Source organism: Fistularia commersonii, chromosome 8 (assembly GCF_037954325.1).
Source record: "Fistularia commersonii isolate RoL2024-O1a breed Wild chromosome 8, RoL_Fcom_v1.0, whole genome shotgun sequence".
Taxonomy (NCBI): Eukaryota; Metazoa; Chordata; class Actinopteri; order Syngnathiformes; family Fistulariidae; genus Fistularia; species Fistularia commersonii.
In genome coordinates this window covers 10,490,989-10,563,077 of record NC_141291.1, presented here as the reverse complement: position 1 = coordinate 10,563,077, position 72,089 = coordinate 10,490,989, and the positions used below count along the sequence as shown (strand labels likewise).

Here is a 72,089-nt window from a genome sequence, read left to right as displayed (position 1 = left end):
ATATATATAAATAGATGGCTGATTATAATGAGGAGGAAAATTATCATTCACTTGCAGTACTAAAGAGAATGGAGCAAGTGTTCTATCCAGATATTTGTGCAGCATTTCTTGCGACGTACAGACATTATTATTGGTGGGGGGGTAAGCTAGATGGAAAACTAAGTTAAATTGGAGAGAAACAGACACCACCTGAAGCAAAATAACTTATTCATGTACAGTGCTATCTTGCCATGCTGTTGGCTGACAGAACTGCAAGGCTGCCGGTTGTAACTCCAGGTTTAATCCAATTAATTGTAAGTGAGAGAATCAAAGGCATTTCTGCTTAAACACAATACATAACGGTTTGGTTAATCTTAATACAACGTGGCTAATTTATGGGTTGACAGAACTCTTTAAATAAGATGTGTGTTACTTGGTGAGGCACACAAGCCAACTTTATTGTCAAGATATTACATTCTGTATACAGTATGTTCAACTAATATTGACTTGGTCTTGACACGTCATGGTCTTGCTTTTGGTTTTGTAAGAACTTTGCAAAACTTCATGTATTTATTTATTATGACTTGAATTTGAGCATTTGGGACACAAGTACATGCCATCTATGGATGTATACAGTATCTATCTATAGGTATATAAATATACCTACATCATATGTAACTTTTCTTATACATTTGAGACACAATTACAGGCATCTATGGGTTTATACACCAACAATTATGTGCATTAATATACCTATAGATAACCTGTATATAATATTTTTTTGTACACTATTGGTCTTCTATCAGGAAAGTATGTGTATCTTATAACGCCACATGTGATCCTGTCAGAACATGGACCAAATGGATTCGGCAAGTGGATTGCCCTGATCTGCATTATCTTTTTCAAGTGACACTTGTGAATGAGTCATTGTTCTCAGTGACCTGGATATTATTTCATCATTGTTCCAATCCAGTCCAGCAAAACATTCGCTAACATGTCCAGGCAATGCAGAAGCACCTACAGCAAAGCTTTGTGCAGAAAAATCAATGCTTTAAAGCTTGAGAGGGGTTTATACCTCCGGAGACAAGGTAGTAGTGGTATCAAAAACACACAAACACACAAACACAGCCTATGTATAGGCAAGTTTCACACCTTTTTCATCGAATATCATGAGCTTCGAGTCTTCATAAGAAAACACTACCCAAACCCATGTAGCCATATTTTAAGTTATGCGTCACATTGGAATTGGCTCAAGTAGCTCACATACTTAAAATTCACAGAGTATAAACTTTCAATGTATGATGTTCTACGTCTAAAGCAGCCCTGACCCTGCACCTGAAAACAAGTGCTCGATGAATAGAAAAACATTCCCTGAATGTAATACCAAATACTTCTTATATGATATGAAAAGAAATGTCCGGATTAATGTCAACGTAATATCTGAGATGGAGGGTACCTGAGGATGTGTATGATAACCAGGGTAAATCCTCATGCTTAAGTTTATGTTGGCACTGTAAAAAGGCACAATATATACTCCCATTTCCTATGTTATGGTTCTCGCTGTGCAACAATAAAATCTTGAATGAGGATAACAAATAAGGTGTCCTGTAAAATTTGAATTTGTTAACAGATATGCTGAGCTTGTTGCTCTGGATGAATAAAAAAATACTCCTGGGATTTTTGAATTAAAATTACTATCATATTCAGTTATGCATTTTCTTGAAAAGTCTCATGGGAATCTGTGACCTGAAACAAGAAACTTAACTAAAAATTAGTTTGAAACACAAAGCTTTTGGGAGGGGAACTGTTGAGTACCAAGAGAACAACAGGTCCAATGTGAAAGGGGATACAGCAGGTGTAAAGAAAAGAAATCCACTTCTGAGGCCTACGGTTACACGGGCTTTACAGGGAATTCACTAAAACACAAATCTTCATTGCGTTATTGCCAAAATCATTCTGTAACTACCTGTGTCATAAGGCACGTGTGACACATTTTCATAAGAACACATTTAATGGAAAAATTTACTTGAAAATTAAAAAACAACAAGCACCCTTCAACAGCAGCACATGTGTATGTATGCGTGCATACGTACATCATTACTGAATATATGAACGATGGCTGTCATTAAGAACCTCACCAACCTCAAAAATAATGTCACACAATTCCTACATGGGACTATGTTCCCGTCATGTATGAAATGATGCTAAGCTAAGCTTTGTCCAGCATGCCCTTTTCTTTAAATATCATAGTGCTAAAACATGAGTGTGTGCTATGCAAATCACAGCAATGTAATCTGCATGTGCAGAAAAGCACACTAACTTTTCCATGGTTTGGGATCTAAATTCCTGCAAAAGTTTGTTTATAAAACTAGCAATATATTTGTTTCACCATATATTGCCAGTTGCACAGTGTTATAAATGTCTCAGCAGAAATGTGGGCTGAGTGCAACAGAGGAATTAGTTACCTCTATTTAAGGTCTGCTGCCTATGTGCTCCCATTAAGCGAACACCCACAGATTTATAGGGGAGCGGAGAAAGTATGAATGTTGTAGCGCAATCTTGATCCTGCAATGCTGAAACTGGAGCAGTGCCCTGTGAACTCAGCGTGAGTGCATTTATTCTGAACCTCATCAGTTATACCTGGCTACGCATGGCGGCTACACGCCGACTGAACACCGTCTCCCTGAGATCATAATCTCTTCTTATTGACTCACTGGAAGGAGAATTTCTTTGTGGAAGGTAACCATTGACAGCGACTAGTGAATGATCACAGAATGAAAATGCTATTTCTCAGACTGCTGTGTTCTCAAACATATATTTTCTTAGGTTATTTAAACTATTTCTTTATAAGACAGGCAGAGAAACTCATTAGTGGCTGCATATTACCATGATGGCATGTAAGTATTTGTTATTACACAGATGGCTCGATACAGCTCTAATATCAGCAACACCTCAAGTGAGACATAAGCATTTTATAAGAGCTGAGAAGCTGTGCTTTTGTTTATTTTTAAATAAAAAAATATATGGTACACTATACAAAAAGAATAAAATAAAACGCTAAAATAACCTTCACTGCATCTCAGAGAAAAGGAAGAAATATCGCCGGATTGGTTAATTCACAGATATAGCATTGGCGCCAGCATGGTGATAACTTGTTATACCCAAGGATATGTATTTCAGTATTATGTATGAAAAATGTTCTGCTGATACCTGAAATGACTCTTTTGCTTGTTCCTCCTTACGCTTGTATAACAAGTGTCACCTCAGGTAAAAACCATTATGGAAGAACCCAACTAAAGCTTGTATTGTTTACTTTCCCTGGCCCTCAGCTGGAGCTGCACTTTTAAATGGCTTTTAGTCTAATTCATTTGTGCTACCTCCACAACTACTACTTTTCAAATTAATGGGCCCCTAAACGTCTATCAGCTGAACACATTTAGCCGTGTTTTACTGTGCCTCAATCACTGCCAATGCTTTCAAGTTATAATTTTGCTACTTCGCATCACTTCGAAACACTCACTCTGTGCATTAACTACATTACCATTTTACCCGCGGCCCAGGAGACTGTCAAAGAAGTAGAAAAAGGAAAATTTGCTCCTGAACTGTGGCACTTAATCAAACTTTATGATCATGTTATGCCATCCCATGCCTAACATAGACAACCCAGATTAGCAGGAGGGAATCGATGTCAGCCCTCGTCACTCCACGCAGCGCTGCTGTTAATGTGTCACTTTGCTGCCACCTATAAAGTGGGAAATGAAAAATTGTGACAGTTTTCTTTGCGGGTCTTGTTTCCAAGGAGCTGAAGTGTAGCAGGCTGCCTGGCTCGGTGAGGACAAACCTCACGATAATGGGACAGGGAATGTTTAATTTATAGAATAATACGGGATCACTGAATACTGTACCATTTACTTTAAACGTACTCAGCAAAATAGCAGCTGCTCTTTAGTCAGCGTGATTTCCACATTGCTGTTAAACCATTACACCACCAGTAACCTAACATGTTCAAGCTTCAGCAATATTACATTGCAAAATGCTGAGTGTGGACAGACTTTGAAAGCACTTCAACTGCCTTGGTCAGGCTGTCAGTTCAAACATTATCCAAATGCACCAATCCTCTCAAGCCTCCAGAAAAATGCAAACTAACAGGTCAGACCAAACACATTTTGGAAATAATTAAAGCAGTCATGGAGTTGTAGACTGACTTGCTACCTTGAGGCAGATTTTATTCGGGCCTGCAAAACAAAAAGGTGTGCGTCCAGCTTTCACCAAGGCCACCATCTGCTTTACTTCCTCCTTTTGTTCAGCTGTCATAGGAGGATGTCGAGGATCTTCTCGCGCGTCTTCATGTCAATGCCAAGCGTCGGAGCTCGGAAAAAACACAGCGGTGATATTGTCGGTTCGAGGTCGCTGACACAGATACTTGCTTACACAAATACAGCTGCTTCTGTAGGTTCTCTTCTCAAACAAATTGACATTAAGCCGAGAAACAACACACCTGCTGTCTCATACCGAGAGACTTACACTGCCAAATGCACACAAGCACACACAAATCCCATTCAGGACAAGAACCAAGTATTCCACAGGGCAAGAAACCAAACTAGGACAACAGATTCTCTTTTTTCTCCCCCGCGCTTTGTCTTTGCCCCCTTTTCCTGTCTGTCACTGAATCGTAAACTGGCTTTTGACTTGCTCGAGGAGAGAATAGGACAGCCCTGCCAAGTTTGGGAGGGATACAAAGCAACATTCCCTTTCACACCACCGGCCATTCAGCAAACAAGCCTGTCAAAGACCACAGAGCTTGTGGGAAAATAGAGCAGTTGACCTCAGATTACATTGATTTAATCACACTGAATTCAATTAATTGAAAGTATGAGACCTAGGGAGATAAGATAGACTCTTCCACACGAGATGCCTTGAACCCTTTCAAACTCCGTATGGATGGGTGGTGATTGAATAGTAATACATCGATGAAGAATTGAATGTTTACTCAAGGATGTTTCGATTAAATGGGCATCCCGGTTCAACTCACATCTCGTATTCATTCATCGCATTTGATTTTTCATGAGAGCACACAGCGGTATCGGCACATTTTGTTCGTGGCTGCCTTGAGAAGCAAGGCCAAAGTTGAACTATACACATTTCCTGCCGCAGTGAGCAGGTTTCCATTGATTAAAAAAAAATACTTATATTTTATACATATATATATCAAATCCGGCCTCCTTTAAGTTTAAAAGTAAGTAGCGAGGCTTTATAAACCCCACATTAACTACAGCAACTAAAGTTGGCTTGGCTGCTTTTGTTTTGTGCTGTTCGCCATTTTATATGTAATTAGCTGTCAGGGATAGTGGAATGGATGTAATTCCCTTTCTAGATTTGACTCCCTGAGTGGAGGCTCTGTTCCAATCTGACACTAACAATTAAAACTCTGCCTCAATGCCTCTCAAGTGCAAAGTTACATTTGTTTTCACCCGTGTAATGTGTAATCTGGCCAGGCATCCACCCCCACCCACCCCCAACATTTCTCTCAGTAATTTGTTCCCCCGCAGGCTTTGACCGCCTGACAACGTTGGGTCACTATACTTAACCACGCAATCACTCACAAGTCTAGTTAAGAAGTATTTGAACTGGAGGCTGTTTAAAGGCCCAAAAAGAGCTGAGATCATTGAGTTGGTATCGGGGGGTACTTCATTATTTATAGAGACATCATTTTCAACTTTGACATTTGAGGTTAGAAGCTCTGGCTGTGCTTTAAATATTCTGAGAGCAGCTTGTAACTTTTCAATGTTTGGCCTTTTTATATTCTTTTAACAATGTACAAAGTAAAATTACTTATTTGCTATTTCATACTCAGCTTCCCGTCAAGGCCGGTGTGACCCTCGTTTCCCTCAAATCATTCAACAACAAGACATCATGCTGCGTTTCACTGCAATATGATTTAATCTAAATACCCCAGTGTACATGCCACTATATTACCATTATAATGATTTTCTCGTATTTATAGAATACCTTAAACAACAAATATAATCCTATAAGATTGTTTTATATCAATTCATTAACTATATTCATCACATAACATGTAGAGACAAACAACCAATCTCTCTCCCATTCACGCCTCATGTAGAGACATACAGATGTTCACTCTTTGAGTCGCCCATATGGGAAATTTGGGTTCAGTGAACCCCCTGCATGTATTGCACTGTAGGAGGAAACCGAAGAACCCAGAGGAAACCCACGCACACATGAGGAGAACATGCAAACTTTGCACAGAAAGGCCCTCATGTTGGAACCAAGGACCTCCTTGCTGTGAGACAAAAGTATTAACTAATGCACCACCTTGCTGCCCTTCAAAGTTATGATGAAATTAATTTAGCCATTTCAAACTGAAAGCCTTTTTTCACTTCTAAAATACTTATGGTAAATAATTGTTTCAAACTAAGATTTCCAGATTGTTGACATCATTACCATGACCCTGACAAAGGCAAAACAACTTGAAAGCTGGAAAGGGTGAAGAGATCATGAAGCTGGTGAAGCGCTGTGGTACAACATTTATTCAATACTGAACCAGACACTACCCTCAACCCTCTCCCCAATTATGGCCTCACCCTCACCTCCAGCCAAGTGCAGCGGGAGTTGACCAGGTTGAGGCAGAGCAAAGCCAGTGGGCCAAACAACATCAGTCCCAGGGTCCTCAGGGTCCTCAGCACCTCTTCAAGCTCTCTCTGCCTTTCGCTGCTGAAGGTGCCTGACCTATGGAAGACCTCCTGCATTGTCCCAGTACCCAAGAAAGGATGTCCAAATGCTCTCATTGACTACAGGCCGATGGCACTAGCATCACGTAATGAAGTCGTTCGAGAGGCTTGTACTCCAGCACCTGAAAAACTGTTAATCTGCTTCCCTGGACTCTGCAGCTTGAGCACAGGCAGCACATAGGTGTGGAGGATGCATTCATCTTCCTTACTCATAGGGCCCTACCCCATCTGGAGGGAACAGGGAGCACTGTGAGAGTCACTTCCTTTGACTTCTCCAGTGCCTTCATCAGCGTCCACCCCACCCTCTGAGGAGTACTCATCTTCATCCTGACATCACTGCCTGGATCCTGGAAAACCTCACAGGACGGTTGCAGTATGTTAGGGTGGATGGCTGTGTTTCCGAGGCTGTTGCGTACAACACAGGAGTGCCCCAAGGTACTGTCCTGTCTCCATTCCTCTTCACTCTCTTCACCTTGGACTGCCAGTACAACTCCAGTTCCTGCCATCTCCAGAAATTTTCCGATGACTCTTCCATCATTGGAAGCATCAACTATGACGACGAGGAGTACAGAGGTCTGATCGCGAGTTTTTTTTTGAGTGGATCAACCAGAACCACCTCAACATCTTCAAAACCGAGGAAGTGGTTGTGGATTTGCAGAAGAATCGGAGGAGACAGGTACCAATCATTATCCAGGGTGGAGAGGTGGAGATAGTCGACTCCTAGAAGTACCTTGGGTCCACATTAACAATAAACTGGACTGGTCACGCAACACTGATGTGCTCTACAAGAAGGGTCATAGCAGGACATTCTTCCTGAGGAGACTAATGTCGTTTGGCTTTTGTAGCAGGCTCCTATAGACGGTCGACCAGTCTAAGGTAGCCAGTACACTCTTCTGTGCAAAAGTGTGCTGGCCCACCCGCACAATATAGCGTCTGCTCGGCGGTGGGACTGAACTGGGACCATCTTCAATCAGTAGCAGTGGGGAGGGTGAAGGACAACCTGGGAGCGATCCTGGACAGTCATTCCCACCCCCTGTGCGACAAGCTGCGGCTGATGGGCAGCTCTTTCAGCCAATGGTTCATCTAATCCCGGTGCAGAACTGAACACTTTAGATGCTGCTTTGTGCCCAGGGCCATCAGACTGTTTGACGGCAGTCTGGACGGCACACAACTCTAACCAGCCATGGTTGCATCTGTGCTGCTACCACAACCTCACAACCTCACCCCATTCACTACCACACATATCACGCCCTAACATCTGTTGTCTTTTTTTTTTTTATCCTTGTTAGTCCCAGCCTGCATGCGTCCTCCCTAATTTTGTTATTTTGTTTATTTATTTTATTCTTGTCACTACCACTACTGTCACTCTATTTATATTGTCATAAATTGTAGTTTTGGTTGTCTATTTTTCACCCTTACTGTTCCATTCTGTTGTCCATTCACATCCCTGATGTTGTTGCTGTTGTTACCACTACTGTCTATTTATTAATGGATGTCTTTGCTATCTTCTGTCTTATAACCGTCTCTCTATTTATATTTATATTCATATCTATTTTGATATTGTAACTGTTATGCTGCTGTGACAAAAGAATTTCCCCTATGGGGATCAATAAAATCTATCTTATCTTATCTTATCTTATCTTATCTTATCTTATCTTATCTTATCTTATCTTATCTTATCTTATCTTATCTTATCTTATCTTATCTTATCTTGCCAATCACAGCCCAGAGTAACTACGCAGTTAAATCATTCCAAAATTCAGTTATACCGCCAACATTGTGAATCATCACACATGGAATAATGGGAACAGACAGCTGTTAAACCAATCATTATCCTTACCAATATCATCAACACATCATTATCGTCACTGTCAATATGCCATTATCATCATCACCATGTGTTCACAAAGCATTGAAACCTGTGTCAGCTCTCACCTGAAGTATAAGGACTTTGAAAACGACACCCAGCATGACATAGTGATACTCACAATGAGGGTTGAAATAATTTAATCCAATTAGTGCCATACTGTTGTCATGGCTACCAGAGGACTATATTTGATCAAGATGTTCTGAGTTTTCAAGGGAGGTACACAGATGTTGGCACTAATCAAGTGCTGCAAGTAAATTTCAGGAGTCATATTACCTTTTCTCTCTGTCTAAAAGCTGCATACTATTAAGTTAATTTCAACGACACTGCTCGCTAACAGAAATGCATATGTTTTTGCAGAGCATCATAAAATTTGATTCTAAATGGCTAATGCTAATTTACAGTTGAGCCATCAAAAAGAGGGGAAAAAAGCATATTGTTCGGCAGTAGCTCTCCAGGCAGGCACTATGCTTTTCTCTTTAATTTCTACTCGCTCAGTATTCAGCCACGTGGATCAAAGGGACACTTAATTTTTTTCCCCTCTTCCCATTATGTGCAGTGAGGACTGAGGCAGACCCTTGTGGGAATAGAATTGATTACGGTTTATCATTGCTGTCACTCTCCGTGGTGACAGAGGGGCTGATCCTGGTCCACAAAGACATAACCACAGCGATTAGTGAGATGACCCTTATTTTCTGCAATAATTTTATGCATCACTTGTACAAAAAGTTTAATAAGATCATAATTGTAACTGATTGATTGGTTCATGGTAACTTGGCTATATTTCACATCGAGCCGCACAGTGCAGATGCTTTCACTGTACAGTGCAATGGCGAATCGCGGGACCAATTACCTCTCCTCCAAGTTTGCTGTTGTTGACTTTCCATTTCTCTCCCTCTTGTCCTCCTCTGCAATCTCAACCTTCTGCTTGAACCCATCTTGAGTACACTCTGCAACCACATTTCATTTCCAATTAGAAATACTGTACTTCCATCGCTTGAGTAAAACTGGCAAATAAAAAATTTTATCCAATTTGCTTTCCTCTATACATTTTTCTTATCCTCCTTGTGTGATGCTTCCCTGTGTATACATTAGCATAAGTGAAGCAGTGATCTGCTTCAGGTTGACGGTTTTTAATGGGGCAGCATTTCCATTTCACAGAGGACACATGTGGTGGTGGGATGTCGAGGAGGGCCGGGGGGGGGAGGGTTGTGTGGGGTGCAGTACAAAGAGAATGTTAGAGACACTCTGCAGCGGGTCCTGTCACCCTCAATAATGCGGCAAGTATTGGGAAGGAGCAGTCATCTTCATCCCTAAATAGGAGAAGTAGGTCGTAGGCTCCTGGATGCCAAAGAGCCTAATTATAAAGGAAAGACTGCCTTTCCGAACGCAGACAAGTCAGTGCCGAATGTGAACTAACGCGGAAATCCGAGAGGTCCCCAACAGGCCTCTCACAGGCTTCCAGGGAGCACAGGTAAGAAACAATGCACTGGGAAAGTAGTATACCTTTGCTGCAGGGACTCATAATGGATGTCAGAGGGACTTGATCCAGTTCCTGGATTGATAGCTGGCAGCTGCCACATCCGTGGAACATCTGTCAGTCTTGGCTCACAATTTCTCTGCGAGGAAATGCAAAGATTTTGCCTTTTTGAGGCAAAACCAGAGAGGATAGGACTCTAGCTGCAGTCTGAGTGCACGTTTTAAATTTGATGGTTGTAATAAGTGAAAAATAGTAAAGTAAGGCTTTTTCCATGATTGCAAAATGGGCAAGGCAGCAGTGAACCATACATTTTGAAATGGCCATTTTACTGCCTACCAGGCAGTAAGATTACTACTACATTAATACAACATCAATTTTAGTTAATTTGCTTCAACAATGCTTGGAAAAAAAAAAAATCTTTAACTGCTTTATAAATAATACATATGGTTTTTGGAGAAAAAAAACTGTGATATTTCATTTATACAATCTGCTTTTGTGTATTTGTTTATTGTGGTGGGAAGAGGTCTCCAATTCTGTATTTTACAAAAATGTACTCAGATGAGGCAGCCTCAGAGAGGCCAGTGTCTCCCTAAGCCGGTCCCAAGGCCGGATAAATGCAGAGGGTTGAGTCAGAAAGGGCATCCCGCATAAGACTTTTGCCAAAACCAAACATGCAAATAAAACCTAATAATTTAATACTGGAGAGGAACTCTGGTATTGTATTGTAGGAAGTCTGGAGAAGCAGAGAAGTATACTAGACTGGTGCAGGAGATGTATGCTAGCCGTGAGACAGTTGTGAGGTGTGCTGTAGGGGGAACAGAGAAATTCAAAGTGGAGGTGGGACTTCATGAGGGATCAGCTTTGAGCCCCCTCTTGTTTGCAGTAGTGATGGACAGGCTGACAGATGAGATGGACAGGAATCTCCATGGACCATGATGTTTGCAGATGACGTGATCTGTAGTGAGAGCCGACAACAGGTTGAGGAAAGGTTGAGAGGTGGAGGGTTTGCGCTGGAAAGGAGAGGAATGAAGGTCAGTTGCAGCAAGACAGAGTAGATGAGAGGAATTCGGGTGTAGAGGTGAAGCTACAGGGAGTGGAGATCAAGAAGTTGGAGGAGTTCAGGTACTTGGGGTCAACAGTCCAGAGCAACGGAGAGTGTGGAAAAGAGATGAAGAGATGGGTTCAAGCAGGTTCGAATGGGTGGAGAAAAGTGTCAGTGGAGCTATGCGATTGAAGACTATCAGCCAGAATGAAAGGAAAGGTGTCCAAAGGACCAGCGATGGTCCAGCTGCTGTATGGCCCAAAAACTGTAACAATGACAAAAGTAACCATGAAGATGTTAAGGTTCTCTTTAAGAGTGACCAGGATGGATAGGATCAGGAATTAGTCTATCAGGGGAACACCGCATCTTAGATGTTTTGGAGAGAAGGTCAGAGAAGCTAGACTGAGACGGTTCGGTCATGTACATAGGAGCGATAGAAAATATATTTGTAGACGGATGTTGGAACTGGAGCTGCCAGGCAGGAGGTCTAAAGGAAGACTAAAGAGGAGATTTATGGATGTAGTGAGAGAGGATATGAAGGTAGCTGGTGTGAAAGAGGGGATTCGGAGAGTAGGATCAGGTGGAGAAGGTCGATTCACTTTGGCGACCCCTGAAGGAAAAGCCGAAAGAAGAAGACTAAAATGTACTCCGACATTTCAGAGTGCCCATGCAGTTCTGTGCTTAATGATGTATAATGCAATTAATTTGAAGACTGAAGGTCAAAATTTTGTATAAATGTTACATCGTATAAATCGTTTTTCATTTAGTATTTACTTTCATATTTATTTATTTTCAGATTTAAATACTTCACATTAACACTCATCTTACAAATCTCTTTCCACATTTCAATATAAAAATCCTTGACTTGGGAATAATGCTCCTGCTCTTGCTAGTGCTGACACTTTCCCATACAATATTATTTGATGGAGTATGCGCTCACAGAAACTAAGAATCTTGTAGATTAACTGTTTGAGCATAGAATGTGGACTTTACAGCTGGGGGAACTGTTAAGATCCAACTACAGAAGCCCAAAATAAACAATTGAACACCCAATGTTTATCTATTTATTTATTTATTTATTTATTTATTTATCTATTTGTCTGTCTGTTTATTTATTTAGATATCAATTTATTTATTTATTTGTATCTATTTTAATTTTATTTATTTGCATTGCTCACTTCACAATGTTTAATGTTGAATTTAGGCTGCATTAATAAAAAAGGTTTCTGAATTTTTACCTTTGCTAGTGAACACATTTGCAAAACAATTCCATTGGTATTTACTCCAGAACTCATCACTACATCGGGCCAGAATGTTGGCACCAGCCTTGGACATCATGCAAAATTTATGAAGGGACACAGATGATGCAGATGTGGAACAAAGCACCAACTGAAGGGAGCAGGATCACTGCTGCACGGATGAGTGGAAGAAATGCTAAACAATAAAATCTAAGATGATCTGAATCTGGTTCAAAAAACAAACATTTTAAATGTGTTTGCTTGTTGTCTTACAGGCACGACGAAATGTAAATTAGAAATGGTTAACATAATGGATGATTTTGGCATCGTTTGGAAAAATTATTAAAATCAAATCACGAAAACTGCACGTTGGAAGTGGCAGTTACCCAGACGTATCTCCGGGAGACAGCTGTGATAGTCAGCAGGCTCTGTGCCTGTAGATGATTTATGGAGCCAGACAGATGGTGTTAGGTTTGTAGACTTTTCTGGGACTTCCAGGAGTACAACAGCAGCGGTATGGTTATTTCAACCATGGTTGATTAAAGAAGAAATGGTGTGTCTACACAGATGTAAGCCCCCGCTCCTCTTCTGTTTTCTGGATGATAAAGGTGAATATTTTTGGGTTGATTAATTACCACCAGAAAGTGTTTGTGGCATGACTTTCTCTATTCCCGTGGGTCTCAAGATGACCAGCTTTGTTGCTTTGTTGATGATCCCCTGGGAAAATGAATCACTTCAGACTGGACCTTTATTTCCTTTTTCTTCTTTATGCTAGCTGAAGTAATTCTCCTGCAAAGGTTGTTAGGGCTGGTTGCCTAACAGTTTGTGAAGTGAAAAGTTCAGGGGTTTCAAACTTAACACATTATGTATGAACAATCTCAAAACCCACATTGAAGGAGGAGAGATGTTCGGAGTGGGCACGAACAACTTCACAGTACACACACACAAACAGCACACCAAGATGCACCAGGGGCAACCAGACCTGATAACCAAATTTCAGCATGCATGGGGAGCCATTTCATTACAGCATAACTTCATCTCCATGTAATATACTGTTTTTATATTGCACTGTACAATGACAATTAAGCTATTCTATTCTATTCTATTCTATTCTATTCTATTCTATTCTATTCTATTCTATTCTATTCTATTCTATCATTTAGAGTACTAAGATAGAATGAAAATAGAGAATTAGATGTAAAATCACTGGTCAAAAGTCAACATTTTTGGCAAATTTTATCAAAATAATCATCAGGTAAGCTTAATATATTGATCATTATAAATGCTATCAATACTGATCATACTACGACTACTATCAACAAAAACAACAACAAAAACAATAATAATGATAAATATGATAATAATGATAGCCAGTAATAAAAATAGCCAATAATGAAGTTGACTTGTTTTACATACATATAAAGACAACCAACAAACAAACACACAAGTGTAAACCCACACTCACAGTTTTGACTCTCCATAGAGAGCTCAAATCAGGTGATTCTTGAAAGTTGTTGCTTGCGGTACATACTGATTATGGTCTCAAACCAAATATAAAACACAATCAACAGGTCTAAAATTGTCCTTTGCTGCATACGTTTTAAAAGTGGGGGGTTGGACAACCCAGCAGTGGTCCAAACCTTTTGAGGGGGCTAATAGGGAGTGAAAGAATAACATATTGGTCATCAGGTTCTATAGATACATATACACATATATATATATATATATATATATATATATATATAAACACATATATATACACATATACATATATATACACAGCAACTGTGTACCTATATATCAAAAACAATATACCAATCTCTAACTTCATTTTAGCAGCTGTTCAGTTGAGCCACCACTAATGAAAATGGGGAAACTGCCATCACAGTTTTTCGACCTTGCATGCAAGACAAGCGCTATAGCTAATGAATGAATGTAAAAAAAAAGATCAAAATGTTCCATGAGGAACTTTAACGTATGCTTTGAAAATGTGCATAACCATTAAGGCTACTTGTGCCATGGCTCTTCATTCTAAATAAAGACAGCCAGAGTAAATGCGTCCTAATAAAACATCCAAATTCTAATATACTGTGAAACATTTTTCAGTTGATGTCATGAAGCTTCATGGGAGAGAAAAAAAAATATATTTTTCGTGACACAAAAACATCTGTCTGAAGGTATTTAAAGTGTTTCACCCACAGATGCCTTGAGTACATCACTTTCCCTGTAATTCAGTCTGACATATTTGGTGTTTTGAAAACGTTTGTGCCATGACTGGAATTTTAAATAAATGTCTGCGGGTTTGAGCAGCGCTCAGCCACCCCCATGTGGCTGGGTGCAATGTAAGAGGTTAAATCCAAGGAAACCCAAAGGTAATTCTAATAGCAAGAAAAATTCACATGCAGTTACAGCCCTCATTCATTTAGACAAGGACATGCTCCAAAGGCTTGTGGGAAGGTGACTGCCAAACATTTGTGAGCATCACTTCAAGATGGACATTTTGAAAGGAGAGCTCAAGTTGTCTATGCAAATGAGAGTACTTCCCAAGAAGTGTTGGCTAATGAACTGCCAGGTGTCATTTTGATTGACGTCTGCTCATAAAACAGGCTTGCTGAAACTTGCACCTGTCTCGCCAATAGATTATGTATGGTTACACAACAGGAAAATAATCATGAAAAAAAGAAAACCTATACTTCCTGCATTCAATGTCCAAAATACTGAATAGCTGTTAGCTGAATGGATAAAGAAAAATAATAATTATTGAGGTCGGAGGCAGCAAGTGTTTTGTAGAATGCATCGAGTTAAATTCTTCTAAGAAGGGCACACACAGAATTTGCAAATCCATCAAGTGTTGTCAAGAGGACATTTGGCATGAAATTTGGCTAATAGCCTAAGCTGCAGGCTTGCCTTATGTCCATTTTGGCATTCTCACGCTGTTCAGTACATATGCAAGCATTTCTGCTTTTTTGCACCTCCTCAACAAAACAAAATAATCCCTTTGGAATCACTGAGTGCCTCCAGTTTTCTCTTTGTTTGGCCAGTCGTGAGCGTTTTGGCAGTGTCGACACTGTTTTAAAATATCAGATGGAGCACAGCTTTGTGTGGGATGGGAGTTTCATGAGCCATGCAGGAGATATTTAGTCAGCTAAACAGCATGTCAGAAGGATAGACAATCATGAAGATTGTAATCTTATAGAGTTTTTTGTTTGTTATTATTATTTGCAAGATTTGCTTTTATAGGTTTTTGCAAATGCAATCAAATATGCATATAAGCCTTGGGTAACACAGTTTCGATTCAGACAGTGGATCTCTCTGTGTAGGGTTTGCAGTGGAGTTCTCCCCAGTGCAAGCTCCCCACCCTGCATGGGTTTCCTCTGGGTTTTCCGGTTTCCTCCCACAGTAGGTTCATTGGAGACCTATCATTAGAGACCCTAAATTGCGCCTGAATGAGAGAGTGAATAGTTGCAAGTCTTTCTATGACATGTGAATTAGAGAGTGAATGGTTGTTCGTCTCGATATGTCCTGTGATCGACTCCATCGGCCCAGGGTGAACAATCTCCCAATGATAGCCTTTACAGGCCCCGGTGCTCCCAGCAATCCTGAGCGCAGGATAAGCAGTGTAAATAATGAGTAAATAAATAAAAAATCTCTGCCTGGCAAAAACAACATGGCAGGGTTGATTTCGTAGCAACGTGTCAAGGTCAAGATGGAACATGTCGGTCTTGACTGACCCAAAATTTGGGGTTCTAATCACCAGCTGATTGTGGGAGACAGCTGAAATATGAAATGTCAGACAATCTCAGAGATATGCCGGACTTTGGTGTAGGAATGATTGAACATACAGCTTATATCTATACACAGACCAAAAAAATTAGACCATCTAAGTAAAACATGGGGATAGTGGGGCAGATGTTTCAGAAAGTCAGTATTCACAAAACTTAGGCTGGATGAATTGAATGGTGATAGCGATGCCATCTGGGATTCTACTGAATTGAGGCTTCATCATGAAACAAATAAGTTCAAAACAAAGAAAAACTCAGTGCAAATGATATAATATGTTTTTTTTTCTTTTTTTTTTTATGACTGTGACCCTGGTTAAAAAAAATATTGAGTTTTATGTTTTGTTTTGTTTCGTTTTTGATTTGTTTTTGTTTTTGACTAAGAGCAACAATAAACATGTTGTATGTCTTTGCCACAATAGCCTGAGTCCCCAGCCTGATCAGATGAGCGATGGTTCTAAATTAATGAATAAATAAACATCTCCACAGATAAAATGTTATCGGGTTTTAAGTCCAAGGGTGTCGATGAGTACCTGTTACCAGGGAAATAAAGCTTTATGGAAATACACCAATTGTGAGGTCTTATCCATATTGCAAAAAGTCATTGTACGCTCACAATACAAATACAAGGTCAAACCATAGGTGAGTCACGGATGCCAATAAAATATTACATCAACAACATAAAGCAGCTCAATGCAGAAAAAGCCTGTGGAACTAACAGACTGAAGGACGCTCGAGGACCCAGTCCATCATGTGTCACTTCTTCTTTGCAGGAATGTCAATGTGCTGCTGAAGAGGCTGCAGATGGCCCTGTTACTCTTGAAACTGAAAGCTTCTCTTCTGACAAAAATTGTCCCCTGGCCTTGACTTTGTCTACCATGAAAGTGTGAAGAGAAACTAAAGCAATTTATTTCCACTTTATTCAAACTTCCATTCAGCTCTCACTGTTGTCACTTTATCGTAGCCCTGGCTGAATGTATATGGTGACATTGATAATGTTAGCTATGGCACCAGGTAAACGCTGGGAGTAACGCTTTTTGGTTATGAAATGTGACAGAACATTATATCTCGACTCACTGGTTTGTCTTATGCATGGGGGATTTCACTGCAGGGTTTCAAATCAATTAGTTTAATCTGAATGATAAAAACGGAATATTATTCAAATATGAATACATACAATACTGTTTAGAATCTGATGTCGCACCCTAAGATAAGATTTACATCCTCATGATCTCTTTATTGTTGTTATTTGTTACAACCTGCTGTGTGTAGCATCTATCAGAATATGTGTTCGCATACAATATGTATCATACAGTTCAAGTGTGTTGCAGAGAGTACTTATATGACACATATGCAAATTTGTGCCTTGAAAATACATTTCACACATGGTGACTCATTCAGTCACCGTTTGGGTGATCATGTTTGTGAAGTGGACTTGCAAGGGAGTAGCTAGTCCTTCAGAAAAACACCTCCCCCCTTCCGTTCTCTTACTCTCAAGAGGCACAGGTCTCAATCTTGACTGAATTATTCCAGTGGCAGTTACAAAAACACCAAAAACAACCAGACTCCAAACTCACTTTTTCAAAACTGTGTTTTGTGTTATGTATTCAATTCACTCAACTGCCTTACCCTGTGCTGTTTTTGTACCCTGCGCTGTTAATACATACATGGCTCTTGGGCTGTCGGAGTTGCAGCTTCGCTGGATGGCTGCTACCTTTGAACTGAAAGCTACAGTCAGTGCAAATGTAAACTGACACTGAAGTGCGCTCCTCAGCGTATTGGAAAAGAAAAGTCGAATAAGTGTTCTATCAAACATAGGCAATGAGTTAATTTCAATGGTGCATAATTGTTTGCAATAAAAGGGAACCTGTTACGGGCTGTCCTTCAAATATAATAAACATAGTCAGTTGGCACACAATATAGTATTTTGAAAGAGCTGAAATAATACATTTCTAAGCTACATCTGAGTAATTCTTCTTTTTTTCTCCATCACTGTTACTGTTAGCCAGGGAATGTAGAGCAGATGGCATTTAATGTATTTCTGATTGTCCTATCAGCAAGAACCTCTCAGTGCTTAGATTCTGTGCACAGTAATCAGCATAAATACATTTCTTGGAAATGTAATTCAGATGCTAAAATGTGCATATGTGTGTGCACATGTGTGTTTTAGCACCTATATTCAGGGGTCAATGAGCATTGTCCATTATCTCACTATTCATCGTGGCGTACAGATCTTCTCCATGGAGCTAGATAATGACCACAAGGGTTTACAGCTTTCCCAACAAAATAACCTACCAAAATGATATGCTTGCTAATACCAACAGTTATGGATAGTTATGCTATACATTTATCACACATTCCCTTGTTTGTGCTCATGTGGCATCCATTGTGAAGACTATGCCAGGTAAGAACACATTCTTATGGCTAGAATGCATATTTTAAGGGTCTTATTAAGATGTCACCTCAAACATACCATCCTCATGTTCTTCGTCCAACATTAAATATGTCGAACCCTCTGTTTCTCTATAAGCATCACTGTCAAATAATTGCTTTGTGAAAAATTAAGTGGTGTCATTGCCAATTTGGCATCAGAGATGGTATCCATGTATTTGCAGCTAATGGTGCATATCAGCATTCTCCGGATTCCTCCTTGTTTACAAGTAATTATACGAAATCTGCCATGCTTTTCCACATTACATATGCCGAGACTGATTTTCATAATGCTGCTGTAAGAAGAGACGCAAGTCTGCTGGAAAGCCTGGAAAAATAAAAATCCCCATGAGATAAGATGTTGTGTACGTTAGAATTTCAAGAACTATGGCAATAAAACCTCTATCCTTTACGCCGGACATGGGACTCACTTCCATAGAGACAACAACAGCAACACAATGTCAATTAAGTAGAATAACTGTCATGGACCGATTAAAAAAACTACATATAATCTCCTCACAATGCTGGTTGTTAATTTAAGGGAATGTGGCTGACTGCTGATGTGTCATTTAGCAATTAAACAAGCCACTGCCCTTGATTGTACTTTTTACCTCCAACAGCCCCTGCAGCAGTCTGAGTCACTCATACCTGCTACAAACGCTACTCATTTGGGGGAAGGGGAAAACCAAAAGCTTTGATACATGTTGCAAACATGACCTGAATTCAGGCCGACACTGTTATATTGTTTTCACATACACACCTTTTTAGATTATAAGAAGGGTATTCATTCCCCATCCAATTCGCAACGACTTAATGCTTCATATTAAACGCTCTACATTCAACCCATAAAAAAAATGTAATTTAACTCGACAGCTTTTACTTGTTGTAAAGCAGATAGTTGCAAAGTGCATTAGTGCTTTTTGATTTGGAAATGTATCTCAAAAAACACTTGATATGATTTGGATAATTGTTCAATGTTGAAATATTAATGCAGCCAGAGGATTTCCACCTACACTATGACAAAGAAAAGTTGAAACCATAGAAATAGGAAACAAGACGGGTTATTACTTTAGCTTGAGGTCCTGATGCTGAACCTTCAGATGTTTTGTTGCCAAATGCAGAGTTTTACTGCTTTTGTTTCAAATAGCATTTATTTCTTCACTTTTACAGGCAACGTGCAAATAAGCATGAAAGTTCCTAACCCTTCTGCTGAGTTGAAAGTAAAGATAAATTATTCAAGTTGAATTAAAATTTTGGATTATTCTTTTATTTCTTTTCTCATCGCATAGGTTGCATCGTAATTGTGTTTAATCTAGGTCAACAAAAATCAGCATTTGTGCTTGTATCAATCATACTGTCAAAGAAAGTGTATGTCTCAAACCCATCATCATTATCATCATCATCATCAGCGGCAGCAGATTCCAGGTTATGTAACAAAGGGGTCGTGCTAATTAGGCGAGAAAAGCATTGTAATTTATGGAAAACGTGTCCTATTTTGATGTGGAAGGATTAAGTCGCCTCCGAGGCTTTCTGACACCAATTCACACAGGAATGAATGCAAAACATTTTATGCGTGTCACCGACAGCGAGATCTGAATCAGCAACAATGTTAACGAAAAGATTACACTGATGATGCATGTTCACTGAGTCTTGTCATCCAAACAGTCTCTAACTTTTCTATTTTTTCCTTTCTTGATGTGCAGAACTAACTTGTTTGGCCTAATTTCTCCTAATGTGTTCCCATTCCAGCTGTCGGACACGTTTGACATCTGAAATATGAAAATATAAATCAACAGTTACACATGGGTAGATAAATGACAATTAAATCATAATTGCTGCATGTTTACATGTTGCATGTCGTTATAGGATGTTTCAATGAGAGGGGGAATGGTTGTATGTGTATATATCATGTGAGTGAGATTGAGAAAATGATTGTGTCTGTGACATGTGAATGAGGGAGTGAATGTTCGCATGCATGTAGTTAAAGATCTGTAAATGAGAGAGCGAATGGTTATATGTCTATGTGTGGCCTTGGGATCAGCTTGCAACCAGCCCAAGGCACGTGTGCTTCTCGCCCAATGACAATTGGATAAGCGGTATGGAATATGAATGAATGGGTGGTTGGTTGGATTCTTACGTGGCAAATTTGCAGAAATACTATGCAACAGTGATTTTGTTCCAACTCTGCAGAAGGAGAAGAAGAATCAACCGCTTTAATTAACAGAAAAAGATGCCTGAGGAAAAGCGAGACTTATCCAGAACGTGCAGACCCCACTGTTTGGACAGTGATAGTCTATTGTCATCTTTTCACAGGGACTAAAAGCCTGCCGCTCCCATAAAAAACACAAGCGGCGCCGACCATGTGGGTAGGGTAAATAAAACAGACGCTGCTTTTGTAACCCGACCATCAACCGCAGCGGCGCTTGTTTTATTTCCTGCAAACTTCTGCGTGGGTTAGGTTTGACGACTTCCTGCGTTTAGTTTAGAACATGTGTGTTTCTGAGATCTGATGCGATGGTATCGCTGGACAGGGACAATTACTTGATGAGAAAACAACAACCTTTGTTCGTTCGTGTGAAGTGTGAACTAGTACAGAATTTGAAAAATCCAGTAAATAAACTCATCATGTGAGACCTTTGTACACAGGGAAAATCAAATCATTAGTGTTCTCAGAATTTCCAAGTGGATCAATAAAAAAATCACTCACACACAATTAAAATCCATATACTGTGAATTAATGTTACAGTGGAAACAGTTCACTTCAGTTCATATGCATTAATCTTTGAATCACCTCAGTTACACAGGGAATCACCAGAGTTACCATCAGTCAACAATGTTGCTATGCAGAGTGCTCATAAGATGTGCTACCACCATATTTCTTGTATTTCCTATCGAACTTACTCTCCAGTCAAGTGACTGTCATGTTTCCACCCTGTGAAATCAAATAAAACGGTGCATATTCCTTTCATTCTTTCTGAAAATGCGGGAATTGTGGTATAGTTTGTGTTTAGATGATGATATATCTGGCTGAAAGCATCCACATCTGCTTCCGTCGCATTTATTGTCAGTTGTGTGTTGGTCGATTGTGATGTTTTATTACAGCCTCTCTGGCTTCTACTGGGAAATTGTGGCTGTGAGATACATTTGTCCATTCCCTGTAATTAGACGCTGGCAGTGCTGAACTGTGTGTGTGTGTGTGTCAGTGAATGGGGAAAAAAGGGTACTGTCAGTGTGCATGTTCTCTTGTGACAACTACCACAAAACGTGACTGAGAGTGACCAAACCTACACCACATGTGGAGTCAATGGCTTTCTGGCCAGCAGGTGGTCCCAACTGTGACCAGAGAATGATAAGCCATCAAAAAAAGTGCCAGGTTGAAGATTAAAGCCCTACATATTTAATTGTATTTAATTTTGTTATGAATATGTTTTCATCAAGGCCATACGTTCAACTCCAAAAACATGCTCATGCCCAGAATGATCAGGAGAATTTATGTTTCCTCTTAATCATCAAAGTAGAAAGTTGTTTTTTTCCAGCCAATATTCATTTCACATATTTCTGAAAGACAGATATGCTTTAAATTGATTTTCTTCTCTTGGGAGAAATATGGATTGATATCAATCGACATTGCGAGCAGTGCTGATAACTAGTAGTCCCTGAAACATACCAGAAAATAAGCATCAATGATGAATACAACCAGCATGAATAATGAACTAGATTTATCAAAGATGTTTTCATGCTGCTGCTGAGAGTTTGTAAACAATCCATGTCCGATATTCTCTGTCTCACCATTATAATAATCGTGAGGTTCTCTGATAACTTTCTTCACCTCGCTGGGTCAGTTCCACTGCTGCAGCTGCTTCCATTCTGTAATGTTAAATGCAGCAGATATGCAGGTGTTCAGGATAAGTTGGTAAGCAGCATCTTTGATGCCCTTTGCTGTTGTTTTTTTTTTTTCTTTCTTCTTCTTACGGTCCGGGTGTGCGAGGGGGGGAGCAGAGATTGAAAGCGTCTTTTTGGGCCGTCTGGCCCACTTTTCTACCTGCCGTTTTCCGTATATATACTTGTTTTTTTAGTTTATTTTTTTGTCTGTGTTTTTTCTGTTCATGTTCGCGTTTTTTTGATTGCTTTGTTTGATCTGGGAGGTGTGCCCACACACCTAATCAGAAAGACTGTGTCGTCCGAGCCGCACTCCATCTCTATAGTACGAGATACTGATAATGCTGCCTGACGGCATGGTGTCCATGGAGGAAATACTGCTTGCAGTGAGCAAGCAGGTGGGACACCAAAATCTGACGTCCGCTTCCAGAATGAACCAAGCTGCGATTGCCTTCCTGAAGTTGAAAGCACTCTTCCACCAACTGATTGCCAGCGGCGTTGTCATCGGCGATACCCTCATGCAGGTGTCCCCCCCTGTCTGCACCCTCAACATGGATCACCCATTCCGGTGTGCTGCTGCTCACTCCAAACAGGCTGTTAGAAAGTGGACTAAAAAGGTTTGGAAAGTTCGCCAATGGCTTTAAAACTGTAAGTCTAGGGTGCAAGGATCCTAGGCTGAAGCATGGTCAGTCCCTGAGGAGGCAGGTCTTTATGTTTTTGGTGGCGCCGTCACAAACTCTGGAGGTTTCATTGCGGGTGAAGTATGGAGATGCCATATATATATACTGTGCGCCAGTTCAGGGCAAATGAAATGTTTTGAATGTGTAGATGTTATTTATTTTCGGTCTAAGATATTTGAGGATCAACAAGAGGGTGTCAGTTATGCTAAATTTTTTATCGGGCTCTGCCAAATTAGCCATTTGGCTGACGTGGAAGAAGAAGGCCTATGATCAAGGGAACAAGAGTCCAGCGAGTGTCTTAAAAGCATTGATTCATTCTCACCCAAAAGTGAAATTTGATTTCCTTTCTTTAATTGACAGCTTGGGGGACTTTATTTTCTACTTGGGCGATAGTAGGTGTTTTGTGCTCTGTAAACATCCATGGTGAGTCGATGTCATTCTGAGTTGATCCCTTGCCACTGACCCATACTTAGTCTGGTATTTTTCATTATTGTAGTTGAATGTGTACCTGTTAGATCCTAGTGTTTGAATAAAGGGAATTTTCAAACTCTTGTTCTTATTCTATAATAATGTTGCCATTATTATTGTTGTTGTTGTTTTTCAAAATGCTATTATTATTTATTTATTTGTTTGTTTGTTTTTTTACTGAATACAGTACCGGAAACACAGCCAAGTTGTACTCTGAACTTTGAATCTCTGCATGCCATGGTATCCTGGATATTTTGCTGGCGGCATTTGGGCTGAGGTGGGGGGCGCAGCCCAGTGACAGTACAAAGACATTCTCTTGCCTTGTAGATATTTCTTTTTTTAATCAATACTGCCAAGAAGGAAAGAAAGTAAAAGGATTAAAAAAGGAAAAGGCACACTCCAATTCTGCTCTTTAGAATTTGGACAGCCATATGTGTACAATCCCGTCCAGAGGTTTCCTCTAGCAGATTGGACCTCCTTTGTGAAAACAGCTGAAAATTGTGATATTGTGAAAATCGGTACAGAGCCTCTTATGGCCTATCAAAATGAGTCTCGGTAGGTGAAAGGCATATCCATCCATTATCTATACCATTTATCCTGCACTCAGGGTCACAGTGGTGCCGGATCCTATCGCAGATGTCATTGGGCAAGACACTGGGTTCCCCCCAGACAGGTCTTGTAGAGAAAAACAGGTACGTATAATCATCCACACATCATATAGAGACTCACATTTGTGGGCAATTTAAGGTCTCCAATGAAGCTCCTGCATATTTTTGGACAGTGGGAGGAGGAGAACCTGGAGGAAACCAATGCAGACATGGGTGGAAGATGGAGAATCCACACAAAAAGGCCTTGGGTCAGAATCCAACCAGGGATTTTGAAGTGTGACAATGATGAAAAAACTCATAAAATTAATGATACGGCTATTTTGAAATATATAAGAAGACTTCAATTAAGAATATACTCTCTATGCAAAGAAGCCGCTGCTTAAAAGATCTTCTTTCAGCTGACTGACTCGGTGTTAAACAGAAGAGAGGCACTCCTTGGCCGGTGCTTTATACTTGCAATATAAGCAGATCAGTCTCCTTCCATCTGAACCTTTTATTTCAATATGCTGTGAGTTCATATCGTCATTTCCACAAAGTTTAAAACGAGCTTTCGCTCTGAAAACTGGGGGATTATTTCAAAGACACTTTTATTAATCATCACTGGTTTTAGTAGTTACGGGTTGCTGTTACACAGGAAAGGATAAAAATCTACAGCGTCAACCCGCAATTTATAGTTTTTCAAATGGATGGAGGCTGTAATGGGGGACATAACATGTTCTTTTGATATTCATAGCTCAGAGAGAGCTTGAATGAAAGTGTGTCACACAGCGTAATCCCAATGGCTGTGTGCTCTACCCAGGAGGGGGCCATTGTTTAGTGGATCTGTTGATGGCTGGTTTCCAGCACAATCTCTTTTGTCACATCTCTGGCTCATCAAGCGATCACTCTCTTTTTCATAGCGAGCCCTCTTATCTGGCTTTGCGTCTCCTTTTTCTCTTCCCCCATTGCTTTAATTCGTCTTGTCGGATTGACTGTCTTCAAGCCACGACTCTGGTTTTTGCATCAAAAAGCACTGGGAGATTTTAAACCACCCCCTTTTTTTCTCCTCACCCTCTTATTTCCCAATAAGCTCCTTACCCTAAACCCTCACCTCCATCTCTTCTTTATGCCCCTATGATTGCATGCTCATGATATGTGGGAGAGAACAACACCCACAACCAGATCCTCTCTCTCCCCGAGAACATGTTACGGGGGGTTCCAGTAACTGCTGTTTATATATTTCACGGAGCGGTCATTAATTTTCTACGTCTGGTAGGAAAATAAAAGCATCTAGATGACACGCTCTGCTAAATCTAAATTTTTTGCCGTAACAGTCGAAGCCGGGAACTAACGTGACAACTCAGCGGGAGTGCCCTATTTAAAAAGTGCTTCCATTCAATGATTTCATACAACACCCCGGTGAATAGTTGTGAGGGTCACAGAGAGATCGACTCGATATCCTTTTTTTTTTTTTTTTTTTTTTCCAACCACAATGCCTTTGGCTTCGCCGTAAGAATGCATTTTAACATTTATAGAGGGAGTATTTCAGTCTTTGCTACAGTAAACCTGGGGGATTTTACCCTGTTTTTTCATCATGAATAATGAGATGGCATTAATTACATCTGTTAATATATCAAATAAGTCTGTTTAATTTATTTATGTAGCTAACTGGATTCATGTTTTCATTTTGCAATTCGATAATTAATGTGTCTAATTTTAACTCGAGAGGAATTTCCCCACGCTGGCCTTCCTTACACAGAATTTAATCTTTTCAATCACTGCATGAGGTTATCTGTAATTTCATCGCGCTTTATCTCGTAGAAAGGGAGAATTACCAGGATGAAAAAGGAACATTTCTTTTTCCAGCTCTCAATCTTCCCTTCTATCGCAGCCGAGCTCCCCCACGGCGTGGCAAAGCAGAGCAGACGGCCGTCCAGACTCCCCAGATCATTACACGGGACTCACGCTGGGAGAGGTGTGTGGAAAGTGATGGTGACTCTCCATGGGCACCACTGTTTACTGACATTCATCTCCATAAGTCAGGACCCCGGCCATTGAGGAACCGCACAAGGTATTGGCTCTGGTCATGGAGCACTAGTATATTTCCTCGCCTGTCGTAGGCCTGCGTTGTATTTTATCACCAGATGCAATTTTATTCCGACAGTAACAGGTCATCTGCATCTCCTACTTGATATGTTTACATTCCATCCCTTCTCAACTTGCACGCGGATCCAGCACAGGCCCGGGATAAAACATCAATTTTTTGATCGCGACTCTCCAATGGAAACGGCGAGCCCTTGAACCAAGTCAAATTACATTTTGGCATATCAGTATGAGAATACACACTCCAGAGCAAATTAAAGCCCTTGCTTAACCAATCCCCACCACGTACCCACCCCCTCCACCACCACCCCTCAGTTCAATTCTATGCGGCACCAAAATAACTTCCCTGACTGCACTGCCAATCTCTCCATATGAGGCGAGAGATTCACTCCAGTCTATTTCTGAGAGTCTAATAAGATGAACCCTCACACTTGCCACGCTTAGATAAGAAGTCACTTGAGTGTGTTGAAGTGTTTACCATGGCTCAGACTTCCCTCCCAAATACACAATATCCTCTTTAGACGGCTCAACTCTTCAATGTATGTGCACAATTGAAACCCCCGAGTAATTTGTAATACAGCAGCACCAGGCACTCACTTTTAAATGATAAACCATTACTATTCAAAGCAAATCTTTTGCATAACAGACAATAATTATTTTTGCTGCAGCCCGTGATGGCATGGATCGCGTATATAAAGTATTTAAAGGCAGGCAAAAGGGAAGGTGAAGCAACTACAGGACTCTGGGTATGACCTCAGGAGGGATTTGAATAAGGTAAACAGAAAAAGTGTTTTTAATTGAATCTTTGGCCTCACACCCAGTTATTACCGTAATTATCATCCAAGGTATAAAGTTCCATTCTGTTTATCGGTTGCTAAATGCCCAGAGGCGAAGCAGCAATTTCATCATAGCCTATTAAATTGCATTGTTGAATGATAGCCTCTCCCATCAACTAGACCGCCGCAAATCGCTTTAGTGTATGATGCAAAGCAGAAAATGTCATTCTCATTGCGGCTCTTACATCCTCTGATAGGCCAGATCCATCTTCCTGTACTGATACATCAGATTCGGCTGCTCTTGACTCCGTGCTCCGAGCTTTCCGTGTGAAAGCTGACATTTAGCTTACTTGGAAGGGAACAGAGTAAAGTGCATGAGCAGAATGGAGTGAGTAGGTTATTCATAATGCATTCTTTTTTCCAGATTGGGCTGGGAATGGTGCTGCAAACATGTCTCATTTTGATAATTTCCCTAAAGCCTCCCACTCAGTTTGGGCTCCAACATTTTAAACGATCTAAAACGTATAATCTCTTCTCTCCTTTTCTCAGTGGGACGTGGCATCCACTTGACCTGCTGCTAATGAGAGGTATCTTTCAAACTTAACATCAATGCAATCATTTGATGATATTTATGTATTTGGAGAAACATACTCTGGAAGTGAAAGATGTCTATTTATAACCATTGATTGCACAATCACCGAACCATAATCAGGCTGTATTGATGTACCGGAGCAGGATTGGGGGATTGTTCCCTTTGACTATTGTTGATGATCATTACAAAGTCAGAGTACACGACAGTACAAACAAACATACCGGACCTCTGGCAATCAGCGAAAGCACTCGCTCCGTGTTTTGTTTCAAGCCCTGATGGAGGAAAGAGTTTCAGAGGAGTACAGTAGTCGACCACTGTTTAATCTTCTCGGCTCACCCAGGTTGTAATCCTCTTTCTTATACCCTGACCTCCTGGGCTTAGAACACAAGACTGAACACACCAATCTTATTCAGATGGCACAATAATAATAATCATCTCCTCTCCTTCTGTCTCATGCCTCAGCCCACACCACATGCCATAATGGATCTTGTAATTATCCTCATGCTGCAGATGGCAAAATTTGATTACTATTCTCCTCAAAAAAGAAAAGAAAAAAAAAATCACTATGCATGGTGCCCATATCTCCAGACAACAGACTGTATCCTCCCAGCTAGAAAATTCGAACGTACAGTAGCTGAGAGCGTTGCAGTGAGTGATTTATCAAAGTAACCAGTGCTCTTTTTTTGGCCCAGGGTGTGGAATGGAAGGTAACAGATGACTGTCTAAAGGAGATGTAGGTCACTGAGTCCTGCACTCCCACTGATCTCATCAGATAAAAGAAGGTTGTTTGGCTGCTTCCCGCCATGACACTATATCAGATCTGTAGCCCCATTTTACTTCCTGTGTCGGTGAAAAATCCATGTCTTGTGAGACGCTTGGAGAGGCCATGTCACAGTAATTACTGCATCATGATATCATCTCAGCCTGCTTATCCTTGAATGGCAATAGAAGCTAAATCCCAGTCCTTTTTATGCTTTTCATTTTAAAATGTGACGGGATATTATTCTGAAAACGTGTGTAATATCATGAATGTCCCCAAAATAAAAAGAACACTTCATAGCTCCTTTTCAGTTTTTTTCCCCAAGTATTACCAGGGAATCCCACCACAAAGGTTTCTCATGATGCTCGGGTCCATTTCGTGCCACAGGGTTAACAAGAGGCTTTATGGTGTAATCCCCATCTCGTCTCGCAGATTGTCCTCTTAGTCATTTAACCACTGTGGCGGAGGTCAAAGTCCGTGACCCAGGAAAACTGTGGTCCAATGGACAAGTCAATGAAAAACAACAGCGACGGTGCCTTTGCTGAAAAAGCTGCGATTTATAAGAGTATGAGAATGAGCTGGTCATGACAAACAGATGTTTCCCTGTAAAAGCCACTCAACCCTGACCAACCCCCAAATGTACCCCCCGCACTCCCCACCCCACCTCTGTCCACCCGGGACACAGCTCTGCAGCCCTCGCCACCCAAAAAGGGATTATAAAAAGGCCTCAGGGCAGGCTGACTGGCTGGTTTCACTATCTGGTGGGTGTGACCCACCGCCATCTCTCTGGTTAATCCTTTTGTTCCTACAATCTCTGAGTACCTAGGCACATCTAATCCACTGTACAGCTGTATTTCAGCATTAGATTTCATCACATTCAAGCATCTTCCTGATATCCTCTGCTCAGTTGGCTGCAAATGTGCAGTGAACTTTTAATCCAAAAAGATGATGTGCAAGTTTGGATATTGTAAAATATATAATGACCATAATAGAATAGAATGGCATTCAATGACTTGGTGCCAAATGTTCGCTATGTTTTCTGCTGGTTCACGATCAGATTCTACAATGAAGTCCTTCACACAGTTAACAGAAATCAGTTTACGTTCAATAAATGATCAGTTCCCTTCCTCGTGGCTTGTTAAATGGCTCATGACTGAGGCCATAGAAGGAGTTTTTCATCATTCTCCTCCAATACTGCCAATCTGAAAAATGTATAAATAAACTGTTCATCACAGCTCTACCCCAGCACTTTTACATTTAGTTGGAAACAAAAAGCAGAGGGTGACTTCGTAGCATAATTTGTCCAGTTGAACTTTTGGGAATGAAAGAAGTTTGGGAATGAATGAATGAACGTATGAATGAATAAATAAATAAACATGTTGAACACCTCAATGGGTTATTACAGTACACAGCAAAATGTAGTTTCCTGAAACAAACAAAAAACATCCAAAAATGGTTCTTTGGAGTTATACAGGTGAATCTCAGAAAATTAAAATATTGTTGAAAAATGTATTCATTTCAGTATTTCTGTTCCTAAAGAGCGATATATGTCAAATTTCTTTTCATTTACATGACGTTTACATAACAAGAATCCCAAATTCAGTATAACAGAAAATTCGATTATTAAATAAGACTGATTACAACATTTCTAAAATCCAGAAATCTTGTCCGACTGAATGTATGTCCATGTACTATTGAGTTTGGGACTGTATATGAAATCAGTGACTCCAAAAAACTGGTAAGTGAGACACCGTGGACATCAACACCAGCAGAAGACTTTAGTCACTGGCTGTGGAAACTTTCCAATACATGTCAAGAAATCTGGACTCTGTGGCTCTCCACTCTCTCTCGAGACATCGGGACCCAAAAAGGACATTGGACCACTGAGTAACACTCCCATCCTTTTCCTCCACAGCCCAGGTAAGACCCTTCTTCACCTTCTCTGGTTTAAGAGTGGTTTGACACAGGGAATGTGATGCTTGTAGCCCACATCCTGGATGCACGGGTAGTTCTTGGAGCGTTGACTCTGGCCGAGGTCTAATTCTTGAGCGGGCTTTGCTTCACAATCCTTTCAAGGCTGGTTTTATCCCTGATGCTTGTGCAGGTTTTTCTCTTCAGCTCAACCTTCCATTTAACTGCTTGGATAGAGCACTTTGTGAAGATTCAGCTTCTTGAGCATTGACCTTTTGTGACTTACCCCCCTTGTAGAGGGTGTTCATGACTGTCTCCTGGACAACTGTGAAGTCAGCAGTCTTCCCCATTATTGTTAGGCCTCCTGAACCAGATTGAGGCCATTTAAAGGCTCAGGAAACCTTTGCAGGTGTTTCGAGTTATTTGACTGATAATAGTGTAACACCAAGAGTCCATAGAATAGACCTTTTTCATGATATTCTAATTTTCCGAGGTACTGAATCTAGGAGTTTTCATGAGCTGAAATCCATAGTCTTCACGATTAAAAGAAATTACCATATGAAATACACCACTCTTTGTGTAATGAATCTATATCAAAAACGAGTTTCACTTTAGGGAATAGAATAACTGCAACAAATTAACTTTTGATGATATTCTAATTTACTGAGATGCGCCTGTTCTGTCTGGATTTTGTCAGCAGTCATGACATAATTGCAATGGTGAAAATCTTGAACAATAGACAAAGCATTCAGATTCTCAAATCAAGTGAAAATAAATCTTCTTCACAGTTAATAATAGTTCCTCATTCAAGAGGTAACTTAACATATTTGGAGCAGAAGATAGTGCAGTTGATTCAGTAATACAGTAAAACAGTCTCTTAGTGGTTGACTTTTCACATACAATGTTTGAGATTAGTGTTACTGCTGACTGAATGTGTCCACGGTGGTCTATGTTCTTATTTGTTGGTGTAGATATTAGGGGTTGAGATATACTTAAGTAATTTGTGTTCTCTTAGGTTGTCTAATCTATAGCATGGCCTGTTTGTTGCATTGGCTATCTTGCGAGAACCATGTATCTCCTATCTCCAGGAAAAAAAGGTCCTATTTTGAATTTTTTTAGTTAATTAAGCTCACCAACTCCAGGTTTGTTTAGTTTTCCATTATTCAAAAAAAAAGAAATCTTGGCCCACACAGGCACATTTTTAAAATTCAGATCATCACAAAAACGTAAAATCATCATATTTGCGAGAACATCTTTCCCAAAAGGGCCAACAACAAATGTGCAAAACAAATGAACAGGACAGAAAGTTTTCATTTTTTACCCTGTATAACCGTGCAATGGAAATGATGAAGTACTCACAATTTTTTTCAGAATATACCTCCTGAGTAAGTATTGCTAGTTATTGCTCATCCGTGGCTGGTTTTATTGCTCTAATTTTTTTTCATTATGACTAATAAGGTGGACAGCTCCACAGTGGTAATCTGCATTTACATTACTGGCAATGTAAATACGTATATTACAAGTAGATTGCATAATTAATGTTCACACCATCCAGAAAAACGCTCCTCATTTGGATATAAAGACATGACATAACAGTAACTTAAGTTTTGTCCTTCCAGCTAAAGATGACCTCTGTGCCACTTTTCTGACCACTCCTCCTGCCAGAGCTAAAGTATGCAGAACGTCTTTTCAGCGCAGCCATCCTCTATTTTCTTTATTATCTGCGGGTTAAAAATAACCCTCCTCTTCATCTCTCTTGATCTGTCGTTACGACCTTTCTTGATCAGTGGAAGTGAAGCTACTTCCATGTGCTCTAACTCTGTCTTGATTAAAGTTGCACTATATATTTTTTTAATGTTCATTTCCCACGTGCTCCGGAGACTGTTAATGATCCTACCATTTATTATGTCCCCGTGCAAGATGTGGGAACAGCCAGTGTGGATTTGTCAGGGTTTCAGCGCCATTTATGTGACTCTGTTGCCCATAAGTAGCAAATCTTGCTTAGCAAAACTGAGACCTTTGTCTAAAACAAGATAAGGTCATGAGGTGTAAAGTCCAGTCAGGTAAAATCAGGCAGGATCTCTGCTGTAAGGTGGACTGCGAGGTAAAGCTATGGTTGGTCTTCCTTTCAAGAGAGGGTTTTTTCATCAGTGACTGTAAAATAAGTTTTAAAATCCATCATTTCCAAAAGACAGAAATGCTTCCCCCCCTCCCCTCTCGCCTCTGGTGACTAGAGATAATTAATTCCATCATGTCATTGTCAACGTGGACAGTGAATTTTCTTTGCAGATATGAGGAAAACCTGTGAGTGATGCAGGAAGTAATGAACCCAGTTCCGCTGCACCTTTTTTATGTAAAACATTTAAAATCAGGCATCACAGACCTCATTTACCTTCAATTTCCTTCCCTATAAGTTTTTTGATTGGCTGGTCAGTGGATGCAGTATGTCTCTCCCTGATCCTTTTTTCATTTTGTTCAGATCTCACTTAAACCCAACTCTGAATATTTTACTATTTTACATCAAAATAGGGGAGTTGGAAACACTGCGATAGTCTGGAACACTTAATTGGGAGAAAGAGGATAATGGTTGAACAGATGTAGCGGCTCTGCATCAAGATGATAAATGACAACGATAGAAAACCACTTTAAGGATGCAACCATTAGTTATTGACTCTCAACCTTTATGTTAAGGCTCCACAGTCATAGCTTCCCAGTGCTTTTTGGAGCCAGTAGGATTGTATGAAGTGTAATGTGTGGGCTCATGTTTTGTCTTATTGAGAGATAGAGACAGAGAGAGAGGGAGAGGGAGAAACTTGGCAGTCAGACACCATAACTACTCAACAAATTGCTGTCCAGCCTGCAGTAGGCTTGTGTGCATCATGTCTCAGCATTCGAATGACAGCTCTGAATTGCTTATTATGCAGTTTCTCTGGAGGGCTCTGCTTGCACATGCAAGGCACAATCTCTTTGCAGCAGCAGCTGACTAGGGAAACTGTGGAAATAATTGTCTGTCGTTCCTCGTTGGCCGCTTTGACGGCTGGCGAATCCTTTTGTGGCGTGCTAACAGAGTTGTTTCAAGTTTCTGTCAGTGCGGCAGGGTGTGCGCTGGTACGAGTGTGTTCCATGCTAGTTCACATCTGTGGATTATTCTAAAATCTACAGTGTCAGACCGTACACTGAGAAGCTGATAGGATGGAGATAGGTATGAACATAACTGTAGTTTTTGCACTGGTAGATGGACACTTTTTTTTTCCCCAGAAGATCCCCATAGCACTGTCTTAGAGACAGGTCAATTGCACAGGAGCTAGCAAGCTGCAATGCACGCTCAAGCATTTTTTTTTTTTTTTTTTTTTCAGTTCAGAGTGAGAGACTTACTTGATATTAGCCTGCAGGGAGCATGGTGGCGAGTCGCTTGGGTCCGCATTCAAAAGCAATGAAGAAGAAGTACTTTGTGAGGGGGTACTTTGGCATATGCTGATTTGCATATAAGTGTCTTGATCTGGGTAAAAATATATGTGGAACATGGGAAAAAAGAAAAGCTCAGTAAAAAAATAAAGCTCGTTACCAGTCTCATTTTCAGAAAGTGTGTTTCAGCGTGTTCTGAAATGTGTATGATTTCAGATCAAAGATGCAGAGAGCTTGGAAACGTTCAAAAGCTGTAATCAACTTTTCATCCATTTCGCACATTGGGCTATTATCCACCAGACAAACGCAGACAGGCGTAAAAAAGAAAGGATACACTTTAATCGTCTCTGGTCACTCTGCTCTGTTGGAAATATTTAAAATCAATCGCTGGTGATTTCACAAGGGTTGTTGCAAGGTGAAAACCAGCTCTCTATATTTATATTAATTACCTCTTCAGTACAATTTGACTGTTTGAAAGTTCAACTGCCACTTCACTTTTGGAGCAGGAAAAGAGGTTCAGCATCTGGGGGCAAAAGACGTTATCAGTTTTAGCCAAATGTCACCCGATGGGGGTGGACGGTCATAAGAGAGAATGTTTCATTTTGTTCACTCGCGTGTCACTAAGTGATGGATGCTTCGAGAGCGAAGCAGGCTGTAGTTGCACAGCTGCCTTGGGGGGAAATTGTGAAAAGCACCAAAGATTTTAGTGCTGCTTTTCACAGGCACAGTGGAGATGCCATGTGAGGTCACAGAGGAATAAATATAGCCCCAAGAAAGTGTGAAAGACTGAACTCAAACTGGGATGATGGGCCGTTCCTGTGACTCTTTTGGGGAAGGAAAACCATAGCATTTCCATGATTATTATTATTAATGTTATTATTATGTCAAGGCATAGTGCTGCATTAAGGTCGGAGAATTTTCCACTATCCATTCCTTCCACATTTGCGGTGTTATCTTCGGCTTTCTGGCTGCAGCGGCATCCTTCCCGGCCTCCGTTCTCCAGCCTGCTGCTGATGTGAAAGTGTGAACCGTCACCACAGATGGTCCAAATTTCACACTGTATCGTCTCCAACTCGCTAAATTTCTATTACATCTTTCCTAAGTCACAGGGCACCATATGGCAAGTGATAATAGCGAGAAGAAAATATATATATATTTCCATGTAACTTTATCTTAGCCTTACTGCATGCACTCTGAAATACACACTAAAATAAAGCCTCAATTTCAAACGGACGTGCACAACCGAATGTGATTCAGTGGGCGAGGATTTGTGCTTGGCGTTCCCTCCTATCTCAGCTCTCGGTGCTCACACTGATCTGTACATGGTGGATAATATTTTGTCTTTAGCCAGGATAAATAGAAGCTTGGATAATTGAGTCTTCTGAATAAATGATGTTTATAATCATAGCCCTAGGTGTCAGCTAGCATGGCTAGGGAGACAGGGCGGCGGGTGGGTAAGGGGGTTTGGAGCGGAGTTCCAATCATCTGTCCACACGAGCTCCTCCAGGGCAGATGATTATGTGAGTCTAAACTGCTGCATGGGTGGGTAATGGGATTGCCAGCATTTTGGCCTCCTGCTGGATAAGCTCCCCTGATAGCATTGCTGACCTCCTCCCCAGGAGCTTGGACAGAGAGTTGTAGCTTGGCTCTATTTGCTGTGCATTTAAGGTTAAAAGGGCCATGTAAAATACAAGGGCACCAAAAGGTTATCCAGAAAGATGGTGGCAGCAATCAACCAGCTTAGAATGAAATTCAAATAAGAGAATTTAGTATAAATCTCCCAAGCGTATTGTTTTTTTTTTTTTTCCCCCTTTAGAAACAATTGGATCTTACATGAGGGTAAACACAATTATAGAGCAAACGCCTCAGAAGACGTAAATTAGCAATTTTTGGTCATCTTCCTGTGTGAGTGCCTGTGCCCTGTTAGTTTCATCTCTTGAACCTTGTTCCTCTCGCAAATGCAGCTCTCCCCGTCAGCTTTTGTTGTAATGATTTTCCAGACAGTGCCTCTTGACATACTGAGTAACTGGAGTCGCTTTTCTCATTTGGACACAGATGATTTGGCCCTTTTGAGCTCTGTTGGTTGTCTCGTGTTCTTTTGAAACTCCCCTATCAACCGGCTGATTGAAACACCTCCTCAATGGCTGACATGTTTTTGATTAGCATTCAACCAAATATGTGATTAATTGGAATCTCTTTTTTTTTTACGTGAAAGGTCGGAAGTTAAAAAAAAAACAAAAAACAGTAACGATAGAACACACTGAATAGATTAACCACTGAGCTCTGCCTGATGCTTTGAGGATAATTACATGTTTTGGCTCAGCATAGAAGAGTTTCTGTGCACAAAACAAAGATGTGTCGACCAGCAGCGGGAAGCGGTACTGTTAGAGGTGTGTGCCTGTCCTTAATATCGTTGGCCTTAGTGTGACAAGAATACTGTCACTCATTTAAAAATAAATCCACTCCTGGGAGTCTTATTTCCCCCAACACACGAGGCAAAACACATAAATAAATCCAAAAAGGTCAACATAGTGCAAAATCAGAAGATGTTATTTCTTTTTTATCACAACAGCATATTCCAGTCTTTGTGAAGCACGTTATTGCAGTACTTACTCACACACACACTCCAAACTTGAGCTGTTGATTTCTGTGTCGAGCTTTAAGCTTGCACTATAGAAACAAGGCATAATAGATGTGAGAGTGACATAATCATGTTGAAGGGATGTAAGCAGCCTGCCAGGAACATTGCTTCTATCAGCTCCCATGTTGCATTAGTGATGATTTACCAGGAGGCTCTTACAAAGAGTCTTCAGATCACTATCCCGAGCTCTTGCCAGTGCCAGAAAAGGCCCCCGAACAACAGGCCATGTCCACACACGCATGTGCTAGGCTGTAACCACCTTGCGCATTGTTATTCATAACCCACCTTACTAGCCAAATCAAGCTCCCCCCCCCCGCCCCTTCAAAAAAAATATATAGGTCATTTTGTCCTAAAAATGTCTCCCTCAGCCTAAGGCTTGCTAGAGCATGAAATAGACTTTGCAGCTCATTCACTGAGCAACAGCTACCGGGAAACTTTTTGTTGTTGTTGCTCATTTCTCATCCACCTTTGTTGCTGTAATCTAACATACGGTGTTCGCTCACTCAAACCTCCTCACTTTCACTTTATGACCCGAATAAGATATCAGCAGTTTGCCAGGTTTGGAATGTGACAGGCGAGACTAAAGTCATAGAGATTTCAATAATATGGTTGTGGAACACTCTACAATGCCATCCACCTCTGCCTTTCAGACCCCCAAACCTCCACCACCACCTCCTCCTCCCCCCACCACCCAGTGCTGATAAGCTGGAATTCGGGGGTGGATTTCAAAATGCTTTGGATTTGCAAAGTGCTTGCTGATATGGCAAAGGCAGTCAAATGTCAGACAGTACAATTACGCTCTACCTGTTTGTAATGCTACCTACCCCCCCCTCCACCAACCTGGCAGATGAACTGCCACAATACTCAAGCCTCCTTTGGGTAGAAAAGGCAAAGCTCCAAAACACAATATGCAAAAAATAAAATAAGCATCTGCTGTCTCCGCTGTGGGTCTGACAATTTGGCAATTTATGGAGGGAAATTCACTTGTGGTATGGCAAATAGGATAACAGAGTAAGGAAATGCGGTTCGGTACCATTTGCTTTCAAGCATTTCCAGATTTACTCCCAAAACGGCATCATTTCTAGCGGTCTTTTGTTTCCAGGCCGTACTACACAATTTCCGTCTATGTCCGATGTATGAAGTCTCTGGCGACTGCACCTTGAAAACTATCACATGTATATCTAAGCTTGGAGGCCAGAAGTGGAGTTGCCTGGTGCCCCTTTCATTTCTGCTGTGTTTTCTTACAGCCAGCCAAGCCTGAAGCCATTCATCAACTCGGCAAAGTGAGGCTACAGTGCAAAAGAGCTAAACAGCATTCACCACAATGACTGTGAGATCAGCTCTCCACACAAACCAGCGGGTGTGTCAAAGAGAAGCACAATTACAGAGGAGAGGAGAAGAGGCGGAGAAAAGACCATGAAGTGACAGTGTCAGTCATGTAGCTTCTAATTTTGGTTCCTGTTTAAGCTCTGCTTTGTCTCAACCTAGGTTTTTCCGTGACCGGTGTCTTCCATGATCGCAAGCTATTGAACAGACAACAACCACAGACACGCACGCACAAACACACATCGGATGTGAGATGATGAATAAGTCTGGCTGGTGTTTTCTAAAATCAAAACTCCCCCTTGTTGTATGGCTTCTTAAAAACTAATTCCCTTGTAAAATTTTCACACAAATTTCCACTCAGCCAAAAATGATCCACAAAACATGGATTAAAGTAAGCGTGCATCCTTCTTGATGTGAGAGCACAACAAACGGAACTTCTAGGCTGGAATCCAAATGAGGAGAAAGATATAGATATGCTCCAAGTGAGAGGAGAGATGAAAATATGACAGATCAAAACCAGAGGAGACTTATGGAAAAGAAATTAAAACTGGCCAATGCTGCTGACCTGCTATACCACCGTGAATCCTAAATTCAACCGAATAAACTGTTGTTTAGATGAGAATAATAATGGAAAAAAGACAAGAGTCCACACACATTTTAGATGTATATATCTATATATATATATATTTATATTTATCTTCATTTATTTTAATATTTAAACCCACTTAAAGTTGTCAATACAACTTTTGAATGAAAGGCACAGGAAAAATCAGACAATGCTGATATAATACTCCAAAGAAAGAATTACAGTACAAAAGTGGACAGTTAGATATGCACATACAAATCCCTCCAGGTTTAACATTCTCCAGACAGGGGAAACAGAAATATATCTAACACAACAAATAGAGTTGGGACATTCAAATCCATAAGCCAAACTTTTTTTCTTTATTGCTTTTCCATACTGACACCGGTCAAATTGCCTCCTCGGGTCACTAAGGAGGTGAAATTTTCTACTGCTGTGCTTTCTCGTTTCCCCCGTTGATGGAGAGGCTCTCGTCTAACTGTTTGCTGCGCATTCACCGTGCTACACAACACTCCACTGGGCATTTAGCATCTGATTCCAAACATCAAAACTGATGATTTACAAAAAACATATGAAGCGGTAGCTCGAGTTTTTTTTTCTTTTTTTCCAAGTCATCTGAATGAAATGTCTCTAAAATTAATTACAAAATGAGCCTACATTTGCAAAATACTTCTGTCCTTTGGTCCATTGACTGTAAAATCAACCCAGTCGGCAAGTGGCGCAAAAATGTTCAGCAGCATTCCGATGCTTCAGAAATTAAAATATCAGGACTGCAATCAGTTGTAGACGAAGTCAGATGTCTGTGTTCCCTTCTTTCACATTTTGCTAGACAGCATTTAAAGCACCCAACACTGGGATGACTCTCCGCAATTTATCAGACACAGGAGGTTAAATACAATCTGATACAAGGGGCCCCTTCCATTCAGTTTTTGACTCGTCTTCGGAGGACTCACTCCTTCAGTCTGACTCCTCAAGCCTAGATCTTTTGACCTTGACAAAGGAATGTTTGTCTCAGTCTAACTAAACCCCGTTTAAATCAATAAAGAGAGAGTTTGATAAAGCAGAGGGGTATAATTTGATGGCGAGAGAACTTATCTCGTGATTTGATTATTGGAGGAAAATCCCTATAAGAGTTTGCCAGCACATATGAGACTGTAAGGTTGATTGAAATCTCCTGAATAGGAATTGGGAGCAAAGGTTCTGCCACTTTGTACTGTTAAGGGTTCTTAATATTAAATATAGCCTCTTTGGTATCAGTATGTCTGCATCAAGACACCACCACTGTTTATCCTATTTTGTTACCAACATGCAGCGGTAAATACTCTCGCTGGTTCCTATTGAAATACGGGGGCATAAAAATGATGATTGCAACTGTCATGGAACCTGCAAATTGAATGATTGATAGAGCAGCGAGAAATTAGACTTGTATAGCTGTCAAGGGTCTACCTCGTCTATCGGCTGCAGTTTAGCCTTCCTCACTGCCAGACAGTAGGAGATTCATGCCACCTCCTTTCCTGCAGCAAAGCCACAGGGAGAGAGAAAAAAAAAAACCCACGGTACAGCAAAAAACGTAAACGTACCAATCTACATAATGTCAGCCCAGAAAAATGAAAATAATTCAAAAAGAAACAAGAGTTCCTGGGGGCAAAATTTAACCGCGGTAAAGATTAAATTTTATAAAACAACAGTTCTGTGGAAATGTGGAGTGAACAGAACAGATATGGACAGCGTTGTGCGACATTGCTGCTTTTGTAGTTGCTTGGACACACTGCATTAGCCTCAGTCCAGCAAAGAATGCATTTCTCAGAGCCCTTTCTCATTGCCCCACATACCCCATAGATGGTGAGCCCACTCTTAAGCGGGGGATAGGTTGGTTTTATCGCATTTCTAACCTGGCTCTAAATACAACTTCTTGGTACTTCCCTCTTTTTTTTCCAGACAAGAGCAAAGTCAGGTAGAAGATGGACCTTTAATAAAACTGTTTTTTTTTAGTTGGATTCTTACAGTTCCTGATGCAAGACCTCCATTGCTTTCCGGCTCCTGTGCAAAGGAGAGCAAATGACATCGTGTACAAGAACCGGGATCTCAAAGTTCACAGATTGCGAGTACAGGATCCAGTCTCTCAGTGCGTCAGGCTCACGCCAACTCCATTAATTACCTCGCTGCAGCTGAGGAAGAAGCGGCAGCTAATTGTGTTAGATACTCTCGCAATTCCTTAGCCGCCTGGAAGCGACCGTAGCGCTTTTTGGGTTTGGTGCACTCATCCAACAGCACCTCAAGCTGTCCATCTTTGGCTATGTGGGCAGGTGGGTCATGGAGGAGACCTCCAGTGGTGCCTCGCCACGTAGCATATCGTGATAATAGGTTCTGGCAAACAGCATAGTAGTTGTGGTCTACTGTGACCCTAGAACAAAGGGAGTCCTTGGAGAAAGACAGACAGGCCTCCCTGTCACACTCCTCGAAACGGCTCTCATACCAGATGTCATAGTTTTCTGGCTTGTCTGTGGAGAGACAGAGATTCAGTTAAATTAGGATGGCATAATAATATACATCACTTAAGAGTCACAATATACAACTACAATATAAATCAGTCATTGAAAAACTGAAACCTATTTGGTCATAAACATCTTTTACAGAGTGAATAAGGCCTGTTTTTTTTTTTTTTTTTTTACAGGATAGAAAAAATGTCTAGGGATACATAGTCCTTCCTATATGCTTCAGTTATGCTGACAAACCAGCAGATAAAATTCACTTTTGGCCAGACCATGGGAACTTGGATGTTTTTGAGAGATTAGCACATGAAAGAAAATAAATGAAAAAACAAGTTTTTTTTTTGACCCACTACTGTTCAAGTAATTAAACAGAATATGAACCTGACCAGAAGTTGAGAGAACCAAAGAGATATTTTGGCATGCCATGAGCACCAGGAGGAAATAATTTTTCAATACACAAACAAACCAATCTACCATTTGATTTGGAATAAATGAACCCCTTTTCCGTATTATTGAGCAAATAAAACCTTATTTCTGCCACTGATTTCATGTTTCATTTTTTCTTAATGAGAACTAGGCTGAGGAAAAAAAAAAGGGCCGAGGAAATAACCCACAAAGATGGGTTATTGTGGAAAAGGGAGGGCTGGACCCAGAGAATGCGTGACACATACTCTGCATGTCAGAGTTAATACACATCTCCGCCTGCTTATCAGAGCAACTCAATCAAACATCCAATGCTGCCCTATTAGAACAGGGACCATGTGACCCACCAAAAAGGAGGGGCACATCAACATCAATCAGTTTAGGTTATCAAGATGGATATGACTGTGTTTGCACTCCACCAGTGTCCGCACACACACGCACGCACGCACGCACGCACGCACGCACGCACGCCACACACACACACACACACACACCAAGGTGAAAGCAATTAATGTTTCTGTTTTGCCAATGCATCACATCTTTGTACTGATTGACAGATGGCATCAGGGGGAGTGTCCTTCTTGTTCACTCGACACAGCAGCCATCAAGCAAACACACGCATATTACCTTAAAAAGAGGAAGAGGCTCTTTTCAAGGTCAAAGCAGAGTACAGTGAGCAAAAAAAAAAGAAATAAATAAATAAGCAACTTTGACAGAAAACTAAATGCAAAAGTCTGGTCGATTTACTTTCACCTCAGTTCCCTTTGATGATTCCATGTAAAAAAACATGAGTGGTTCCAAAGCAGACAAAATGATTTCCAATTCAAATGAAGAGAAGTGCACGTTGTATGGATAAGTTGGGCCGACTAGCTACTTCTTGTGTTTACTCGTTCTCGTTCCCTTCTAGGAAACTCTGGAATTTAGTACATTCTTTTTGCTCCTCTTTCTTTCTAGGCATACATGGAGAATTGACCTTGGCTTGGAAATATTTGTCACTATAGCCAAATGTTGCACTGTTAAAACTATGTTATTTTTTAAAAACACACACCTGCTATGGTCTGCGTTCTTTTGAAACCCTACTGCTCAAGTGCTGCTTTCTATGCAGACGCCTGCATGTCAGCTCCTGACGAAAAAAACTGAGGGTTACATTATATGGTATGTGTTTCAAAAATCACCGAGGGTAAAACCATCCATAAATGCTATAAAGTCAATGATGGGGAACAGTTTCTTTTTGCACCACTGGACTGTGTAAACATGGTGCCACTCAAATGGTGTTGGTTTTATCAAACTGACCATGCTGTATCAATATGGTAGCCCTAGAAGAGAAGAAGAGAGGGTGGTATGGTTGAATTCTCCTCACATCGGTTTGGTTTACGAATCAATTGCCCTCCATTTCGACAGAGGATTCATAAAGACTTGGAAGTTTGCAATTTGGGGCTGATTATTGTACAGACTGAATTCTCTGCACATGGGGCTTGAGAGTTTTACTACACCCATATACTGCTGCTGCCAGCACATCACAGTGACCCCATCATACTCACTGCCCTGCACACACGCGTGCATAGATATACTTGATGCCTGATCACTGAATGAACAGGGTCATCAGCTGAGATTTCATCCCCTAAATGTGTCTGCCAGGCCAAGGGTCTCAAACAAGATTGTGCTTCAAGACCAGCAATGGCCCTCTGTGACAGGACTGAGAATGCAATAATTGGTTATAAGGCAAGCATAAAGACACAGGAGTGTAACTCCAGGGTACAACCACATCTTGGACTGCAACCTTAGTATGTGATACATCTAATGTGGTATTGACTCATACACTACTCATATAGTATATATTTTAGAGGAATGGTCCATTATTTTTCGATAATACATAAAATATGGAAATTATTGTATGTGACCAAAAGGTCAGAATTGCAGGGCTGAGAAAACATTATCAAAAATTAAATTGTTTACACTGTGCTACATTATAATCAGCCAGAAAAATATGACTTCAAACATGAGGGGAGTTGATTGATGATATAAAGTGGCAATTACTCTGGACCTCAGCGACAAGGAAGGCAGTCTTCATGCCTTTATCACCAAACGTCTGCCCATAATCTCTCTATTGTAAGATGCGAGAATAGTAAGTTGTTACCACCAGTGCTTACCATACACTGATTTATTGTGGGGGCCAGTAACAACACCAACAGTGACTGCCACTTATTAATTCTCTATACATTTTAAATGGGTAGAACCTGAACCTATTGAAGAACACACCATATTGATTTGTGCAGCCACACACTTTCTACTGACACTTTTCATATGGATTCTAAATAATGAATAAATGGCTATCTATGATACAGTTATCACTCTGCGATAAGACAAACTAAGCTACTACACTGTATCCAAAGGCAGAAAGCCATTTTCAGAATGATCTATTTCTATTCTGCATGATCAGATTCTTTTCCTCTATTGGCCCCTTTCATTTCTCAAAAAGTTGAATTGTTTAGTCAATATATTCAATACATTCAATCAAAGTGTCCCTGATAAGGAATTAGAAAAATATGACACTACGTGATGGGTGGTCCCCATTCTTGTTCAGTACGCCCCGCCAAAAGAACTGAAGGGAAGGGCACCGCCACATTTTTAGTGTGTGGAGTACAGTTCTCACTGTCCCTGTTAAGGGGTTTATTTTGAGAGGCGAAAAAACTGGGGCATCGGAGATTGCTCGTTATCTGAACTATCTTTGCTTTGATCGGTATGACTGCGTCGGAGCAGAAGGGGTGCTGGATAAGTATATTCTTAGTGATGGGACTTTGTGGATGTGCACATTTGCCAGCAGCACTTGCCCCTTGAGACCCTTCCTCGAACCTCAGCTACAGTTTCATAAGCTACAATAGGCAATCATAGGGCTGACAGTGTGGAGCCTTTTTTCAAGAATCCAAGCGCTGGTCAGTATGACAGTAACTTCAATAACTTATTTGACAGGATGAAAAAACACAGACTAATTACTGTTATGAAAAAGTGATACCTGAAAGTCATTGAGAATAACCGACCGCCATTGTATAAATAAACCAGCATCACTTGGTTACAGTTGATAAATGCTTTTCTATAAATTATAGAATCATTATAGCATTGTGTTTCTTCTATCATATCTCTGGGGCAGCTTTAGCTTGACATGCATGTATGCCTCTGAGAAAAGATAAATTGTCATGGTAAATGAGGAATTGACCCAGGCTCGGAGTTCTATGAAGATGTACCAAATAAATTATATGTGTTCCATTAAGGATAAATGGCACCACTCACTCTGCTTAATTAGTCTTTTGTCTGCCACAAGAACATTCTCGGCATCAACAACGATGACCTTTCCATCACGTGGGCCGACTGCAAAGTTATCAAAGCTGACGTCGAGCAGGTACAGGGCAAATTCAAAGTCATTGTTGGTTAGCTGCTCTGCAATGTCCATCAGCTGACGCGCCAAGTCGACCCTCTTCTCCCAGGGTGCGTTGTAGTAGCTCCACAGTTCTTCACCCACGTAGTTGACTGCCACCATGCGCCCACATGCTCCCAAGTACTTAGCGAAAGGCCAGCCCTCATCTGATGGAAAGCTCTAGAAAGGAAAGAACAAAAACAGAAATACAGAGAGTACAATATAGATTGAACATTTTTATGGTCAGTAAATACGCATAAATTAATTTTTCCCCACAAAGATGGGGAAAATCTTTTTTTTTTTAAACACGCCAATACATTATTTCGCAAGGTGTCTCATTTTGAGACCCCATTCTAAGCACTACAGTAAAAAAAAACTGCCACATGATCAAATGAAACACAGCCAGCACTGAATACAACAGATTAAATAACTAAGAGCCAATTTTTGTTGAAGCCTTACAGGTATAAGCTGATGTACACTTCCTGTGCTCAGTGATTTCAGAGAACTAATAGGAGGTGATTTGTGGTAGCAGCAGTTAGTAGGAAACCCTCAAATGATGTGATAAAATAGTGGTGATTACATCTACTGTGTGGTGTTGGCGAACCAAGTTCAAGTTTGTGCATACTGACAACATCAATGTTTTACATGTTAAAACAGATAAAATATAAAATAAATACTACTAGCAGAAATGTGTAATTATTGATGTTACACAACAACTCGATCTTTCTTAAAAACTGCATTTTTTTTGACAGCAGCTTCTGTATATCCTCCCCCCACAAGCCTTGGCATCTCACCCTCTTTCATAATCTTGCTTTTGTCCTTGCCCATTATGAACTCAAAACAAGTAAACAAATTGCCAGAATACAATGACATAATCACCCAGGCTGTATTTGTGCATAATAATACCCAGCAATACCCGTATAACAATGGCTAAAAAGCCTTTTTCGGCAGCAATAACACTGATAACTGATAGAGAACCAGGACAACTCATAATTTTTCTTGGTATCAGTAGCCCTCTGGAACCCCAGGATATCATGTATATGGCTAAGGTCACACTGCAGCATTAGACGGTATAGTGAAAACTAATAAGACTACTGTGTCTCACAGTGGATATTTCACTTGCTCTCAGCATCTTTAGAGTACGTTTTTTTTTTTTCCACTGTGCATGTAAACTCCACTTCACAATCTAATGAAATACAACTCATTACCATCTGATAGTTGCCATAAGACAAATACAGTGGCCTGGCATCTAAAAGCGTGTGTGACAAAGAAATTCAATTAAGTGACATGTCGATGCTATTGCTGTCGATGCTGTCGATGCAAACTATTAAGAGTAATTTTATATAGGACACCAAACTATGTTGGCATTGTATTCCTTTATAACATTTCTTTAAAAAGATTTAATAAGGCAAGAGTGCTGAAGATTAAAACATCTGGTTCCCTTTCATGATATAGCATAACTTGCAAAGGAACCAGGTGCTTTATTTTAAGGCGCAACCTATATACACCTTCAAAGAAATCCGACAGAACAGTTCTGAACATGTCATTACCCTAAGGATGTATACATTTTTGCCTTTATGAAGAAATCATGGCAGATAGACATTCATTTAGATTATGAGACTCCAAATGAATGGTGTACAAAATATTGAGTTACAATATTACATTTAGAAGAAGTTCCAGCACAAAAAACAACAATACTCCAGTCTTTGTTAAATCTATTTCCTTGCAGCTACCCAATTAATGAAGGGCTGGGCAAAAGTCTATCAACAAAGACCTTCCAATTTCCGACCACCCATCAGAGTAAGTCATCCTCAGTTGTACAACTGTTTAATGCCACATTACCCTCAAAAGGTTCAGTCACAATAACTTTTTTATGTTTTCTGTTAAAGAAAATGTGCAAGAAAAACAAGTCAGAAATGCCAGTGGTGGAATGAATAATACAAAGGAAAATGGTGTATGTCTGAAATCAAGAGACAGTTAGGACAAGAAGATAATTCCATCTATCGTTTGCAGTTGGTACAGACACATTAGCTCGACCCACAATAAACTTCACATCATATTTTGATGCGGCAAATCCAAGCAGCTCTTGGTCTTGTTGACACAACCTAGTTTGTTCAATGTAACTGCAAAACTGGATTTGTAAAAACACCATCCATCCATCCATCCTCTCATCCTTGCAGGGTGGACAGATAGATGGGAAGAGTGGTTTAGGGGTGAGGGACAGAGTACAAGACAGGAAAAGTCAGAGAATGTGATGGAGGAAGCAAAGAGAAGAGACAAACAGAGTGTCTTTCATTTCTCTGCTTGAGTAGACAGGGAAAATAAACCAGCTAAGGCCTGCCTGCTAAACATCTCTTTCTTTGTTGTCAGGTTGCTGAAGAAAAAGGCGCAAAAGTAGAACAGCAGCAGATTGGATGTTTGGAGGTGTAAGAGGCAGGATAAGGATGAACATCCTAAGGCTACTTGCAGACAGTGAACATCTGTTAGTAGATGGTTCAGCCCTCATCTGCAGGTTGTAAATGCAAGCTGTTGATCATTCTATGGAGGGCTCTTTCAGCTGTGTCAATATCTGGTGTCTTACAGTTAAAGCTTCTTTTTATATAATTCTGGGATCATTTTGATACAGAAGAATGGAGTTACACTCAACTAAGCCATGAAGTCAAACACATTGACATTTTCCCACCAATCATTCGCTCTCAGCTTTATGGAAATTAGTAATTCTGCAACAATTACACCGATGAATTGGGGGGTGGAGGGAGGTAACCCAATACTCTGTCCACTGCAGCTTATCTATACTGACCTGAGAAGTACTGCATGTGTGTGTGTGTGTGTGTGTGTGTGTGTGTGTGTGTGTGTGTGTGTGTGTGTGTGTGTGTGTGTGTGTGTGTGTGTGTGTGCGTGCACGCATTATAAAGGTTCACAAGTTAGTTTCATGTCTTATGCTCTATACAAATGTTGAATGTACAAAGCTTATGATTGCATATACTGTACCGATAACTCCGGGAAGTAAATCTGATCACTGTTCTTGTCACTGAAAGCAAAACTCTTACTTCATGCTTTGCAAAAACCTTAGGATACACAACTTTTTGTCAAATATTTGTAATTTTTTGGGTGTTTCTCTTGGAATTCAATGCCATGGCCAAACCTATTAAACCAAAAACTTATTGAGGACCACCTTGCTCTGACTTCCAAATCTTAACTGACTAATCCAGCCCAAAAAGGTAGAGGCAGAGCAAAACAGTAGCATTGACTAGGGATGTCTGTGCTTTCCACTCCCCCTCCTTTAACACAACAGACACACTGCCATCCTCTTGGGAGGAGTTTGGAGTGGGTTGAAATGAAACAGGGCCACAGACAAATGGGCAGCCTCTTGAGAAGAGGATGAAACGAATAGAGCGAAAGGCACGGGAACACACACCTGCGTCCCGACATCTGCTGACAAAGACATACCCTTCCACTGGACCACTTGGGGGAGGGCATAGGCGTGTGTGTGTGAGTTCGAAAGAGGTTCTTTTGTGTGCACACACACACATGAATGTGTGTCTACGTGAAATTGTATCCCAGTGCATGTGAATGAGAACATGCAACGTGACTGGGGCTGATAACAACCTCCATTCAGGGGCCGGGTAAACATGAGCAGCTCCCAAGATATTGCCTTGGCTGCCCATAAAGAACACTGGTCCATCAAACACACGTACACAGATGCTGCAACATAGACATATGTGCACACACACACGGCAGACAGAGCCATGGTTCTAAAATGAAATGCTTAAAAAAAAAAAAAAAAAGCTAGATGCTTTCATCCTGCAACCACAACTACTTACAGCAGAAAGGAAATTAGTAGTTTGCCACAAGAGTGTTTCAAGTGTGCAGCTTGTTAAAGCCCCGGGAAGGGTGTGGCATAAATTCTCCACATTTTCTGACCTAAACTAAACCCCTCCACTTTATAGCATGCAAGTTGAGGCAAGACTCAAAAGTCCTGGGGATCAAATGGTGAAGGTGAGGAAGTGAGGAGACGTGTTCAGTCAGACACAACAAGTTTAAAAAAGAAAAGAAAAAAAAAAAAAAAAAAAAAAAAAAAGGACTTTGAACCTTGATGTTGTTAAATGAGCATTACCTACCCGGTTTATCAAAGAAGCTTAAGCTTGGCATCAAGGAGTCACATCTGCCCTGTTGGGTTAGGTTTTTGTTGATCTAGTGAGTCGGGAGGATGTGTGGTAAGCCCCGTCTGGCATTTTGGGGGCCATTTAAGTTTAAAATCCAGTCGGTTAGTCTGCAGCAAGAGCTGAGGCCCCACGAGGGAATGGGCCTTAACTCCTCACCCTGGCACACATGCTACCCTTTTCTTCTTTTCGCCTTTTCTCATGCCTCTGATTCCTACTAAACCCCTTTTCCTGCTTCTTTTTGTTCCACCCAAAACCTGTAAAACAGTGCCATGACGCTGTCTGTTACAGACGTGGGAGCCTAAAATGCTGTGTCAGAGCCCCAAGCTGGGGATCACGTGTGTGCTGAAAATGGGTAATGAATGGGTACTGAAAGTCTGTAACTGACTTTAGAAAGACCCTGCCTTTTTCTTTGCAAGACACATCTCTGCATTCAATGGCCAGTACCTAAGAGTACTCTTAAGACAGATTTGTTCAAGTGTCTGGAAAAGCATGTAAATGACAAAAAAATCTGAGTGGAAAAAACAAAAAAAACACAAGGAGAGGGTCAGCAAAAGAAGGAAAGACATACATGTATTGCTTGGGGCAAGGACAGAAACAGGTTAGGTAGGCCTTGGTGTTGAGCCAGGTTCTCCTATGTAAAGAGTGGGAAAAGAGGATGACGAATAACAAGCCAATAAGCTGCTTCTCATGGCTGCTGGTACACACTGGAGCAAATTGAAGTAAAATTTAGTACTGTCCTGAATCTGAATCTGAGAACTGAGCACCCATAAATCCCGGCTACTGCAAGATGAGGAATGTATTAAGTCATTGGCAATGGTATTGACTCAGTCTAGGTGGTACTGCCGCCCACATGACTGGAGAGGAACCCAAGTGAATCTTGGCCTAAGACCTGAGCACTGTGGGTTTGGGGCCTACATCAAGGGCTAAGTATTTCAGAGCTGGCAACAATTTTCTCAGGGGCAACAGAGTAGTGCAGAGAGCAGTGTGGGAATTTAACTTTCTTCAAACAGGAACGGAGCTGATGGATTCTACATACAAGCAATTTTTTTTTCCTACCAGTCACAATTTAATAATTGTACTTTTGTGTATTGCATGCTGTTGCATGTCTGCTTCAGTGTGAAATCAACAATGAAATCAATGCAATTCCCTGGGAGATCATATTAAATTAATACTGGTATCTTGGGTTTATAGTTCTGGTTATCCATGTATTTCAGTCTTCCTTTCTCTATGTGTACTGAAGACTAGCTGACAGAAGGGGTTTGTTTCAGTTAACACTTGATACTTAAACTCACACCTTAGCATAAATGTTTAATGGCTGAGGCAATGTGTCTTAATTGCGTGTTTCTACAGGGCACCGGCATCGGTTTCAATTGATCTCAATTAGGAGTGGCTGCAAGTTTAAAAAAAAATTGCATGCAGAGCAGTATGTTTTGAAATTAACTGAAATTATATTATCATGTTACTTGAACATTTTACTTTGGCAATTGAAAATACAAAGTTCTAATAAACAAACCTCTATCACTCGACAGCATGGATAGATTGAGATACTAAGATTTAGATACTAATGATTTTCGTCACTTATTTTGTATGATTTTGTTTATTATCCCATAATATGGGGATTTCCAGATATTTCCTTCTCAATCAAATTACATTGATAGAGAGCTTGACACATTAATTTGAGGGTACATTTTATGTTCCCTAGTTTAACTCCACCAACTTTAAAACACAAGGCCTCAGCGAATTAACATTTCATTAAATTAATTATACCTATGGGAATAGTTCTCGTTACAGGAGCATGGACTGTATTTCACAGGAAAAGACTGGCCTCTAAGGAAACGTTCTTGATGATAACGATTATAAGTACTGTATTAGATTAATAAATAAAATTAAAAAATAAAATCTTTCTATAGTCATTTTTAACTAAAGCTATTACTATTAACAATGAAACTAGAGGGAACATCCAAGGCAATAAAGCCTAATGATTTATCTTTTCTGTTGATTTGAAAATAATGGTTGTACTCTATTAGTTGAATGCCAACCACATCTTTATTTGAAATGTTTCAGGGATTATCTTATCGTTTAATCTTCAAGTTTAAGATTTGAAATGGTTAATATAAAAAAAGATTTCTAAACCCTGATTTTGTCTTTCAAGAAAAGGTTGCCCCTTTTTATTTTATTTTTTCCTTAACACGATTATAAAATAGGTTGTAAATGTCCTTCCTACCTAAATCAACAAAAACTGACACTAGCAGGACAAAGAGATCTTGATAAACCCTCGACCTTTGTTAAAAATACTTCCAAATAAATCCACATGAATCCACCAAAACACATTTAAAATCCAAAAGTCATGTCTTCTGAAACGTGAATAGCAGGGTACATTAAACCATCTTTTTATGGAGGATATTACATATCGGTTACCATTATGTCCTAGCAACATAAAATTCTATTAATTTACCTATCCTGTAGTGAGCCATTTTTATGGGGTTAGAAGCATCCAATGAACCTACTGCATGTTTCAGGGATCGTGGGAGGAAGCCAGAGAACCCGGAGGAGTCCCATGCAACATGCAACCTCCTCACAGAAAGGCCCTCCTATCGGAATGGAGCCAGGGACTTTCTTACCATGAGGCAGAAGTGCTAACTACTCTATGCAACCCGGAGAGGAAAACAAACAAAAAAAAAATCCTCACTCACACAAGCACTGCTGAGGGCTCATACGCAGCGGCAAATAAGTCGGTTTCCATCTGTGCTTTAAAGACACCACCAGAGCAGACCTACTTGACGCCAGCAGGTGGACTGTTCAACAATGTTGGTGCACAAAAAGAAAAAGCCTTCTAGCCAATGATCAGGTTTTACAGACCTTGGGGACACACAAGGACTGGAAGCCTGGGAGGACAGTGCACATCCAGGAAAATATGGCTTCACCAAGAAAATAGGTAAGATAGTAAAATGCCACTGACTACTCCATAGCTGAGAAGAAACACCTTAAAGTCTGCTCTCGTCTGAACAGGGAGCCAGTACATAGAGGAAAGCATTGGAGTCATTCTGGAAAGTTTACAAGCTTTGGACACTCTTTTTAGGCAATCAGATAAAATGGGCATTACAATAATCCAATCGAGATGTCACGAAAGTGTGGATTAAGATTTCTGGCTCCTTTGATGACAAGACAGGTCTAATCTTAAGATATGATTCTAAGATGGAAGAGAGCAACTCTGGTGACCTCTTAAGATGGAGGTCTGAGGAAAGCATCCTGTAAACAACCACAACAAGATTCCAAACTCTGTCACTGGAATGAATAACACAGTCGTCCAAGGACAGTGTGAAATTTCTCTTCATGGAAGGTTTTTTTTTAATTTTTTTTTTTAATTACAATAAAATTATTCCTGTCTCTGTTTAACTCTGGAGTTAACAGTAACACTCTTTTCTATGGACTGCATTGATTGAGGACAGTAAAATGATTTCGCTGTCACACTGCACTCCCAATCTACACAGTGTGTCAAATAGTGAGTCCAACTATTCGTTATCCAGGTGCAGGCACTCAAGTGGTTTGACTGTTTCTGCTGTTTTTTCTTATTCCATACGGACACCGTCTGGTATACACTGTGGCTTAGTATTATTTCTGTAGAACAGTTCCAAAACCAGCATCGAGATCAGTTCTGTGTGCTTGGACTTCATTAACTTCAACTGTTTAAGCAGCTTGGACATCAAGATAGTTAAAGCAATATCTTTTGCCAATGTAACGTGTTATGTTGCATCAACTCAGGATATTCTTATCGGAATTATTAACATATTAATCAATTCCTTCTGAGAACTGCCCTCTTTGTTTCCGAACACTTAACCAGAGTTTTTCACAGTGCTTAAGGTGTGAGATTGCAGGCTGACAACATTCCTTTTCTCAACATAGAGAACAGCAATAATACTTTAACTATTTGTAAACGTAAAAGCTCACTACACTTCAATTGCATAGGTTAACAACCTAAATTGACCCCTTAGGATGAATGTGACTTTCTAAGAATGTCAGACATGTGGTTGTCTGATTGTGACAAGACTGGTCCGCATATAAATAAGCGAAATACAGGTAAAACTTGCTCATGCTGAATTGTTTTATTCCGGACCAATATTTTATTCTAAAATAAATGAGCCTATGAGAAGGAAAAGGCATTTGTGCCTGGCAATTGGCCAGAAGCTAAATCTTGCCAGGAAGTTTCTTGCATTAATTTACAAAGGTCTCTGACTGATCGCATCACCCACACACACCAATCCTTCCTCTCTTTGTATTTGTCAAGACAGTGGAGTCAATATAAAGTTCAAACCAATACACACTTCTTCTGATTAGTCATGGTAAAAAGCATGTCAAATAATGGAACTAATAAAGAGCTTTTAAAAATCAAAAAGGAGCGATACTACTTTATCACAGCTTATTAAAAATATTGTCATCTGAGAAACATAATGCTCCTTGATCTTTTGGGAGCGGCGTGGCATAGGAGTACCCGAACATTCATGGTTTGATTCCTGGCTCCTCCTGGTGTGTTGAAGTGATGTTGAGCAAGACACTGAACCCCTAAATGCTCCCCTGGCCCTGATGGACAGCAGCCATCATGGTTCATCCATGATAGGTTAATTGCAGAGAAGGAATTTCCTCACGAGGGACAAATAAAGGATAAATTATTATTCTTATTATTCTTATTATTATCATTATTATTATTGAGCGGCATCCTTAAGAGACTGCTGTCACTAGCTCAGCATTCTGACTGCCTGCAAAGTTAGCAGGGCATGGGGGGATACTTGCTCACAAGGAACAATGCCATATCACACACTATTGATTTAGATTAACATACACAGATAAAGTGATTCAAATATTACCTTCCATTGAGCACTATTGAGAGACTTTGATTGCATAATTTATGGAATATATGGGACTGCCGATTTTTGTTAAACATTCGTTGTGTTGAAGGAATTCTTCCAGCCACTCTGTTCACAGGGCCTTCAGCTTTCCAGGGGACAAAAAACATATAGGATAATATCAAAATTTGGGGCCCTTTGGGAAAATTATGAATTGTATTGACGCTCCAGCAAGGGAGAACTTTTTGTTCTGGCATTTGACATAGGTGCTGTTCAGACCTGGCATCTAAATGTCTTGTGATAATATAATCATTATTACACAGCTTGATACATCTAAAAACCTATATCTAAAAAGTATCAAGCAATACAAGAATTATCTGCTGGCATTTTGAGTCCCATGAAAATCCCCTTTGGTTATCAATGTCATTATCAATGTCTTGGCCCACCAGGTGGCAACAATGCACTTCCTGTGTCTAGTCTGCCAACATTTCAAAAAGGAATTAACGCAATACAAACTGGCTTTTGAATAAGCAAACAAATAAGCACCTTGTTTGGCTGAGAAAGCCAGAGCTACGAGACTATTTAAAACATTATCCACACCCATTGTTCATGTGTCTGGACAAAGGGACTCTCCTGTTGACATAGACATGGGGTCTGCTATAACCAGAAATTATTTGGGGATAACACAGAAATAGGATTCAATATCTGTTACAAATTGAATTGTTCCTTGTGGGGAGTGGGGGTTGTTCAATATGTGCAGCACTGATGCGATAATACCCTCCACTCAGTCAAATATATGCGGTGACGAACGCAGCGGACTGCATGCTGCTTACCAAGTACTTTGGAAGACCAGCAAACATGTTTCTTTTCAGCAAAACCTTGTATTTCTTTCAGCTTCAGGTCATTCATTCAGTTTCAAGAGCAACCATGTTTTCAAATGCACCTCAGCAGCATTGAGCTGTGCCATTTGTCATAAACTTCAGCTCGTTGTATTCATTTGGTTGCCAGGATAAGCAATGTCACTTATTTTCCAGGAATGTGAAGTACATTACTAACCAGAGAAGTAATAGTAAATGTGTTTATATTTGGCATCTCCTCTGCATCTCCTTTAAAAAGGTAGACTTGAGCCATGCATTTAATATAATTTATGGATCAGCTTTGGCTTTTGTGACAGAAAATAAAAATGATGAATGCTCTAAGATTGGTCTTGTTTGGTGGCAAAGCGTGCACTGTGCGGTCTACCCAAGTGATGCGCTTTGTGCAGTGTGTGCATGTTTCAGGGACGGAGAGATTGAGATAAAAAGTGCCCACATCAACACACTTGAAAAGGTAGGAGGGTTAGTGATTCATTAAATTACATCAATAAATATAAATATCCATCTTCTTATGCTTATCCTGCACTCAGAGCCCCGGGGGACACTAGAGACTAACCCAGCTGTCATCGGGCAAGAGACGGGGTTACACCCTGAACTGGTCACCAGTCAAGCACAGGGCCACATATAGACAAACAACCATTCACTCACTCATTCATTTGGGGCAATTTTCCCAATTTTATTTCAAATTAACCTGGATGCTTTTAGACTGTGGGAAGAAACCAGAGAACATGGCACATGGCTTGATTCTCAGCTGTCCCTATCATGAAAAATTGACTTTTAGAAAATTGTCATTGTGATATTATGCCATATAACAGTCTTTGCACAAAAATGAGAACATAATTGATCCGCATCAAATTATAGAAGAGGCTTGTTAATATCAGCTCAAGATCAAGCATTCCAAGGTGTCTCAATATCTATCCAGTGAACACTTGAGATTGCATACCACTTCTCACACAACATGTGCAAATAAAATAAAGTATATTTATTTATGAGGACCAAATGCACCATTATATATCAACTCCATTTGTATAATTAATTCCAAATCTGTAGTGGGTGGCAAGCTGTTTCATTGAGTAGCAATCTTGCCTCACACTGATGAGGGTTTAAGGCAAGCTATGGAGAGTTTGCATGTGCTCTCCATGCTCATATGCATTCTCACAGTGATCTGGCATCCACCTACATGTTTCAACAAATGCAGCAAATTAACTGACACTAAATTAACTTAATGTGTTAACACGAGTGTGAATGGTTGCATGACTATAGCCCCCCCTGTGATCGACAGATGCCTGGAAATGATCTTCCATCTTGCATGTTGTCAACAGGGTTTGGCTCCAGTCCCCATTCAACCCTGTGAGCAGGATAAATGGTATAGATAATGGCCAGATAGACTTGTTGCTACTTGAGGAATCTTGTTTCACGGCTCAGGATGATTATATGTTAGAACAATTGCATGTTGCTAAAAGCACAACAAATCTCACACATTGACACACTTGAGATATATATCAATTTATGATTTTGAAATTATAGGGCATTATGCAATACTAAAAATATGGTGCTGTTGAGAGTCAGTAATTACTTCCACTCACTCTGCGGACATTAGGCAGTGACTCAAGTGATATTTACTTTCACACAGAATGTGATCAGAGTTTCATGACCTACATGTATGGTGAAAGGGTTCAAATTTACTCCATATGACGAGGGATACATATGAATAGGTTTGAGTCAAGCCAGTGTATCATTCTCAGTGTCTTCACACCTGTGCTCAGTGTTCCACTCGTAATCACTTTACCTGCAATGCATGTCAATGCAGGGACTCTACAATACCATACGGGAGTTTAGGTTGCAAACATAGCAGTTGAACATCTGGGGGAGGGGAAAGTCTAAGAGAGCAGATTGACTGCTGAGGGCAGGGGGAAGGGGTGTTTATCCATAGGCATTCACAACTACTCAAATAGTCATGCATGTGTGTGTTTGTAGAGATGCAGGAAGAAAGTATTAAGTTAACACAACTACAACTCCAGTTCAGTCAAATGGAAGACCACACACACACACACACACACACACACACACACACACACACACACACACACACACACACACACACACACACACACACACACACACACACACACACACACACACACACACACACACACACACACACACACACACACTTTCCTACTCTCCTCCCCCACCCCTTCTCTGCTTTCCACCGGGGCCTCCCTCCAGTGAGGACGGCCAAAAGAGAGAAGTTGGACCCAGCTATCTTCCCGTCTTATCCTAACAGGATTCAGTCTGTACACAAAGGCCTGTAAGAATAATGAAAGGGTATTTGGGAGCACTTGTCACAAGGTTACACAGTGTACACAGCTTCCTAAAAGCATAACACTCCACCACAACATAAAACAAAAGGTACTAATCACAGACTAGCAACTTAAATACTACTTACCAATGGACATCAGCCACTGGACTGGCATTAAGAGACTGGGGGTTCACACTTCAAGCATGTGGTGTCAATAGTACCACAAAAGAAATAAAGCTCTGATGCTGTATGTAAAGAGGCCTGTCTGAGATGCCAAGCTTTAAAAGTGCTACCCTCCTTTCAGTTTGATCATATAAAGCTCAGATTAAGCAAGTCTAAAAAAATAGAAAATAAAAAAACATTTTACCATGACAGGCTAAACAGTTTAAAATACATAAAATAACTGTTCATTTGAATTAAATACAGAGGACTCAACTCAAGAGTATTTTTGGCAAAACCCAAACACAGTTTTACAGAATATTACAACTCATCCTTGAAACCTCACCTTATTGTTGTGGAGGAGTTGGTGTGCTAGTGAATTGTCACTGTACAGGAATTACTTCTACTGAGCTGGGCTCCCCAAGGAAGAGCTAGAGTCCATCTCTGAGTAGAGGAACACCTGGATTAACCTACTCTGTCAGTTGCCTCTATTCCCTTTTTTAAAATCTCAAGTTTTATTTTTGTTACTTTCAATTCTCTGTTGGCATGAAATGAATCCAGAATTCTAATATTTTAGTTATACTTCCAAATTTTGATGAGGATTGTGATAGAATATGCAGAACCCCATTAAACCAACAGCATACCAAAGAGACATTCAGTAATGTGGAAAAATTCAAAGGAGGATTTGAGAATATTGGCTCAAAGACTATGTTTACTTTACAATTTTGTTAAAACTCTGCTGTCAGAAATTGCAGAGGGAATTGGAGATAAGGTCATTCATCTCATCTTTCTGTATGTCTTTCTTCTCCAATTTAGTCTAAGTGTCAGACGTCTGTGTTCAGCGAAAAGACTGCTATGTGAGTCTTATTCTGACGAGTGTGTCTAAGTCAGGTGAGGAAGAGGTGTGGAATGAGGTGGATATTGAAAAGGTCTGGGAGAGGTGGTAATAGAAAGAGGTAAAGGTATGTCTAGTAGAGCAAATATTTTAGTTTGGAGGCAATGAGAGTACCGCTGACTGAGTAAACCCCACAGCCTGTCACATCCTATTCTCAGCTTCACTGCGCAAGACAGGGCTGACGACCAAAACGTGAGCGAGCACAGTCACATGATCTAGGACCATCCACTGTGCTCAAGTGGGAAGAGAGGAGAAAACCCCATTAAACTAATTTCAGATTTGACCAGAAGTACTAAATTCCATCAAACACAAGTGTCATCTGAGAAGTCTGAGATCATCTTGCAAGAAGACAGAACCTACAAAAGTCGATTACAAGTCTGTCTTGAAAATTAAAAGATTTCATTAGCAGGGAATGTCTGTTACTCTGAACCCACATCCTTGTCCATATACCTGAAGTCGTATCAGTGGACTGGCAAAATAAATAATGAAACTCTAACCCCTGAAGTGAACATGATACAAAAAAAAGAATAGAGGCTGTTGCCTATAACACATAGATAATAGGTCAAGGAGCAATTCTAAAACTTAATGGAGGAACTCATATTACTAAAAAAGTTGGTTGAAATGCCAGATAGTATTCTTTAGTACAGACAAGGAGCAGCAGCCTGCATGCATTCCAGAACTCTGATCTAATCCATGAGTCTCTGTCACTGCTGCATCAATTAATTTGTTGTTCTTTGTGGTGTTTTGACACTTGCTTTTGCAGAGACAAACTTGCATGGACCAGCTTTGGTAAGAGACAGTAGTTGTGAATGACTTGTAGGCCTGAATTCATAAACACAGCAAGGGACAGTTAAGAAAAAAAGCTTAAGGTTACTCAAGTGCTTTTCAATCCAATTATCAAATTAGTAATAGATTTAAATTAAAAGACACTATTTCCTCTTTTGTCAAAGAGGCTACCCTTGACACAAGCAGATAATTTCACAGAAATAATTGTCCCTGTACAAATCAACTTTTGAGTGAAATCACACTATTATTAAGACAGAAAAAAATAAAATCAAACAGATGAAGTAAGGTTTCTATCAATACAAAAGGATTTTCTTGTTAAGCTGTAGTGAATGTCTTCAAAAAATATTTATTCCCCAAGGCAAAGCAAAGTCGTCGTCCACGTGACACAGATATAGAGGATACTGTTGTGTGTGTACTTTTGTACACAAAGAAAAAGACATTGTTGGCCAGACCCAAAACAACACAGCAGATTGTTTCCCTCTGACAAAGACAGGCTGGTTTTTCATAGTGAAACAGGGCCGATTTACTGCCTGTGGCTTCAAAAGACTCGGAGCGGAAGCCATTCTAAGAGAGAGTGCAGCTCACTGAGCAGACAGTAAAAATGTTATTCACATTATTCAACCGAATAAAGCCACAGAAGAAAAGCCTTAGAGATATCTCCCAATGTTGACAAATGAGAAGGAAAGTATTCGTACTAAATATAGAAGACGGAAATCATATATTTTGTGATACTGGCTGCTAAACCTTGCTATGTGTGCTAGCTGCAGCGAGTAAAACTAAGCTAACTCAAAGATATAAATGAGTATTTGGCATCATTAACTGCATGATGACAGTATGGTGCCAGAGCTTTTGTGTTGTCACTATCAAAGTTTGCCCAAATAAGTGTCTAGCTTTTCTGGTGAGACCACAATTTAACAGAAAGGCCTATAGTTAACAAAAATATAGGGGGTACCTTATTCCTAACCTTGAATAGCAAATCGCACTTATTTGATTCATTTTCTCATCATTTAACTCCAGTGGTGCTTTCGTTTTTCCCCAATGTGATCTTGAACCATGCCTCTTTGAGAAGACAGGAACCTTTTTGTACATTAACACAATAAATGCCTAACATCTGTTACCTCTGACCTAGTGTGTATAAACCCCCAACAGTTCTGGCGTATTCCCACAGGTTACAAGTTCAGAATGAGATCAACAATTCATGAGTCCCTGTAAACAAGGAAAGGCTATGCAGAGAGGGGAGTGAGGAGAGCCTTTGGACAATGTGTGGGCATGATGCGTGTGATGTCTGCAGCCGTGTGCAAGATAAAGACTGGAAGGGGGTGGAGGGCTAAATCACTGTGCCTCTGACCCGGGTCATAATGGCATTAGAACACAGATGGAATTATCCGGGCAGAGTTTGTAGAGCATAAACAAGTGGGTCAAAAAGGGAAGGATGACACTGACCAAAATCATGGGAAAATATAAAAGAGGAGAAGTATAGTGTGGACTGGGCAAGAATACATGGGCAATTGGATTTTATAGATTGTCTGGACTTATCTCCTCTTCTGTCCTCCAAAATACCTAGAGGTGTCCTGCCCTATATGTAAGGGGGGTGGGGTTAAAGGTCAGCATGCTTGTGCAAGTTATTGAATGTCGACACAGGCCATGACCATTGTTGTTCTGTCCTCTCAATAGACAGTCAATGCCAGTATGGAAGTGGAATTGATTGTCTGCTTGTAAATCAGTGAGCAAAGAGGACGTTTAGGAATGGCTATATGACGTTCAATTCTGCTTTGTTCACACACAAGATGACAAAGCAGGACATTAAATTTTGCAATGATTTCAATGCAATTTTTTTAATAAGGACAAATCGTTGAGAAAAGTAAAAGGACAATTGTTAATTCTATCCAAAAATAAGGAGAAAGTGGGCAATTTTTAAATATCTGCTGTCAAAGTAATAATAACAATAATAATAATGGGTTTTATTCTATGAAGTTGAAATGAAAATGCTAATAAGACTTAGTTGGCTTGTGATCGCTATCGTACTGCAGTCAGCCACAGATGACAGGAACCCAATGGACAGAGATGTAGATTAAAATTAAAAACAACTTGGACCATTTACAGATGCATTCTTGAATAATTCAAAACTGCCCTACATATAGTGTTAAATATGCAGTATTGCCGCCAGCCAAAATCTCTCATCTTTTGGGAGGCCACATCTCTTAAACCCTTCTCCTTTCTAAGCAGAGACATGTGTATGCTCTAGAGGGTGGACAAGCCAATATAGCAAAGTTTTGGGAGGGTGTAATGTCTCATATCTATGGAAGAGGACACCTACCCTGAAATTTAAGAGGGGCTTTGGGGTTGACTGCCAGGCCTGCTTTGTACTGGGGAGCTTATCCTCTTTGTAGCAAAGGCAATCCAGTCACCATGACTTAGCTACTCTATAGTAAGGTTTGTAAAACCTGCGTCAGCGTCGCGTGACTGCTGCAGCCCACTTAGTTGCAGACTCAAATAAACAAAAGTTTGCTGTGCTGCTACATTCCTACAGCTATCGCTACATAGTTTTCCTTTCAAAGATCAAACGATCCCCATATCATTCCATGTCGCCTTCAAATGTACATTTGAAGCTAACTTTCCATGCCTTGATTCCGCAAATATTTCACACTGAAGAGATTTCTCATTCAAAAACACACATGGTTTTCAGAAAGACTGAAATACAAAAACAGGTTATTTTGTCAGCATGTTCCTCTTGACATTGCATGGTGTTTTACGCATGAGATTGCAGAATATCTATTTAACGGTCTTGTTTTTGCTGCAAGCTGCAAGCAGTAAACATAGGCAAGGCTCTCAACACTAGACGATGCTCTGCTGTGACAAAGAAATAAGGAAACTTAAGACTAGATTCAGAATGAAAACCAATATTTTTTTGGCATAAGCTAAATGTGTATGAATCAGGGATTAAAAAGTACTTGGCGGAGAACATATGACAGACATCAAAATGTGTAATATAGAATTACAAAAAACAAGAAGCTAGAAACAGAGGAAACAAACAAAAAAGAGGAAGAAACATTCACATACCTGCAGTACAAGAGGTTCTGGGTTGAATGCCAAGGTCATGAGGAGCTGCATTCTCTCAGTGTCCTTGAGGTTCTTGAGGAGGAAGCTGCCTGAGTCTTTGGTCTCAGCATACCTGCGAACCACACGGTCCAGCAGCCTCTGAGAGGGGCAATGCACCAGGTCTGACCAGCCTTCAACCACCTCAGGAGTGAGCAGACGAACATCACCATTGATCCGGGCAAATTCAGTTTTGTACATTGCCTGGATGAGGTCACAGCGAGACCTGCCTGTGGCCCTTTTGCAGATTTTCTGGTCTATCTCTGCAAGTTCCTGGTTGGAGCCCAGTCGTTTAAGCACTACACGCCGAGTGCCTTCCCTGGGCTCACCATACTGAGCAAAGTAAACATTTTTGACATTGAAAATGTCTAAGAATCGCAGACGGCCCCACGTTTCAAATGAAACCTGACCATTCATGAACTTGCGGCACCAACTGGTGCCAAAGCAGGCGGGACACTTGTTAAGGTTGATGAAACGTCTGTCAGTAAGCTCATTCTTCTGGAATGAGGCAAAGAGGTTGTGGGTGTTCATCAACAAAATGACAAACAATCCAACCACCAATAGGAGCTTCAAACAGCGATAGAGGCGGCCGAGCTTGAGAGGCAAGAAACGCAGCATGATGTGGACAGGGCAGGGGTCGCGTGGGACAGAGGGGAGAGGCAGCAAGAAGATTGTCAAAAAGCTGACCTCAATGCCTCTCTGTCATAGTGTATGGGGGTAACTTCTAAAGCCACAGGCAGGGCTGAGTATGGCACAGCTTCCCCGTGCCAGTCCCTGGCAGAGGCCAGTGAGTCATGTCCTCCGTTCTTTATATAAATGAGCAATCTTGAGTCCGCAAATCTGAAATCAAGCAAAAAAGTAAAAGGAACTCAGTTCAGAGCAGAAAGGAGACACAAAGCATTGTTAATCAGATTAATAACAGGGCCCCCATGGGTTAATTTTGGTCCATCACAATTAACATGTTCATTGCATTCCATTTTGTCGGAGCAAAAAGTCTCATGACGGAACGTGAGATATATTTTTATATCAATATAACACGTTTTATTTTACTAAAGAACAACAAGATAAAATAAAAAAAACAAAAACAAACATCGATATTAATGTGACCCTCTTTTAGCCAGATGCTGAGAAAGACTAACTTGTTTACATTATTGGAAGCCCTGACATTCTGCAAAGATGGTTTGGCGCAAGGCGGCCAGTGCCGTCACCAAAGTGCTTGCAGAGCAATCAACAACGAATGGAAGAATTGCTGTTGAGGATTTTTAAACTGAAAGTGCTTCGGTGAAACTAAAACTCCTTCCTGCAACGTGTGCAAAATACTTCACAATGAGAGCACCAATAAGTTCTTAGATTCTGTCCATCTTGATCAAGTTGGTTCAGCATTTGCCCACCAATCAGTGGCAATGAGAGGAATTGTGGGATTTTGAGTCATTGTGCTGTGTGCATCCATTAAAAATGTCCATTAAATTAATCATGCAAATTATGCAAACCTAGATATACATGTTCATTTTAATAGCCCTAGTTATTGGTCCCATGATCATTGGCAACATAATAAAAACAGTAAATTTGAATTTCCTCCTGTTGGACCGAAATACATGACTATGCTTGTTAAATAAAAAAGTACTTCTGTAGTTTTGTCACATGCATTTCATTTGTTTAAGATATTTCCTTACTTTTTGAGCAGATGCTGGATGGCCTGAAGCCAAAGCAATTTACCAGACCGTGTCAGTGTGAACACATTCTCACTAAGATACAATTCAGTGGTTACAAAGATAAATAAAAGAGAGAGAGAAAATAGTGCCAGTGATCAAATTAAAAACAGTCAATATACATTTTTGTTTTTGTAATTGCAATACAGAAGATAAAGAACTTTATCACAATATTCTAATCTTCTGAGACAGTCCTGTAAGCTCTGGAAGACTAGAAGAATAACACTAACACACTTCACAAATGTAATCATTTTCACATCTATTTTCAAATCAAAGAATCTCAATTTGCATTGTTAAGAGAATCACATTCGGTCTGGTTAACCTTTGATAACAGTTGATGTGCTCCGTCTGAATCACTCTTTGAAGCAGCTTCTTTGAAAATGGATAGTGTCAATAAAATCATACTCCTGGTTAAGGGAGGGAGGGTCTGGCCTGAGCACCTTCATCAAACATATATTTTTGTGGGTAGAAAGGTGCACAATAAAAACAAAAAAAACATCAATAGAGGAAGGACAAGGCCAAGCTGATTTTGGGAAAACAACTCCCAACAGCCTCATAAGCCTATCACAAAGTTTTTGTGACAAAATCTAAAAGCTTCAATCTGCTTTTTAGCAATGAGTCTTATAAGACGCTTTAAATTATAAAAAAAAAAAAAAAAAAAAAATTAAAAAAAGGAAAATGACTGGCCATGCAAATTAGCAATCCTCAATTAGAACTCATTAGGACATGCCAATTAGAACTGCTGACTACAGAGGGCAGAGCTGAAGAAATGCACACACAACTGTGACTGGTTAGTGTGTGAGTGTGCATATATAATGTGGGGTTACTTGATTTGCTTTCAGCTCAAAACAGTTTAGATATGTGAAAGACACAGAAGATTTAGGCACCCGAGTGAGCAGTGGCTGTGACACATCCAGCCGTGGAGTGCAAGATAACCTGAATACACTAGTTGTCACAAATACCTTTACCTCTTTACCTATACCTCTGAAAATACCTTTAATAGATCAGGTATTCATCGCTTGTGTAAAAACAGACTTTGTCCTAAGAGGGGAACTAGATGCCCACATTATGTTTTTTTCTTTTTTAAAAAAAAGCACAATAGTTTTACATTTTCATATCAACAATAAATCTAAAATGCAAGACATTTAATTTAACATGTACACGGTATTCTTACTTACAAGATAAAAACAACATGTGAGGATGTTACTGTAGATCTTGACCAAAAAAAGCAATCTGTACAAAACCAAATGGTCACAGTAAATTTTTAACTGTAATGTCGTATCATTTCCCAACAAATAAGATGAATTTGCGCCATCTTTTTAATGACCTATCTATCTATGTATCTATCTCAATGTACCATCTCTGTATCAAATGGAGCAACGTCATTCAGGGATATTTACAAAAAGATAAGGCTCAACAGCCGCTGCATACTTAGTTCTGTTCTGAATCGGTTCCAGATTTTTTTTTTCTCCATTGACATTTTGGAACATACTGATGTAAAGAGTTTTAAGTCTGGAACAACATGCTTCCATATGAATTATAGCCATAACATATGTGGTTAGGTGAATGTGCACGACTGTGAACATTAGTGCTAAAGAGGTGAAAGAAAAATTCAACATTACATTCTAGTTGCATATTTCTGGTTCCATATTTCTGGTTCAGATGTATTTAATCTAGAAAAAGCATTTCAATTCATTGGTGCCAGTTAGTAAAAAGGAAAAAAAAAGTTCTGGAAAAACAACGACTTCAGCAAAATGCATTCAGCGTAATATATGTGCAACAACCAAATAACATTTCTGTTATACCCATTCAAGCTGTGCTAAGGAGAAGAGCAACACAGTAAGTTGCTAATCCAAACTGCCCAAAATATTCACCATAAAATGGGGAATGAAAGCTTCATTGTGAAACAGCAAACAACAATAGGGGGGTGGATTGGAGAAAATAATTTATTGCTTGGAGGGAAAGCAATATTTTATTACTAAAATATATCGAATCAAATACCATTTAGTATTTGATACTGCCAGCAAAACATTGCCGTCAAGATCTCAGGAATAGAGAGGTTTAACCAGGATTTGCAAAAGCTCAGGAGGGACAAAACACGACCCCAGCCTGGCAGACAGTAAGTCACAGAAGGCTGGAGCAGGCTCCAAACACCACCTGGACACAGTAGAGTAATGAGATGCACATGCAGGCAGCTAACAAGCTAAAACATAGCTTCTTCCTTCCCCCTGGAGAAAGTGCTAGGCCTCAATTACCTATGGAGCATTACCTGGATTATGTCAATGACCGAACTAATTGCAGCAGTGAAAGGAAAGGCAGCAAGCAGTATTTTGTCTTTGCTAATGGGACAGAGGTCTAAAAATGCTTATAATAAAAAATATATACAATTAAATGTACAAATATGCCATTGTCAATGACTAATTATCAAGCTGCACATTGATATCAAACTAGAAAGTACAATAAATAAAATGCAGCTTTCATTTTCACAGCCCGTTGCTGCTACTAAAGACATAGATAAAATATGAATTAGACTAAAACATTCTGCTTTATTGGAAAGATGACATGGTAATTAAGATGTGGATCATTTTCCTTGGTAATTACCTCACTAAAGTGCTTCTTGAAAATATTATACAGTACCTGCAAATCATTTAGTTCATTCCCAATCATCTATGGTTATATACCACTCGGTTGCTTTTGAGGTTAAAAACATGCAGAGAGAAAGGAAGATTTTTGGTCAAGATTGCCTAGTCATAATTTTGGAAAGGGTAAAAGTCATTCAAGTTTCCAAATCAAATCCAGATGATGTGTTTTCTCTCACAGATCTTCACCATGCAATCTCAATCAAATTTAAAACAGTCTTTTTGGAATTGAGGATTCCTTCGGCAACTTGTGCACCCAAAGAAATATCAGTGTTTACAGCCACCCATATCTTTCACTTCTCTCCTTGATAAGCATGAAGGAAGGACACACGACAACAAGAACAAAACCATTTTACATTCAGTAAGAAATTAACACTCATCATATTGTGCCACAGCCAAAAGTGGGGTAGGAAGTTTTTCAGCATACCCACTCTACAAAGTACAGCGGTGAGCACGAAAGAAAGCAAAGAAAAAAGGGCAAATCAAAGGATGCCTCACTCCTCATGCATAGGAGATGAGTCTCGCGTTCAAAATGCTCCAAGTTTGGCAGATGTTAAGAGCCGCAAAATGGCTCATTACTGGGACAGGAAAGGCGCAAGATGAAGCAATAGGCCCCATGTTGACTTAAAAGGGAATGACAAAGGTCAAGACAGAAACATGACATTGTAATATCCGAATATTTCTATTTTATTAAACTTAAATTTTTGACAAAGTAACCTAGATAAGAAAGAATGTTGAAAAATTATTTTACTCCTTGAATAATCTTTTCCACTTCTCATGGCTGCATGAGGGCCAGGCTACACTGAGACAGAGCCATTTTCATCCGTGAACTTATGACACAAAGAGGTTGTGCCACACATGAACACAACTATTAATAGAAATAAAAGATAGATACTTATTAATAGAAATTATTAATAAAATGTTAAAAATGAGAAGATAAAGAACAAGGAGAGAAATACAAATTGAACAATGTCACTGTTTTGGTGAAGTAAAGGACTAAAAGCATATTACATGGACTCAGAGGAGCTGAGGGAAGACAGGAGGCCGTCTGTTAATGGGAAGACTGCTGCTCCCCAATCCAGAGATTGGGATGAAACTATGTTGGAGTTTCCTTGAGCAAGATTCTAAACTTGTCACTCCTAATGAACAAGATGGTATTTTGCAGAGCAGCATCTACCATCTGTGTATGAATGTAGCACTTTGAGTTCCTATATAAATAAGCCCAATTTTAGAGCTTCCACATAAACACATGATCGTATTTACTAGCATATACTGGGATGGCTGTACTGGAGGATCAAAAAAAAAAAGCTTCCTTTGGCCTACCCCTCCTCCAATTCAATGTGAGGCTGTAGCTGCCAAGGTTATCGATTAAGAGAGTCAATAATGTTTGATCACAAAAACATTCAACCACAGCCAAATTGCCTCAGTACGGCAAACACATATACAGTGATGGATAGCTACAAATGACAGTAACATTTCAATACCTAATTTGGAATGAGGTGTTCAGAATATAAACCCCAATTAACAGCATCCCTTATGAACATTAATCTGTTCATGTCTGGTCCAGACTGAATGCTAAAGGTTTTAATGAGAATATCAATTGTAACAGCTTTGTGCCAAACGCACAGATGTCTGGGCACACTTTAACTGAGACTTGTCATTCAACAAATAAAATGTTTGTTTGGTCCAAACACTTGCCTTATTTCACAAAGCAATATCACTCCATAAATGTTTCCTTGAAATATATCTGAATATTACAGCTGTAAGAAAAAGATCAGGAGGACACCTAGAGACTGAAGACCTCTGCCTAGACAAATATTAAAAAAAGATTATTACTATCTTTGTGTTTTTTTTTTGTTGATAAAATTATATATACACATGCTTCAAAAATGTCATTTGACTTGTGGTTGGTAGGTTTTATTGATATTTATTTTTAAAATCAGCACACCGTATCTAGTTTTTAGTTTAAATAAAACCAAAGTTTAAGTGCACATATAATGTATTTTTGTTCAGTGAGGGCTTACCATTTCATCACAACATTTACATATGTACATTCTACTGACTCCAGTATTTCAAATTCTCTTAAAAGTACAAATTTCCTTTGCAACACAATAGCCAAAAATGATAACGTGCAAAAATATCACATAGTTTAGAGAATGTCAAACACAAGTCATCTCCACTAATATAAATAACTGCTTTTGTTGACGAATATATATAAAATCTGTCTTTCAAGGCATTAAATAACAGAGCTAATACTGCATCCTAAGGGAGATAATTCTCTGTTATTGCTTTAGGAAGTGTAAAGGATTTATATAGGTTGAAAATTTTCTTCAGACTAAGTAGTGGCTTCTTCCTTTGACCCATGCAACACCCTCTCAAAAAATCATTTGAAATAAGCAGAAAATGTTTGAGGACTTAGTCTAAGACTTAGTCTTAGAAATGTTTAATTTGAGCAAAAAATAAACTAAAAAGAAAAGTAAAATAAGAACATAAAACAAATTCAAAGCGAGACTTCGGACTAAACAGACTGTGATCATTTTGGTGAAGGCAACAAATTGATGAGTCTTAACGTCAAAACAAAAAGGATCTACTCCTGTGGGGGGTTTTAAGCCACATTTACAAGATATTCATTCCCCTGCTGAGTCTTGAGAAATAGACAAATCGACCACAAACAGAAGTCCTGAGCAGGATTTTGTGAATTTTCATATTTCCTTGTCAACTAACCTTGAAGACCGGCTCTGCAATTACAATTCTGTTGTGAAAAAATTAATTTTAAGCAGCCACATCCTATTCATTAGAAATTCCTTAGGACTTATAATAAGCTTTGTGGAGACCAAACAGTGGGACTGTTGTGGTAATTTGTTTTTCCTTGAAGTTCCAACATGTAATCCTTATTGCGCCACACTTTTTTATGGCCAAGTCAATTAAACTATTATTACAAATTAGCTTTTCCTTCCAAATGCCTGAGCCTGTCTATCTATTAGACTAATGGCTGGACCTGATGTTCTTTCATGCCAACAAGCCAGTCAAATACGGAGCAAATCAATTGAATTCAAGTTCAGGCGCACACATCGAGGTACGTCCGTTGAGAAGTACACAATGCCAATTACATTAAAAAAAGGACGCGCTGCAAAAACAAATCTCGCTGATAGAATAGGGAAATTACCAAACACATTAACTGGCAAATCACATTTTGTTTGCTCTGCATTCAAAAGAATACATAGGGTTAAAGGGACTGCTAATGTTTTCTGTTCATTATCATAGTTTGACTGTGAGGGTAAAATTAAGCAGCGTGACAATCGGCGGCACTGTTTTTTTCTTTTCTTTTTTTTTTTTTTTTTTTAACTGTGTGCATTGGGATTTAATACACACAAAAAGGAATTTGCACTAATAAAACGCAGTGTTTCCATCCAAGATGACACGGGACTGGTAATATTAACCTACATGTCGCTGCCCGGCGGATGCGGGCATCAGATAAGAGTTTGTTGAAAGAAAACACCAAATCTATCTCGTCCTCTCATCTCGACTGCTGTGACAATTGCCTCGTATATTAAAAGAGTTATTGCAGAATTTCCCCGAGTGGATATTTCATCTCCCAATAGATCAAATCGATGTTTTGGATTTTTTTTCACCAATGCGACAGACGCAGTTTCTCGGAGATCAGAAGTAACAACTATGAAACAAACCTGTCTTTCACTTTCCGTTGTTCACCCGGTCTCAAACAGCGGCTGCGGTTCGCTAAGCGCTCAGTTGACCATTCTTCAAAGTTGGTAGTACGGCGGGAGATGGGATTTATGTCACAAACTCGAATATCTAACCGAAATCGCCTCGTCCGAGCTCCAACCGAGAGTGTCTATGGAGTGAACTCACATGGACTTCCCATTTCTAGCTCCTCGGTATCTAGCCGGCTAACCTGCTAGCTGCTGAAATAAACAGTTGAGATGTCGAGTCTTAACTCTTCATATACCGAGTCTTTCGGGCGGCAGGACGTGGTCGTCACCGCATAAAACACCGTCCTTCGTTTTTCGCCTTAAAGTCCGTACGTGTTCGCGTATCAATAGTCCCTTCGCAGTCACAGAAACGTTTCCTTTTCTGCCCGCCGCTGGAAACCGCTCACTCCTCTCCAGCACCACAATGGGTTCTGTTTCGACCCTTTTCAACACCAGCCTTTTAGACTTTACGACACCCGATGTCTGTTTACGGTCCCGGTTGCTAAGCGATTATTCTAATAGTCTCGTCTGGAACGCCATCCCAGGCTAAGTTTTTCACGATCTTTTTTTTTCCTCCTTTTTTTCGATAATAACTCCCACTCATGTGTTGGGCTCCCGACCAAAAATGACAAAGTGTATCCGAAAGAAGGAATGGAAGAGACATGTTTCACATTAACAAAATTATTGCAATGTGTCGGATACGAAGTTGGATTAAATGAGTATTTGACCTTTTCGACTTTGACAAAAGCTATAACATATCCAGCACTATGAAAGCGGATATATTTAATCAAGCCAAATCCATTTTGCAGATCTTTTGTGTGTGTGTGTGTGTGACAGCAAGACTGCTAACATTGTCACCCTCCTTGATGAGCTTATCATTTCTTAAAAAGATACGGGTTTTCAAAGCAAAAGAAAAAAATCGCCTGAAGCAAATCCTAATAAACAACTGACATATTGATTGGCAGAAAACCAATTAAGGGTTGTGACTCAATTAAATCAACTGATCTTTGCTTTCAGTTCATAGAGAAGGGTTGGGCGCATTATTTTGTATTTACTGCCATCTGGTGGACAATTTGGGACTAACTTCTCAGGCTAACCGAGGCGTTCACCTAACAATGTAACTGCATGTAGGGAGTTTGTCTCCCTTTTTTTCCCAACTAAGCAAGCAGAAACGTTACTGAGTTAAAGAAGACTAACAGAGTTGTTTATGATAGCAATTTGTATATTTCAAGAGGACAGTTCATATTAAAGCAGGTATATTTTACATTTTGTGATAATGATTGTCACAGGGTAACAAAACCCAAAGCAGATTCAGTATTGTTGTAAATGTAAGACCACAGAGTTTTTTTTAATCATCGACTATATGTGAACTATGACCAAATGTTACAGACTTACATTTAGTTGCACTTCTGAATAGTAGTGAGAGAGCTGGAGTGAGCACATGTACCCTTGACCTCCAAATGTGCCCACACCTCTTCGTATTTGCATCCCTCTCCAGAGAGGAAAGTTTTGACACCTCCAGTTTTAGTGCTCTCGCAGCTCTGCACGCTGTCTGAAGAGGGTCCACTTGCAAATGTCCTTTGATGGGATGCAAATGCAGAAAAAAAAAAGTTCCTGATGAGTTTCAGTGGTGAGGCATTTAGCAATCATCTAGACCAGTAGTTTTCAAAGCATCCTTTTAGAGCAACTCCTCAACAGCTGTCATGTTTAAGGAATGTGTGTCTGACCCAAACGCAAGGATACTCAGGAGGTAGGACATCTTAAGGGGTTTATTGATGAGGAAAGTGACTGGGAGCTGTGCTGGGGCAGGGTTGTCTTTCAAGGAATGTCAAGGGGGTCTCAGGAACCAGGATCTGGCAAGGAGAGGCATTAAAGAATGCTTAGGACCATGAACTAGTGAGCAACAACTAATAATCTGGCAGTGACGTGCTGGTGGCAGGCTCCTCTTATCCTCCACTCTTATCCTCAGCCGCAGGTGTGCCTGCACCCCCAGCTGGAATCATTCACCTGCTCAATCAGGCTCACTGGTGACGGAGGCTGCGCCCAAAGCCCTAGCCCCAGATCCTAACAACAGCCAAACTTTCAACTTTATTATTATTGAAAAAATGTTAATACTAATGACGTTTTATATTTCTGTTTGTATGCAAACATATTTGTGTTGTGCTTTTTAATTTATATAAATATATGATATTGGCCATATATAAAATGAGAAAATGAAAAAAAAGATCAAAACAGTGGTTAAAGTAAGTCTGATTCTTTCAGGCAATCTTTTAAAAGTGTATCCACATTACATTTGTGTCCTTGAA

The 72,089-nt window shown here is 40.1% G+C and overlaps 1 protein-coding gene across 1 annotated transcript; it reads right to left on the bottom strand.

The window, feature by feature from the left end:
* Nucleotides 1-38,350: 38,350 nt before the first annotated feature.
* Nucleotides 38,351-70,228, bottom strand: dipk2ab (divergent protein kinase domain 2Ab). The gene is given in 5 exon segments (XM_086151111.1): nucleotides 38,351-40,779; nucleotides 44,482-44,785; nucleotides 61,690-62,171; nucleotides 62,174-62,565; nucleotides 69,760-70,228. Coding segments are annotated over 4 exon segments (1,179 nt in total). The 5' UTR covers nucleotides 62,220-62,565; nucleotides 69,760-70,228; the 3' UTR covers nucleotides 38,351-40,432.
* Between the last annotated feature and the right edge of the window lie 1,861 nt (nucleotides 70,229-72,089).